General features: G+C 38.7%; 1 protein-coding gene across 1 annotated transcript; it reads right to left on the bottom strand.

Annotated features, from left to right (window-relative positions):
• Positions 1 to 6278: 6278 nt before the first annotated feature.
• Obi1 (ORC ubiquitin ligase 1) lies at positions 6279 to 39831 on the bottom strand. The gene is made up of 6 exons (XM_042682665.1): positions 39715 to 39831; positions 28316 to 28451; positions 25791 to 25882; positions 23285 to 23533; positions 19553 to 19641; positions 6279 to 9226 (listed from the first exon to the last, which is right to left on the bottom strand). The coding sequence occupies exons 1-6, from the start codon at positions 39784 to 39786 to the stop codon at positions 7693 to 7695; spliced, it is 2172 nt and encodes a 723-aa protein (XP_042538599.1). The 5' UTR covers positions 39787 to 39831; the 3' UTR covers positions 6279 to 7692.
• Between the last annotated feature and the right edge of the window lie 32258 nt (positions 39832 to 72089).

The raw sequence follows: 72089 nt of genomic DNA on the forward strand, positions 1-72089 counted from the left end.
CATAGCTTTGCATTTTATCAAGAAGGGGGGGGGCGGAAATAATGAATGCATGGCTATTGATTTCCTAGGAATTTCGGCCCCCAGGGACAGGAAGTCTATCATCTGGATCAAAGACACATTTCTTTCCCTCATTAATTAATTTTCTCCTCCTCCTTTGGCAAGCCTTCCTTCACATTTCCTTTGGCAGAACCTTTTTTTTCCTGCGCTTGGAGAGTAGACTGTTTGGTGGGAGTGAGGACTGGTGGGAGAAGGTCCTCGCTAAACCCCACACCATTCCGGGTGAACTCTCCCGGTGTCTAGGGGAAGTTATGGCGGAGCAACCCCTGTCTTTTTAAACCTCTCTGGTTGAATCGGAATTGTTCAGCCCAGGTTAGAGGAGACCGGAGAGGAGCCTTGGCAAATGAGAACGAAGGTGTCTGGAGGTTGAGTGTAAAACAGAAGAGGGGAGTCAGGAGCCTTGCTCTTGTGGGAATCCAAAGGTTTGTTTCTCCCACACCCCCACCTCCCCGCCCCCGGGCCAGAGTCTGTTCTTCCACAGACTCCAGGTATCTATCGGTGTCTAGCAGGCAGAGCCCAGTTGGAAATGTGGTCACTTTTCACTCTCTGCAACCATTCTGCCTGCGGGGGGGTGTACCCCAGCCCCCGCTCCCCCCCCCCCTCCCGCGCCCAGATCGCCGTTTTTGGAGAACACTTTGCGCAAGGTTAAGACTCAAGCAGGAGAGAAGTAGAGACCCTAAGGTAGGCATTGGATTGTGGGTCTCCTAACAGGCCCTCCGTTTATATCCCAGTAAACCTTAGTTTGCTATGGTCTGCCTGGAGTGTGGAACCCTGGAGTGTGCCCCCCCCCACACACCCCCAGGCTACTTTGATCTCTAGTCTCTCCGAAAGCTAAGCCTTGCCTGTCTTGGCCGGGGTCTCCCCCAGCCCTCTCCGTGCTGTGCTGGCCTTAGATCTCCTTGCCCCTCCCACCCTGGGTCCCCAGACCTCGCTGGTCAGTCCGGATGCCAAAGCAACAACTCCGCCCGGTGCTGGACGGTGGCCCTGCCCCTTGGTCCTCAGGGCCCAGGACAGCCTCGTGCTGGACACCCTGTCGCTCGGGATGGCTGTGAGCTTTGCTTGAGGCCACTGCCTTGTGTCCCCCCCATCGCCCCCCCCGCGCCCACTGCTGAGCACCTGCGGCCTCTCGCCTCCTCCTTCGATTCCCCCAAGATCCCGAGTCGGCCGGCTGAGCAGTGTTGGGAACATCGAATCTCCTCTCTTGCAGGGTTTCAGGGCTCGACCATGCCGACCCGGCTTTCGGCTGGGACTGGCTGAGAAAGTTCTAAAGTCAACGAACAGGGGGACTGAGGGGGGCGTTGTAAAAAATCCATTGTCTTCTTTCTTCTGGCCATTGCATTCAACTCTGACTTCCACTGGGGGACAATTTCCTAGCTGTGGAGCACACCATTCCCACATCTCCGCGCTGCCCCGGAGCCCCGGGGGAGATGCGTCCCAGCCAAGTTGGTGGCTGTGCGCCAGCTCTGGGCCCCGGAGGAAGGCCCCCGCCACGAGGCACAGGGCGCGGCCTGGAAGCGGCCAGAAACCACCTGCCCCGAGCCCAAAGGGAACAACGTAGGGCCCAACACGGGCGTGGGCCCCTGTGACTCAGGTCCCCGGCCCCTCCCTGGGCTTCACCCCGTGCTGGCCCTGCGAAGGGATCGCCCCCACGTCCCCGAGTTAAAACGACGACAGATCAACCAACACGCCGGCCCGTGACCCGCCGCCGCCACCACCACCACCCACGCGCGACGTGATGGCCGCGCTGTCCCCTGCCCTTCTCCCCGCTCGGCCGCTCCGACCCCGGTGCGTGGACGCCCCGCGGTGGCCGGAGCTCTGCGCGTGAGCCTGGACCGCGGAGCCGCGGCTCGGGGCCGGGGGCCGGGGCGGGGGGCGGGGGGGACCCGAGAGGCAGCCGCCGATCGCCCTCCACCGGCGCCGCTCGGCCGCGGGGAGCAGGATCCCCCCGCCCCCCGAGGGACCCCGAAGCCACGGAGGAAACGGGCGAGGCGGCGAATCCAAAGCCGAGAGCGCGCGGAGCCGGGTGGGGGTCCCGCTCGCCCGGCTCCGCCGCTCGGCCGCGCCGCCGCCAGCCTCCTCCCGCCGCCCCGCCGCCCCGCCGCCCCGCACAAATCAAAGCCCCTTGTGAGGGGAACTGGGAAATAGTTGCCTTGTCATGTAACACATTGCCCTGATTTATTATAAAATTTTAACGAAATCATGCATATTTTAACAGCCTTTAATCACTGCATGAAAATTTAATTCATGGACTGTAGCGCGTTTAAATAAATGAAGTGTTAATTCATTAGGATTAATTAATTTGTTAAAGGATTGTGTGCAAGGTTAAGGTGGAAAGAAACACTCTTTTTGTTGGTTTCGCGTCTTAATCGCCAGGTTTCTGGAGTGATCGTCAAAAGAAAAGCAGCCGCGGACCTGGCCGGGCGAGACGAGCTGAGGGCGCCCGCGGGAGCGCAGGAACTCCGGCTCCAGGGTTTGGTGCTCCCCCACGTGACAGATCTGACCCGGGAATTGAGGGGAGAGGGACGGGGAATGGGGCGCGGGGGGGGGGGGGGACTGAGTTCGCTGGGAGGGACCTCTGAACCCAGGCTGGGGAGCCAGCCCTAACTCTGTCCCCCCCCCCCCCACCGCCCGTGACCCCATGGGGTGAGGCGAGGTTATCCCTTCTAGTCAAGGCTTGACTTAATGGACAGTTGATGGACCGCACCCCCTTCTTCCCCCATCCTCCACCCCACCCCCACCCCGCCACCTCTTAAGCTTTCCAGCGCCCAGGGAGTCACTGTCTCGCCAGCGAGCCGCCGGATCAGGAGGCTGGGGGCAGGACCCAGAGCCGCCCGGGACTTGACCAGGGGTGGAGAAAAGCTCTACTTGCAATCCCGGGGTGAAGCTGTGCGGGAAATCTTTCTCCGTCGGGAGCTCTGACTATAGTACACGTTTCCTTTTTCCGCTGTCGGGACAATTGCTAAATGGGCGCCTCCTCTAGCATATCCAGACAGGCAGAAAAAGTCCCGTCCTCCTAGCGGGGTGAAGGGGGGTGTGGGGGGAAGGGGAATCTGATGCCAATGTTTCTCTGTGCCCAGGCTCTCTTCAAAATGGAAAGTTTGCCACGCGCCAATGTTGTAAGAAACAAATTGAACTAGAATTATATCTTCCTTTATAGTGTGTTAGTAAATTCCTAAGTCAAACATTTGCCCCATGGGGAGTGTGTGTGGGGGTGTTCGGAAAAGATCTTTATACCCCTAAATGATAAACACATACAACCCACCCTTTTCACAATTGTTTCCATCCATCTTTAGTAGAGGTTCGGTTACCTATTTAGAGACAGCAGAGAGGAATCTACTACCTTGTGGGGCTGAAACTCAAGGTATTCTAGACCACCTCAGTCACTTAAAACTGAAGACCACCTTAGCCTGGGCTCAAGATGGATTCTTAACTTTGCATCTAATAGATGTTTCCTTGCTATGAGTGGGGTTCCGAGAATTAGGCAATAAATGTTCACTATGCACTCTGAGATCATTGCTTAAAAGGTTTTTTCTCTGCCAAGTATTATTAAAGGGATCAAGTTACATCATGATAGGAAAGACTGTATTGTAGAACTCCCACAAACAGGAACGGCAAACCTATGAGGAGTTAGGAAATTTCTAATCCAACAGGCCACACACCATTAACTGTTAATTTCAATTTGATATTTTACAGTATTATCCACAGGTACAGAAATGAAGAGGAAACCCCATTCATGAATACTCTGAATAATTAAACATTCATGTGTATGGTTAACTGAATCATACCATTTAAGGCAAAGTTCTCTTGCTCAGTGGTACCTTTGCTTCAAACAGGAAAACAAACAGGTGACTGGAAAGCATATTTGAAATTAAGGGACTGCAAATCGTAGAGTACAATTTCCAGATCTTTCTTCTTTAAAAAAATTCCAGTTTTTCCTCTCAGCTGATGCAGTAAAACAAAAATGACTTTTAACTTTTTGATGGGATGAAACATTTTTAAAATGAAGAGGAAATAATTTTGTTTGTCCTGACAACAAAACCCTAGCATCTTGTTACATTCACATAGCATGGCATTCTAGAAAGATTAACAATGAACTAAGTGCCTATATAAAAATATGAACTAAATGTCTGCTTAACTTAGCACCAGTGTGTCTTTTTTAAAAATCAGGTTTAGTGAAATGAACCAATTAGGAGGGGAAGGTTATATTCACAAAAATGTCAGTTAGTATGAATCTTTAAACTTAAAAAAGTGGAACACATCTATAAGTTCTATCTCTGAGCTTTTGTTTAGATCCAGAAACCTAGGCAGGAATTGAATGCTAATTTAACAAGAAGTATCCTAATAATCCCAAATACTTTAATAGGAATCCTTGGGAACTTTCGTATCCATTTTTCCTTTGAGGCACAGCTTAGAACTCAGGGGTTCACAAATTCGAGTTTCAGACCTATGTCGGAGTTAGTTTTTAGCCATTCCTGTTGGGTGGTCACCTTCTGTGGCCTGCTTTCTCATAATTGGGGTTGGATCACAGTGTCTCAGGGCTTGAAAGAGGTTAGATGAAAGGCAAAATATCTGGCTATCTGGCCTCAATAGTGTTTTATTTTGTAGTGCAGATATACAATAGGTGTATCTGAAAAATCTAAGGAGAGGTAATGGTAAAGATGGAAAAACATGATAAAAATGGAAATGAATGTTCTCCTTAAGGGATGGTATGAATTTAATGTATACAATACTGATTTAGAGAAGATGGAAGGTTGCTTTTCAAAGCAGCTGGAAAATATTGATATTTTTCTGAAATAATTTTGATAATATTCTAATGAGACACAAATCTTTCATCCAAGCTAGTAATTGGCAAATTGGTCTACATCAATTTTCAAGGCACAATGCTAATATGTATGCAGCTTAAAAAATGGACACATTGTTGGCTATAGAATTCCTGTTTACTTCTTGCCTTAATTCCTTTGGGCTGTTGTTAACAAAATATCTTGGATCAGCTAATTTATATAAAGAAGAAATGTACTTTTCACAGTTCTGGAGATGGGGGGAGTTGGGAAGCAAGAGACCAGTAGACTTAGTGTGTGGTAAGGAGCTATCCTCAGCTACAAAAAACTCAACCTCTTAACACCATTATCTTAGGGGCTAGATTTCAGCATATGGATTTGAGGAAAACACATACATTAACTAAATTTACTGAATTTAATTACTGAACTTAATTACTAAGTTAACTAAATTTAGTGGTAGAGTTTAGATTTCTGTATTTGAGTTATTATAAACATTTTATATTTAACCTCCTAAGAGTTCTAAATTATCCATTAGCTTTAACATCAGAAAGATAAAATAATGCATATTTGTAATGTAAAGGCCTACACATGGATTTCTAACATGTTTAGAATATGTGGGTGTGGGTATGTGAGTACTGGGGCTAAAACTTGGGACCTGAGTGCTTCCCTGAGCTTTTTCACTCAAGACTGGTGTTCTACTACTTGAGCTACAGCTCCACTATGGGCTTATTAGGAGTTGAAGAAAAAAGTGTCTCGTGGATTTTCCTGCCCAAGCTGACTTTGAAACATGTTCTTCAGACCTCAGCCTCCTGAGCAACTAGGAGTACTCACATGAACTACCAGCTCTTGGTGCACATAATACACATTTTTAGAGCCTAAATTAAAAATTGTACTTGGCATTAATCTCTTCTTAGACCTTTAATACATTTCTTTAAAAGCATACTACATATATACAATGTACATAATAAAACAAATACTATGCTTCATATTAGCTTTTTCTGGCTACTATCCTGAAGGAGCATCATTTTCCAAAGTCATAAAGTGATTTATTATATTTCTATGAGTTAATTATAGCAAGGGTCATTCAATTTCTATAAGGGCCAGATGGTAAATATTTTGGCATATGCCCTTTGTATAACTAACTCTGCCTCTTATAGTGTGAATCAGCCATGTGTAGAATGCACACAAATGAGTGTAGTGGCACTCCAATAGGACTTTATTGAGAAATATTAAAAACTGAATGAATTTTCTGTTAATTTTAAGAATTAAGAAAAAAACTGTCTTTTTTTTTTTTTTCCTAATTGACCTTTCAAACAGGTACAGACCAGATTTAAGTCCATGGGCTACAGTTAGTCAACTGCTATATTATAAAATCAATTGAAAATAAGTTTCTCTGGTCTTTATGGGTTAATTCAATATCTTAGATAATATCAAGACATAAAGTGCTTATGACATCCTTTATTCAATTCACATAGAAAAGCATGCAGTATTAATGTAAAACAATACAGTATTAATGTAAAATGTTCAGTGCACATTAGATAAACAAGTCATTAGCATACAAACCCATTTGTAAAGGCCTACATAGGCATCCTTAACATGTTTAGAATAATACACTTTTTTAGGACCTAAATTAAAAAAAAATTGTGCTTAGTTAGCTCTTATCTCTTCTTACCCTCTCAATACTTCCCATTAAAAAAAGTACTACATAAAATATATCCTATTAGCCAATTAAAACTGCTTTTTCTTAAGGATGGAAAATACAGCAAGCAAAAACGCTACCATGCGTACAGTTTCCACAAAGAACAATAACATGCAAACTCTTCCTGGGATTTAGATGGATCAAGAATGTAGCAAAGAGAAGCTCTCCAGCAATATACATCTGGAAAGTGAAGAGAGGATGTTTACATTCTTCCAAACCTAACTGCTCCATGCACTCACTCCATTTCTGATTTTACACACACAGAAAAAGATAAGCAAATGTAAGTCTGGCACAAGTGAATATTTTCATAGAAAAACAGGTTCTTGCTGGGGCCTGGTGGCTCACGCCTGTAATCCTAGCTACCCAGGAGGCTGGATCTGAGGATCCAGTTTGAAGCCACTCAGGCAAGGAAGTCCGTAAGACAATCTCCAATTAACTTCCAAGAAGCCAGGATGGTACTGTGGCCCAAATGGTAGATTCATTAGCCTTGAATAAAAAAGTTCAGGGATAGTGCCCAGGCCCCGAGTTCAAGCCTCAGGACCAATACAAAGAAACAAACAAATCCCAAAAACATATTCTTTGATACTAGCAGAATATTTTCACAAAAACTGGACAAAACATAATGATAAAAAAGGAAAAGTAAGTAAAGAGTGCTATTTTTCCATCATGGCCTTATATAAAAGTCAGGTCATGACTAAACATTAAAAGGGGGGGGAGGGGTAAAGAAATTTCCACCCAAGGAAAAGCTTTGAAGAAACCCATGTCTTATAAGTGTTGAAAGATTTATTAAAGAAACCATGTTCTGAAGACAACTGAGCCTTGTTAACAGGCTATTGTATCTAATAGTTAAATACAACCAACTTGTATCCATATAATACCCATTAAAAAACAAAAACAAACTCCAACCTCCTTCACTGTATTTCCTCTATTCAAAAAGATTCCCCTAACCCCCCCCCCCCAAAAAAAAAAAAAAAAAAAAACAACAAAAAACAGCACAGTGTTTCAACATTAATTAAGTACTTTGGGTACAGGTTAACCTACTATTCTGACTTAAAGATCATCAATTCAAGATTGTGTAGAACATTTATAAAGGAAAAAATTACTTTAAAAACATTTCCATTCCCTTCAGGACAAAAACAAATGGCATCTCCCAATAAGTCAACTTTTGGTTGCTTTCGATGGACTGGCATTGGAAAGGCTGCTCTGTATTTTTCTTTTTGTTGACTGATTCACATTTTTATTCCTCTTTTCAGGCACAAAGGAAGTAGACCAAGGAGACTGAAGGTGGTTATGAAGGCTGTGCATGTCTGAGGACATCTTAAACAAAGATGACCCAAACCTTTGATCTTCAAACAGACCACGCGTACTGCTTAACAAAATATCCTGGGAGAACTCCGTCTGAAACAAACAGCGTGGAGGTTTGATTTCATTTGTTCCTGGATTCGAAGTAGGGTGGAGTGAAAAATCTTCATTCATTTCTTGGTCAGGTGGGGAGAGGAGAAAAAATGAAGTGGGTTTCCACTCATTTCCATTTTCTAACTGATCACTAGCGGTTAGAGGATCCAGTTTAGTTCCTTCTTCCAACTTATCTGGCTCCTCCAGAAAGTCACTGCCTTGAGAGGACTTGGACAAGCTATCCAAATCTACCGACTTGAAACCGTTATTATTACAGGGGCTCTTGCTGTTGTCCGACTCTGACATCATGGAATCCAACTCGGAGATTTTGTCAAGGTAAGCAGCATCCATTGATGCTTCACTGGATGTCCTTGTCCGGTTCATTTCAAAAGAACGAATACAGTTCAACCTTTTGGATAAGCAGGAGCCAGATTTCTCACTCAGTTTTGAAGATATTTCTCCGACAGAACTTGCTATTGTGTTCCCCTCGGAACTTTCAAAATCCAAGCTCTGGGCATAGCTTGTAGAGCAACAATCCCAAAATCTTGTCTTTGTAGAAGTAAAGCATTCTGCTTTCTTTTCATTTTCATTTCTACTGGTACCATCTGCAGAATCTTTGTTAGAAACATTTGGAGAATCACAAAAATCATCAAACACTAGTTTTCTAAGATGGTTTGAGTGCTTTTTGGTATCTCCCCCAGATTTGATCACGGTACCGTCTCTATTTTCTGGAGTATTTAACTGAAGGCAACTGAGAGACAGGGGAGTGCAGGGAGCTGGAAGATCATAAAGCTCTTCATCTTTATAGGGGACACAGTCACTTGGCTTATTACCCCACTCTCCTTCTAAGTAAGTGTCCATACTTGTATCTGTCACATCTAACATTATTTCTACCTGTTTTTGGTAGAGGTCTTTGTTCTTAGGGCAGTTTGGTTCTATTTTGCTAGTGTTTTCTTGTCTGGTAGCACTGGAGTCCAACAGCCGGCTGCTGGAAGGCTGTGCCAGGTGAGAACTAGCAGTGGCCGTGCCAGGCTGCTTTCTGGCAGTATCGCCTGGAGTCTTCGATGCCACATCCTCCTCACTGCTTTTGGTCCCCTTGCCATCTGTAGAAAGCACTCTTGGGCAGATGGAATCCATAGCCTCCTTCTCTTCACTTGAATTTTTCAGTTGTGCAACTTGAGATTCTAGTTCCTCTATATATTTATCACTTCGCTCCAAGGCTTTCTTGAGCCGATTGGTTTCACGTTCATACTGTTCCACTTTGGACTGAAGAGCAGCAACGGTAAATCTTCCAAACCTAGAAAGGATAGAAGGATGGTTAATCTTATAGCTCCAGCCATTTTCTTCTCAAAAGTTTAACAGTGCAAAATTCCTCAGCATATTCTAATTTCACATTATATTAGAGTGCAGACCTTTGGATGAAAAGGACAAAAATATTGCCAAATGTAATATTGTTTTCCTACTTGTGTTATAATAAGCAAATTACAATAATGGCAAAGTTCTATTAGGACATTTTGGTGGCAGAATCAAACTAGTGGTAACAGAAGAGGCATACACTCACTGATGATTTTGCCTTCCAAGAGCTACCTATCAATTCAGCTCATATATTCATGAAGTTATCCCCTAAAACAATGGCAAAGATTTATGATAACATTTGAACAGTGGTCCACATCTTGAAATATTTACATTCAATCATTTTCCTTTCGTACAGCAGTGTTTTACAATACATTTCTTCCACAATGTCACCTTGTCAAACATAAAACACCAATTTGAAATTCAGAAATCTTAGAAGTCCCAGGAGGGGTGGTTTTAAATACTTATTTGGACCCTTTCAATTACAGCCAACCTTGATATGAAGCTTTCTCTGGCATTTCTGAGCACTGGGCTTTAATTCATTTCAGTGCTACTTATTTTTGGCATTTTACAACTGTATAGGATATCAATCTCATTTTTTTCCAACTTTGAAATACAAAGTCAGGGCTAGTGGTTCCAACAGATGACACATAAAAACATCTTTACATTTGGAAAGGAACATTTTGGAGACTAACCAGAAGGAACACACACAAAAATCACCCTTTGTACATGGTATTCTTTCTTTTTCCCTCTCCCCATTGTTTTGTCAGGAATGGGTACTGGATTCAGCACAGAAAGCAATAATTGAGCACCTACAGTATATGTTAGGTGGTGTATCTGGGGCTGGGGATACAAACATGAATAAAATTATCCAGATCTTAGGATCATATGGAAGTTAAATTCTAACTGATCACTAAGGAAAATCTGAATTTGGGGGCTTTTTTCCTTTTTCTTCTAATTACAAAAGTTAGAGTTAGGGCTGGGAAGGTTGCTCAGTGGTAGAGCGCTTGCCTTGCATGCATGAGGCCCTGGGTTTGATTCCTCAGCACCACATAAGCAAAAAGAAAAAAGCCGGAAGTGGTGCTGTGGCTCAAGTGGTAGAACGTTAGCCTTGAGCTGAAGAGCTGAGGGGCAGCACCCAGGCCCAGAGTTTAGGCCCCATGACCGGACCCCCCTGCCCCCCCCAAAAAAGTTAAGAGTTAAAGAAAAAGTGTTAGTATTAAAAATAAAAAAGAAGGAAAAGCTACAGAACAGCACAAGAAGCTCAACCATAATGCCCCTTTTAGAGCCAAGGAATCACAATGTGTTCTACACAGTCATTCAGTGTCTATCACCTCCTAAAACCCTGGCCCACTCTCCTCCCCAGCTCAGCATCATGATCTCTGCTCTCCTGTCACTGAGGAGAAAACAAAATTATCAGAGGCAAAGGTAAATATAGAATCATAAAATCTCAGGATTAGAAAGGGCTTTAAAAGACATGATTGCTGAATATTGATCTGCTCGCTGCAATGAACTAGACTCCCAGTAAGAGCACATTCCCTTCAACTTCTAAAATACTATACGGGTACAAGGACAAAAGGTCACTATGGTAACTACAAAGGTACCATTTTGGGGGGGGAGTGTCAGTTGTGGGGCTTGAACTCAGGGCCTGGGCGCTATCTCTGAGCCTCTCTGTGCTCAAGACTAGTGCTCTACTACTTGAGCCACAGCACCACTTTTGGTTTTTGAGTGGATAATTAGAGATTAGATTCTCACAGGGACTTTTTTGCTCTGGCTGGCTTCAAACTGTGATCCTCAGTGCTTAGCCTCCTGAGAAGCTAGGATTACAGGTGTGAGCCACTGGGACCTGGCTCCACCATCCTTTTATGATGGTCCTGGAGACTGAACATGTAAGGCCTTCGCTTGCTAGGCTAGTGCCACACCACTAAAGCCAAGCCTGTTCATTTTATTTACTATCATGAATATCTGGCTGAATAAATGACAGTTTTTCTTTGTTAAAAGTGGAAAGGAAAAAAAATTTAAAAAGTAAATTGTTATAAATTGTTTTGAGCTGGGTGCCAGTGGCTCATGCCTCTAATCCTAGCTACTTAGGAGACTGAGATCTGTGGACTTAGGTTCAAAGCCAGCCTGGGCAATAAAGTTTGTGAGACTCTTATCTCCAATTAACCATCAGAAAACTGGAAGTGGAATTGTGGCTCAAAGTGGTAGAGTGCTAGACTTGACAGTGCCCAGGCCCTGAGCTCAAGCCCTAAAATTGACCAAAAAAAAAAAAAAAAAGTTTTGGTTTGTTAATGTAGTAATGGACAAGTTTGTAGTTCTTTGAAAACACTTTTAAGCAGTAAAAGCCTCTGAATATGCTCTGTAAAAAAAAAAGTCTAGGGCTGGGAAGGTGGCTCAGTGGTAGAGCGCTTGCCTTGCATGCATGAGGCCCTGGGTTCGATTCCTCAGCACCACATAAGCAGAAAAAAAAAAAAAAAAGCTGGAAGTGGCACTGTGGCTCAAGTGGTAGAGCACTAGCCTTGAGCTGAAGAGCTGAGGGACAGCGCCCAGGCCTAGAGTTCAGGCCCCACGACCAGACCAAAAAAAAAAAGTCTGTTTCTGACCGTAATTACACTGGCTTAATCAAATAACATTTTTAAATGAAAAAAATGTATAAGCATGTTTATTTAATTCAAATAGCAAAAAGCCTTTCATTTGCTTACCAATAAAATGTTTTTTCCAAGAACAACTTTTATAACAAAGGTATCTTCATATTAAAAAAAAATTTTCCAAGCTGGGCGCTGGTGGCTCACGCCTGTAATCCTAGCTACTCAGGAGGCTGAGATCTGAGGATCGTGGTTCAAAGTCAGCCCGGGCAGGAGAGACCGTGAGACTCCTATCTCCAATAAACCACCAGAAAACTGGAAGTGGCACTGTAGCTCAAGTGGTAGAGCGCTCGCCTTGAGCTGAAGAGCTGAGGGACAGCGCCCAGGCCCAGAGTTCAAGCCCCACGACCGACAAAAAAAAAAAAAATTTTTTTCCAATGACTTAAAAATCAAATAATGCTACTAGATAGTGGATCAGATGTTACCAAAGGATACCACTAAGGACTCCAGAGGCCTAGCTAAGAAAAGAGTAATGACCCACAGGAATGCTTCCCAAAGACTTAGCCTCCTCTAGTCAGTTCTACCTTGGAAATATTGTCACTTAAGGGCACAATTTGTCCCTATATTACCTTTTTGTTTTGTGTTGTATTTTCGGTGATTGGCCCCAGAGCCTCCCACATGCCAGGCAAGTGTCTACCCTGAGCCACATCCCCAGCTCTAATTGTGTTTTTTGAAGAATTAACAAAGGATTCTGAACTGAAGTCAAGGATCCCCCTAGCCATAGTTCCTCTGTTACTTCAGAGAGAAAGATGAAGTGCCACAAAACCTCACAACAAAGGCCAGCAAAAAAAAAAAAAAAAGGCAAGCAGAAATCACTGATGGAGTTTTTCCATTTTCTAAAAGGTCACTGCCCCTAGGAAACCAAAGCTCCATTTCAATACTTCCCAAGTTTATAATACTATGAATGTTCAGATCTTTTTTACCATGCTAATAAGGAATCCATGTGATGGGAAAACCAACAGAAATGTATAGTAAAAGCCATGGGAACTGACCAATTAATTAATCAGTCTAAGCAATTTATCTTTCTTTGGTTCATCTGTTACAGAAGAAGCTCCAGGAGATCAGGAAGTTCGGGTGTCATACATTCACTGACAAATCCTTAGAATAACTTCAGGTGTAAAAAAACTCCCTTACTAAACAGTTCCTGAATAAGTATCATTCTCTTACCTAAAAGTACATCAGTCTTTTAAAAATATTTTTTATCTTTAAATTTATGAATACAGTGAATAGTTATGAATACAGTTTATGAAGTGTGTCTTGACCACTGTCACCCCTTTCAACATTCTAATTTAACCCTCCCCCCTTTTTCTTAATTTTTAGATTATGTATGTCATTTAACAAAGCAGTTTAAATACACAAAGCATCTTGATCTATGTTCACCCCTTTGACCCAACGCTTCCTTCATTTACTCATCCTTTAACCCACCCATTTTCACCCCTCTTTGACCCACCTCTTCCTTTATTTCTCTTAATTTTATAGTATACACAATGAATTCTTGACTGCATTCTCCTTCTTCCCAGCCACCCTTCATTTATCTACCCCTCTCCTCTTAGCCCTACCTCACCTCTTGCAAGTACTAAATTCTAGAACCTTAATTTTGTTGGGCTTGACTTAGTCTTTCTAAAGAATTATACTATTTGAGCTCTCCATGGAGTCTATTATACTTCAGTTCATTCATTTGTAAATGCTTACATACCACCTGATATGTTTACTTATAGGTTTACATTTTAGGTGCCACAACTAGGGAAATCAAACAAGACGACAGTAAAGACACCAGCACAGCCATGTTCACTACAGCACTATTTACCGTAGCCATGGTCTGGAATCAGCCCAGATTCTGCTCAATGGACAAATAGATTAAGAAAATGTGGTGTATACACACAATGGAATTTTACTAACCCATTAGAAAGAATGGTATTGTATCATTTGTAAGGAAATGGAAAGAAACAAAGGTGTATCAGTCTTATATTAAGACAGTGCCATCCCACCACAAGATAAGTAAGCTAAAGGTATCTTAATCCTCATTTACATATAAGTATTATGACAATCACTATCTTACTAAACTAAATGCATTATATACCTCTGCCATTATTTTTGCCTGAAAGAAAAAGCAAGATATATAATGAAGTACAACTTTTATGCAGGCTTACCATTCTATACAGATCTATCAAAGAAAAAATCCATTTTCACTTTAGTCAAGAGAGACTAAAAATAGATAAGAATTTTGACAATGACATTAAGGGATTTAATTACCCAAGATAACTATATTAAATTTAGCAAAGGCAATTTAAAATACCGAGAAAAATTAAAATATAGGAAAAATATTTCTATGGGATGAGACAATGTAAGAGCTTCTTTAGCTTTGGGTTTTAATACTTTCTTATTTATACTAATTCCAGTTATTTCCAGAGAACATAGTATTAAATGAAGCAATGCTACAGCAAACCAGAGGGATTTCTAAAACCATTTACCATACTTCCTTTTCCTGAGCAAATTTCAAAATGGGGTATTTTTGTAAACATTCCATTAGAGACCAGAAGGCTTTGATTTTCAAAGTAGCAGTGATGGCCAAAGGCTTCATTATGCAGAGAACACTGTAGAGCAGTTTGGGAGCATTTGCAACTGATACTGGAAGTGTACCCTGCCAGAATCTCACAGAAGCTTAAAGGGTTTTTCACTCTGTAAATGTAAACAGAAATATACATTCTGGATAAGAGAAAAAGATAAGGGCTCCCCTTGTCCAAACAGCTATGGAAGTACAAGACTAAGTCTCTGCGAGACAAGAAATGAAAGTCATACAGATAAAATCTGAGGCCCTACAACTATAGTATGAAAGAGCATCTCTAAAAGTACACTATTCCCAAGACAACATTTTTTCCATAGTTCATCACACTGAAAGAACCAGATGTGACTGATGAGGGTCAGAAGAAAATAAATTATAAAAAAGAATATATACCAGAACCAAGTATCAAAAGAACTAGGCTCTAGTACTATGCTGCTGTAACTAGTTGTGGATCCTTAGCTGCTCTGGTAAGCAAGCAGTAAGATTACAACACAGATTCAATGTGCAGAAACACCAGTTAACCCAACAAACTGGCTCAAATTCCAGTTAATTACATTAACGATAAGTAACTTCATGAGGCGAAGTTTCCACATCTAGCTTTTCAGCCCATACAAAAGTACATAGATTACCTCTTTCATAGTCAGTCAGTGATTGGTCACTGTGCATCTACTATGCCATACAGAAAGAGAGCAAAGTGTTTTAGCTGTGCTGCTTCCTGGTTTCTAGTGACAAAACAATAAAGACATTTAAAAAAGTAGACAAGCAAGAAACAGAAATGGCCAACAAAGATGAAGGTGTAGCACAGAAATGAAAAATGTTAATGCTAGAAGTGAAATTAGAATCAGACGAAAACGCAGTTGTGAGAAAAAGAGCTACTGAAATATTACAATGACATTCCATTTAAGAGACTAGATTTGCTAGGGGTACTTAGAGGCAAACCTATCAACAGAGGTGAGAATAGCAGTTGCTTTGGGAAAAGAATGAAGAAATCTAGAGGAAATGACAGGTGGACCAGGAAATAACAACAAACAAAATGTGCATAATAATTCATATGGAGTGATTTATTATTAGTCAGTAATCTGTCAGGTTGCTTAGTAAGTTGCTTAGTAAGTTGCATGTATTATAAGCATCTATAATACCTTATCAAAACAATAAAGACAAGGTGACAGAAAATTGCAGCAACTGTCTACCACCAATTAGCTGAATATCCAGAATTGGGCCCTGCAGGCAGCCAAAGAGCCTGAGCACACTGGGCTGTCACAGTCTGGCCCCAGGGTATCATCAACCTCCCCTGACAGTCTACAAATTCCCCTTCTGGGAAAACCAAAGGGCATAGTAGAATCAGTCATCAGATCAGGCTGAGGTCAAATACCAGGAATCATCAAGTGTGTCACAGAAGAATTGAGAGAAACACAGAAGCCAGAATAGGTCAAGAAGGGACAACAGTCAAAGCCAGCCAGACCAGCTCACTGAAGAGGAAGAAGTCTTAAGTCTCCTAGCTAGGATTACAAGTGTGAGCCACCAGAGCCTGGCTGGAGCTCAAAATCTTAACCCGCTGATTAGTTCTTTTCAAGTGGCAGTACAAAATACTCTAGTATAAGGATACCTTTCCTTAGCAGGGGTCCAGAGGACTACACATACACTCATACACACACACACACACATATCCATATATATACACACATACCACATCTATATGCATATCTGTATTATGTGTGTATATAAATATATATATACATGAACATTAAAAAATACTAGTGTCAATAGCTAGAAGACTAACTGGATGTGACAATCATAGAACTGACAGGTATACAACAAAATTATTCAGACAATGGGTATAACTACACGTACTATCTGTCTATGGAAATCATGAAATGCCTCACCAATGAAAGTGACATCTGGGTTTGATTTTAAACAATGAATGAGAATTAATTAGGAAGACAAAAAGAGAGGCCACTAGAGATTGCCAGAGAAGGTAAGGAAGAGGCATGAATAAGATAAGGTACACACACAGTATGGCATAAGGCAGTGTCGGTCCAGTGATAAATTCAGCATATTGGGGGGGGGGGGGGGGAAGGAGAAGTCACAGCAGAGGCCAGAGGGTTAAGCTGAAATCCTATAGCTAAAAGCATTGCATACTACAAAAATGTGAGTTTAATATGGAGGTAATAGGGACACACTAAAAGATATTAAGCAGGGGAGTGAGATGAGGATATTCTATTCAGGAATTCAGGTAATAATACAGCAGAAATTCAAGAGTTTGTCATGGGGAGGAAAACAAGGTAAGCAATCAGAAAGTTGTTACTATAGGAATAATGTAGGCCTAAACTAGTGGGAATGAAAAAAAAACAATCACAGGAGAATTTAAAAGAAGTAGATTTACAAAAACATTCTACCCAACAAGCTATGGCATGAGGTGAGAAGCAGTGCTGGAGAAACTAAGACTAAGGTTTGTAACTAGATAAATAGCATAGCCATTAGGAAGGAAAGGAAGAAGGAAAGAGGATAAATAGTGTTTTGTGAGGTGAGTGAGGATAATGGATATGATCATTCCTCTCGCCTCAACTTCTTTTCTACTGGAGATTCTACCAAGGACAACAGATTATTTTGATAAGTCTTTCAGTAACATATTATTCACATTTTACATAAAGAAAATAATGACACTAAGAAGCTAAGTAATTTACCAAATATTGTTTACTTGTTCATTTGCATATTCAACAAACATTTATCAGGTACCTCTCAGATACTGGAGTTTTGGAAGGAAAAAAGACAAGCAGCCAAGTTCTTACTCCTGTGGAGATTAAGAGTTTACCTAGGGTAATGGACAACAAACAGGTCAAGCAATTAAATGTACATACAATTTTAGTGGGATGAGCGCTATAAAGACTGCGATACTATAACATTGGTTAACTCTGAACTCTGTTAGATGTTCGTTTCAAATTTAACTCCGATTACAACTTGTAAGCTTCATTTCATAGAAGACTAAAACTTGAGATACAGAAGAATGAAATATCATTTAGTATTTAGTCTAAGGAATGTGGATTCAGAGCCTCTGTTCCTATCAATACTCAACTGCTTCCCTGAAGCATGATTCCATTAGTAATTTATCTGAAGACAAAATGAGGGGCAGGATAAGGGGTGGGGGGGGGGGGCGGGGGAGGAGGAGAGAAACAAACTCTAGAGTGCCATGAGCTGGCAGAATGAGAATGAGATGACACGGAAGAAGGTATAGACTGGCTTGTAGAGTCTAGATTTCAGTTTAGGAAAACCTTGGTCAGTTTCAGGAAAAAGATTTAAACAATTTGTTCTATAATATTAAAATAGTAAAAAATAGTAAAATAGTAAAAAAAGAATTGGAAAGCAAGGACCGAGCAGAAAAATTTCAATTCAAGTCAGGTGCCAGTGGATCACACCAGTAATCCTAGTCACTCAGGAGACTGCAACTCAGTGGATATTGTCTTGAAGCCAGCCCAGACAGAAAAATGGGAGATTCCAGCTCTAGTTAATAAGCAGAAAAGGCCAGACTGGAGTCAAGACTCAAGTAGTAGAGGGAGAAAATGGTCCACATTCTTGAGAGCAAGGCCCCAGAGTTAAAGTTCCAAGTATGGAAATGTCAGTTCTGGGGCTTGAACTCAGAGCCTAGGTGCTATCCCTTAGCTTTTGTGTTCAAGGCTAGTACCCTATTACGTAAGCCAAAATTACACTTCTGGCTTTTTAGCAGTTAATTGCAGATAAAGTCTCACAAACTTTCCTGTCCACAGGCTGCCTTTAGACTGCAATCCTCAGGTCTCAGCCTCCTGAGTTGCTAGGATTCCAGGTGTGAGCTACCAGCCTGGCTTTACTTTGAAATTCTAGAAATTTTCTATTTTTTTTCTGTACAAATAGAAGTGCTCTCCAATGAACCATATCTGGGTATTTTCAGCTGTGGTCAGCTTCTCTTTAAATCCCACTAGGGTTTGGTGATACAGAGTAAACAAGGCTATAAATCAAACGAAATGCATTTTATACCTCAATGCATTGCAAATTGATCTGGAATAAAACAGGTCAGCTCAAATCACTTTTTAAGTGAAGCTGTTCCCTTCTCATGAAGGGAAAATTCTTTCTCATGAAGGTGAACATGGAAAATCATGCAGTTATATTAGATTCAGGTATGTTTATTTGCAAGTAGACAGAGGCTGGGTAACTTCAGATGAAGTTCTTGATGGAAGGCATGGCTATTTAAAAACATACATCCTTGTGATTGGCATTAACTCTGAAGCATGGTGGGCAACTTTTCAAGAAATAAAAGCTACAAGCAAAATAGCTTTAGTTCCATTCAGCCTGCTGTGGGAAATGGCTAATGGACAAGCACTACTATGACTGGCAAGGCGAGCTGCCAATAAATGATAGGAACGGAGACTCACACCACCACATAACAGCAACACTTCCTAAGCTTATTTCACTAATTGGTCAAAGTAGGACATTATCTGAAATGAAGTGAAAATGAGGGTGGAGAGCACAGGGGAAGGAACTGCTGAAAAGCAACAATCTATGCCTTCTCTACTGGTTAGTAATCTTTGCTTTGTGCAATTATGGTTTACATCTACCCTTTCTTTCCTTATATCATATTCCTTTTACTGGAGGCAACTTTTCCTTCTTTCCAAATGATAAGCAAACACCTCTTTGTGGTAGAATAAATTTCCATCGTTTATTGACACTTTGTCAGTTTCCAAGAGAAAGAAATTAAGTCTAGTGGCCAGATAAGAACACTGCAGTTCTGATACACCAGCCTTCAGAACATCTGTCACTTAGATGTAAAGCCAAGTGAAGGTTCTCCTGTTTGAGGTGGCATACAGCAATCCTCTTGATAGAGAAGGAAGAGGAGTAAGATTAAATCTTGTCTTCAAAAGTAGCCTCAACTGAAAGATTTTTAGCAGTAACACAAAACACACAGTGGACTTTTAGAGACAAGACATTGTGTTGGCTTAAATAAGAAGAGTGAAAAGAAAAAAACAAAACACCACAAATACATGATCTACTCTAGTCCAGATACGAAACATCGCTCTGTGAGCAAAATACATACTTCTGGGGTGATCTGTTATCAACTTCAGCCTTCAGTCGTAAATTCTCCCTCACCAGGCTGCCATTTTCCAATTTCAGTTTTTTATTTGCCTTAAGAAAAAAAAAAGTTGAAATAATTAACACAAAGCAAAATACAAGTGCCTTGTAAAAATTACAACATAAGCCATCTGCAGTTTTTAAAGCAATAACTATCAGAAAACTAAATACTAAAACATGGCCTTTAGAAACTTAAAATCACCACTGGGAATAACACATGAAACTCAGAACACAACTAAGCATTTAAATCCATATTCCCCAAGCACTTTTCAGATCTCCTATCCAGGGAAATAAATAAAAGTTAGATACAGACATACACATTTTCTTTTATATAACAGAAGGCTAAACAAGGTGATATTATACCAAATGCAACTATGTACACACTAATGTTCATCTCTTGAGATATCAGACTTATTCCTTAACTATTTGAAAATACTTTTTCTAGTGATAACTATATGCTTATTTGTTTTCTTTTTTTCAGAAAGCTTTCCTAAGTCTCTGGCTCACAAAAAATGGGGCATTTTTCTAAGAAATTCCATGGATTCTCCCTTGGTTTATTTTACTGAAAAGGTAATAAGCAGAGGGGTTACAGTTACTTAAGTAAGACAATGAGAATATTTGTTTTTAATCACTGATATGCCCAATCCCTCATTATCACCCACTTACCCCTTCCTATTCCCCTCTTCCCCAGGTTGTAATGTTCCTATCCAACAGAATGTCAAGTGAGTATCAGTGTTACTTTGGTTCATCCCTTATCTTGCTGTTTCTGTGATTCCCTTTCCTTGCCACCTATTGCATAATCTTAAATGCAAAACTTTTTTCCTTGAGTATATGTAAAAATACCTAATAACACACTAACGGCTAGAAAATCAGCTCAACATAGTGAGGCATACCTGTAATATGAGCACTTAGGAGGCTGAGAAAAGAGTTTCAATTTTGATGCTAGCCTGAATTATAAAACAAAAATGAAAACAACCAAAACAAATGAAAAATGAAAATTCAATCTCACTCACTTGACAAGGGAAATTCTCCGTGTGTGCGCGCGCGCGCGCGCACGCGTGTGTGTGTGTGTGTGTGTGTGTGTGTGTGTGTGTGTGTGTGTGTGTGTGTGTGTGTGTTATACTAGCCTTGGGGCTTGAACTCGAGACCTGGGCTTTAATTTTTCACTCAAGGCTGGTACTTTATCACTCGAGCCACAGACCCTCTTCAGGCTTTTTACTGGTTAATTGAAGATAAGAATCTTACGGACTTCTCAGTCAAGGCTGGCTTGAATGATGGCTCTCAGATTTGAGCCTCCAGGATTACAAGCAAGACCCACCAGGGTCCAGATAAGAAAAATTCTCTGATTAGATTACAAAGTTAATGAGTCACAAGAATAACTGAAAAAAAGGTTTAAGCTGGGCACCAGGTGGCTCACTCTTGTAATCCTAGCTACTCAGGAGGCTGAGATCTGAGGATCACAATTCAAAGCCAGCCCAGCAGAGAAGTCCCAGGAGACTCCTACCTCCAATAAACCACTCAAAAAACAGAAGTGGTGCTATGGCTCAAATGGTAGAGCACTAGCCTTGAGCACAAAGAGGCTCAAGGATAGCTTCTAGGCCCAGAGCCTACCAAAAAAAAAAAGGGGGGGGAGCCTTAAACCAAGAAATCTTAAAAATGTAATTTTAGAAATGTGAACAATGCTTCTTAACTTCCAGACCTTCTGATTGTATTACTTACCCATCTACATGCAAATACATCATAATGGTCACAAGAGTGACATTCTTTTGTGCATGAAGTCTATCACCCTTAGGCTTAACCACCTCTACGTGGTGGTACACCATCCTTAGGCTTATCCACCTCTCCATGAAGGTATACCAACCAGAACTATGGAGGGTTAATTCTTTAAGTGACTGATAAACATCATTACTGTTCCTCTGAAGACACAAAGAAAGCCATTTACTTCCTCACACTTACAGACAATGAATTAAGCTTTCAAGCATGGTACCATAAAGGGAGGCACTTAGTGAACCATTTTTGATGATGGCAACAAACTTAAATTAGAAACTCATTTGATTTTCAACCCTCTAATCCTGGTACGTACTGCTATCACTATGTTTCAAGGTCTCTCACCAATCCTGTGGCTTTCAATACTTCTCATTATGTGCTGGGTAGTTCTTCAACTATCAGAGGTATTTTCAAGTTCATGAGAGTTAGGTGAGTAAGGGGTACAAAGATGCAGAGTTCTGCCTATTTATTGTACCTAAAACAGTAATAAAGACTTCAGGTATTCTGCAATCGCAACTCTGATTGGGTTAAGGTACCAGCCTCACGATAGTTAAAAACTCACCTTGTCCAGGAAAACATTTTGCTCTCAAGTAGTACTTTATTCTTCCTTTCATGTTCCTGTATTTGATTTATAGTATGCCATTATTTTGCACTCCACATTTGAGATTTTTTTTTCTCTGTGGTCCATATTTTCTTATTCATTTATGCTCTGGTTTATAGTCTATTACCCAATACCATCACTAGGCATTCAAAATGGATTTAATAAATATTACAAATAGTTCTTCAGTATTGAATTTAAAGCTCTGCTTTATGTACTATTCTTTTACATAGATTCCCTATACTACATCTATGAGCCCTGGTTACTTTTCAAATAGAGCCTCTTGCCTAAAACTCCCCCCACCCCCCGCCCCGCAATTGTATTACTATGAAGGAGACTATATAGAACTTACTGATGGCTAAGAGGTATGAAAATTGAAGGAGAAAATACAAGATTGATAAATACTATAAATTCTCAGTTGACCTTCTTATTGTTCTCTTGTCTTCTGACAAACCACATATTAAGGTTTAAGGTTGGCCAGCAATACATTAGAAACTTGTAACAAACAATACAATTGTGTGTGTGGTTCCTTTTTTTTTTTCCCCCCCGAAAGAATTTTCTCCCTCCTCTCATCTTGGTCCTTTATTTAGTGAAGGTCTGAGAGCCAAATACAGAGACTACTAATGATTTAGTAATTAAACACAAAATTAGTCTTTTAAGAGAACGCAGATAGGCTGAATGTGTTGTAATAAGGCTGAGTATTACAAACCATCTCATCCAACACAACTTTACTCCAGGGCAGATAAATCAGAAGTCAAGCTAAAGGTTGGTCTCATCTTTTGAATGAAACAGTCTAAAGAAGGTTCTCAAAAGTCATTTAACTTTTAACTGTGTAGAATCTTAAACATCAGATAATAATAGTGATAGAAAAGGTAGGGTCAAAACCTTTTCTTAATAGGTAAGGAAATGGGTATGTGTTGCTTTATGTACAGAAGGCCATCACTGTATAAGCTTTAAAAGGGCTTAGGGCAAACCACAAAAGGGAAACAGAAACAGGTCCTTTAAATTGATGTTACTCTTCCAGAAGATGCAGTCTCATATAGAAGCACTATACAGTCTCCAATTATAGTCACAAAATGGAACTACCTGATAGTTCCTGGCAGCTAGTGATATTTGATGAGAAAGTTTTCCTATTGCATACAAATGATCATCCAGGGATTTCTGCTGTTCTCACACACATATTTTAAGGATGAGTCAAGATAATGGGGCTATTCATACTTTCGAAGGTGCTTAAAATATTATGGAATTAAAAAAAACAACAGATTTAAAAAAAATTCACAACTAACCCAATGACCGACAAAAATAACAACAACAAAAATCATCACAGCTTACCTCTTTTAATTTATCCACATCATCTTTTACTTTTTCATAGATTTCTTTAGCTGTTCTGAGTTTCTTCTTCCATTCTTCTGTAGTATCTTGGCCAGTTTTATGTGGAGTATCTGCAACTGGCTGTTTATCTTCATTTTGATTGCCTTGCATCAAGGTCAAAGGATCCAGAATAGACTTGATCTGTGACTCCAAGCTGAGATTTTTACTTTTAAGTTCTTCTACCTCTTTCTGCAAACAATCTATTTCATACTGGAAAAATTATCACAGTCACTAGAGAGACATGGACATTAAACACATTAACACACTAAACCAAAGCTAGAATGCTTTTGAATTTTATATTCAATTTTCTGTATATATATATATACATATATATATATGTATATATATATTCTTTACATTTCATAACAGTTTTATAAGGACAAAGGGAATACTGTTCAAAATTTCAAAATATATCCCAACTCTAATAATAACCAACATTTATGGTGCTGGTAAATGAATTCAATTATAATTGTGGTTTTAAAAATAAAAATGTGCCAGGCACTGGTAGCTCATACCTGTAATCCTTGCTACTTAGGAGGCTGAGATCTGAGGATGGAGGCTCAAAGCCAGTCAGGACAGGAAAGTCTATGAGACTCATCTCCAATTAACCACCAGAAAACTAGAAGTGGAGCTATGGCTCCAAGTGGTAGAGCACAAGCTTTGAGCAAAAGAGCTCAGGGGCAATTCGTAGGCCCTGAGTGCAATAGCTGAACATGGGAGTTAAAACCCTTCTATGTTCATTTATTTATAAAAGATATGTTACCTTAAACTGAGGTTGCTCAAAAATAACCTCAAAAAAGTTTAGAAAATAAGCTTGAAGCTGGGTGCCAGTGGCTCACACCTGTAATCCTAGCTACTCAGGAGGCTGAGATCTGAGGATCGTGGCTCAAAACTAGCCTGGGCAGGAAAGTCTATTGTTGAGACTCATCTCCAATTAACTGTCAAAAAGCCAGAAGTGGAGCTGTGGTTTAAGTGGTAGAGTGCTAGCTTTGAGCAAAGAAGCTCAAAGGACAGTGCTCAGACCCCGAGTTCATGCCCTAGAACTTGCAGAAAAACAAACAAAAAACAAACCAATGCCAAAAGGGTTAGAGGAGTGACTCCAGTGGCAGAACACCTGCCTACTGATTTAAGCCCCAATACTACTGGACAGCAAGAAAAAATAAACTCCAAATGCTAGTGCTACAGTCTAAATGTCCCTCCTAAATTCAAGTTGGAATTTAATTGTCATTCTGACATTAAAAAATGAGACCATTAAGAGATGTTTAGGCTATAAGCCGCTGCCTTCAAGATTTAAGTTAATGATGTTATCTTAGAAATGAGCTAGTTATCAGAGAGATCTCCTGATGGGGTTAATTCTTCCCTTGTGGGCTCAGTTGCTCTAGCTCTTTCTTGCCCAGTTGTTTTCCACCATAGGATGATGCAGCACAAAACTCTCACCAGATGCTGGCACAATGTTCCTGGATTTTCCTGTCTCCAGAACCATGAGCCAAATCAGTTTCTGTTCACTATAAATTGCCCAATCTAGAGTGTTCTGTTACAGCAACAGAAAGCAGATGGCGATAATTAGTGATTTCTTAAAGGGTTAATCTGACTAGTATATACGTCAAGTATTATATAAGTCGTAGAGTTACTGTCATAGTATATACTACTTTAAATAATTCACAGCATTAAATAGCAGTATAAAATTGTTTTTAGTTATACAATACAAAGCACATGCAGTTACGTATTCATATATATGAAGAACACATAGATAAACAAACATTTATTCAATCAAATATTTATGCTTCAATGCCTTTCGAAAAAATTCTGAGGTAGCTCACAAGTACATAGTTTTAACATAAAGATATTCTGTATCAAAACAGGAGATCGATAATATCCTTCCTTTAGTCTCAGAATAACAGCTGGGCTTAATGTTTAATATATATAATATATGTATTTATATTTATATATATTCCATTAGCATGAATTTATTTGGGAAAATTCCACCCTCATGTCAAATCGGCATGCTCATTTACCTTTAGATAACTTGGAAACAGCATTTTTCACAGTGAAATCTGTGCGGATAGCTGACATAAGCAATGTTTACTGTAACAGAATCAGTGAGGCTTGTAATCATCAGTGAAATTATAGACAGGAACAAATGGTAACTACGGATTCAGATGGACTTGCACAAGAGGGAGTAAATACAAATCATCACCTCTGTAGCAGAGGGAGATATTTTAAATTACTGAAAAAGAAAAGAAACAAAAGAAATGCTTCTACTTTTCCCTTTTCTCTGGGAGTTTTATTCTCCATGTATTTGCTATTAAAAGTAAAGAAAGAGGAAAAAAACAAGAACTTGCATTTATAAGGTATTTTTTAAACTGGCATTTAAAACAAGGTTTCACTGGATGTCTAGGGACTGAGCTAATTCAGTTTTACCTGAAATTCATTGCTGACATCATTTTAAACTTTAATTCTTGTTTACCTCATATTCTTTATGGAGTAACTCGAGCCTAGTTTTCCGAAGATGCTTCCTGACTGTATGGCTTAGCATAGGTTCACTTTCACTTGTTCCTCCTATAGGGGGGAAAATTCCTAATTTTTATTCTGATTTTTGCAGGAGAATAAATATGAACTTTCTTTATTGCCTTATGTAGACATGAGAAATACATAAGAAATAGTTTCAGTAAAATATACTGTGTTTACTTCTCTATACATTTTGTTAAGACTCTATACATTTTGTTAGAATGAATTCAATGTAGAAAAAGGCTATATATAATTATTCCATTTGGACTGGCAAATCTGAAAACTAAATGATGTCCAATAATAAAACCAATAACTATATTGTATTTAGCTAACAGACTATACAAAAACTATATGTATCTCATACATACATGAATATGTATTATATTCAAACATGATTTGCTTCTGGTAATACACCTTAAAAACAATGTGCATTTCACATTGTTTTCACATTCCAAATTACCTAAATATGGCTTCAATTTTATATTCATTCAATCTAAAGTTTTTCTGAGAACTGATCACTTATGCTGTGGTTACCTTCTTTGGATTTCTTACTGCCACGATAGTAAAAGCATTTTATAGATCTTTTTCAGTATATTTTACCCAAATGCAAGGATGGATGAAACTAGTTTAACTGACAAGAGTTTATGAAATATCACTTAGATATGAGCAAATGAAAGCATGTAATAAAAAGCTTAAGGGGAAAAAACATTCCAATCATTTTAATTATCAAAGCTCTTATTCTATATAGACCTCACGCTTTGGTGAAGGTCAGATGGTAAAAGTGTAGAGACAGAGAGGTTTCTCTGTAATGATCCCAGCAGAATGTTAGTCCTCTACTAGACTTTTCCCTGAACCCCAGAGAGAAATCTTGGAGCCAACTTTGACAACTTTGGATCTTTTATTTTCAAAGCCTCACTACTTCTTTTGCTCCCTAGTTTGTATTTTCCTTTCCATTTCCGTTACAAAAATCTCATTTAAGTCAATTTTTCCTAATTTTAGGCTATTACAATGTCTTGTTAAGTTTTCTAGGAGGTGTTTTCTATGCATGGCTTATCCCACATTCAATGTTTATTGAATTAATGGCTTGTTAACATTTGAATGTGTCCTAAAGCAAAAACAAACATTGCTTTAATTTCTGTAATCTAAAAGAAATAATGTACATGAGTAGAATAAAACACTAAAAAGTATCTTTAAATGTTTTCTTTTTCCAAGACCTTCTAGTTCAAATTTTAACTCTTTCTTATCTGCATTAGTTTGGCATTAGTTTTGTGCGTGTATGTGTGAATACTGGAGCTTGAACTCAGGGCCTGAGTGCTGTTGGCTTTTTCCCTCAAGGTTAGCACTCTACCACTTGAGCCACAGATCTATTTCTGATTTTTTACTGGTTAACTGGAGATAAGAGTCTCACAGACTTTCCCTCAATGCTCAAATCTCAGCTTCCTTAGTAGCTGGTATGAGCCACCAGCACCTGGATAAATTTTTTTTTTTAATCCTTAATCCAGTTCTACATTCTCTTACCTACGTATATTCATTCTATCTCTCTCCCAGCCCAATCTATGTATCCCTCCCTGAGCAACAGTTCTAAAGCATACCTCAGATACCACTCCCTTGCTCACAACCATCATGCCCTCCTCATCCTTCTTTCTATCCGTACAGCAAATCCTTGATTTAGCTGTCATTCAAGGTTCTCTAAAATTTCAATTTACCTTTTCAGCCTTTATTTTAGTAATCAGATCCAAATTATAGTGCCGGTAATGTCCAAAACCATGCTGTTTTCTAATATCCTAACTCTTATTCATGATTCATTTCACTGCATAAATTGCCCTCTTTAATTTTAGGAGTTGAATGGCCAGTGGAAAGGCCATCTATTTCATGAAGCCTTTTGCAATGCTCTTTTCCTTCCTAGCATGTGTTTGCTTTCCCATTTCCATTACAAAAATCTCATCTACAGACGTGCACTCGCCTGTAGTTCTAGCTACTCAGGAGGCTTAGTTCTGAGGATCCTCGTTCACAGTAAGCCCAGGTAAAAAAGTGCATGAGACTCATATCACCAACTAACCAACAAAAAGCCCAAAGTAGAGGTATGGCTCAGGTTGTAGAGCTCCTACTTTGACAGAAAAAGCTACTGTGCCAGGCCAACCCCTAGTACTAGCACAACAAAAACAAACAAATATTTTTTGCCTAAACTCCTGAGCCTTCTCAGCCCTTCTTTTCACTGTAGCAACTGATACTTTACTTCTGCTCACATGCAGTTTCTACTGGAATGTCAGTTCCACAGCCTTTAAGGATTATTTCTCTTGTGATTTCTTAGATTACTTTTGCCCTTCAGTTGCCCCATATATACATCACACAAATTACCAATTCATTCAATATTATGTTGATCAAATAACATCACTGCAAACTATCTACACTGGTCTTCCCCCATACAATCACTACTTGTAGATGGCATCAAATCTATTGTGCTTATATAAAATAGACTCTTACCAATGATCTCTTTGCAAGGATTTTCAGGAGTGATGGGGACTCTGCAAGCTGGACACTGGCCATTATTCTTCAACCACAAATCGATACAAATAGAACAAAACACATGGTGGTTGATGCATATGACAGGCTGGCGTACCTTTGAAAACAGAAACTTACTCTTAGTACAGGACAATAGTCATAGATTCCCAAAAGGGTTTAGTTTAGAGTGACTTGCTCCTCTGAAGTACAGCAGAGTAGATGCTTAAGAGGGAACACACAGGATGTAAAAATGTTACTTTTGTTGACCACATTGTCACTTATATATACTTAACAGAGATGAGAACTAATATAGCTTGTCTTGAAGACTAAAACTCTGAAATTTTATGAAATACTTTATTCTGTAAACATTCATGATCAGGTAAAAATCTGCTGTATGTTTCCATGAAAGCTGAGGCATTATCCTGCTTTATATGAGAATTATAGAATGGCAGAAAACTGGGAAAATTTTTAAACAACATTTTCTCAGTCATCCATCTGGACACTTAAATCTTTCCTCAATTTATTCCACTGTATCACAAAATAAGAGCAAGCAGCTAATAAGTGCTGACATCTGCCAGGCGTTCAGTGTCATATGTCCTGGCCAAAAAAATCAAGAGTGAGTCAAGTCTTGAAGGAATGATTAGTTCCCACGAGAGTTGGTTGTTATAAAAGAGTGAGCTGGTGCAGGGTGCAGGTGGCTCACGCCTGTAATCCTAGTTACTATGGAGGCTGAGATCTGAGGATTGTGGTTCAAACCCAGCCCCGGCAGGAAAGTCTGTGAGACTCTTATCTTTAATAAGCCACCAGAAAACCGGAAGTGGTGCTGTGGTCAAGTGGTAAAGCTCTAACCTTGAGCTGAAGAGTTGAGGGACAGAGCTCAGAACCAGGGTACAAGCCCCATGACTGACAAAAAAAAAAAAAGTCAGCCTGGCCTCTGGCCTCTTGATGCTTTTTTTTTTTTGACAGTCATGGGGCCTGAACTCTGGGCCTGGGTGCTGTCCCTCAACTCTTCAGCTCAAGGCAAGTGCTCTACCACTTGAGCCACAGTGCCACTTCTGGCTGTTTCTGCTTATGTGGTACTGAGAAATTGAACCCAGGGCCTCATGCATGCAAGGCAAGCACTCTACCACTGAGCCACCTTCCCAGTCCTCTTGATGCTCTCTTGCTTCCGGTCTCACCAAACCCCCAACCACACTCTTGTACACACCCCAGCATATGATGCTATACTGTGACACAGGCCATGATGGGACCTTGTGACACCATGCTGCTTGGACTTTTCAGTCACCAGAATTATCTAGGGTCAAGTATTTTGTTAGAGCAACACAAAATGGACTAACAACCTCTTAATACAAATTCCTCAAAGCCATACAAATTAAAACAGTCCAAAAGGCATGAATTCAAATCTCAAATGTTTTAAAACGTAAATATTAACGGTGAAAGATATAGACATAAATCAGATACAACAATCCTAGACTCCATTTGTTAATTGTTATTTATATATGTTTATATTAGCTATAAAAGGGGGATTATCACTGTTACATTCCTACATTTACAGTATATTCCTGGATCCCATTTTACACAAGAACAAATAACAATACCTTACATTTACATCCTATTTTACAAACTGCTTTCAGATACACATATTCTCTCTTTCATTCTCTCTCTTTCTCATATACAATACAACTACTCTGTGAAGTAATCACAGTAAAAAACACTTTATTGTGCTGGGTTGAATGTTTTGGTTGTAGTGTTTCAATAGGAAGAAAACAGAACAGAGGATATTCTTGTAACATACAGAGTTTTAGCCAAATGCGGAAGTCAAACTTGAGCCAATCATATTCCCTCAAATGAGCACATCATAATACATATAAGGCAAATGCATAGAGTAAATGCTAACTGCCACCAATTATAGTACTTAATTTTCTCTTGACACCGAAGTAGCCTGGATATGTGGTGGGTGTGGAGCATTCTTAACCACCAATGAGTTCAGAATGCAACCTGGGGAACTCAGGTGTGGCCAAATGGAGCACTGGCCTTGACTTAAGTGAGCCGTGCTAAGGTCAAGCCCCAGATTCAGACTTTTAAAGACTTACTCATTCCTAAGACTCTAGTACCTACAAATTAACTTAGTAATATTTAGTAGATTCTCAATAGAAGTTTGTAGAATGTGTTAACTATTAAGATACTATGATACATTCTGTTATGGCTCTCTCCACAAGGGAAGTATTTATTGCTAAATTTATATTATTTGAAAAATATTAAGGCATTATTCTAATCTTAATATTTTTCAAGTGGCATAAATTAAGCAATAAAACAAACCAATACAGGAATACTGAGATTTTCACTGGACAACATCAATACGTTTTAATGACAATACTAAATAGGGCCCTTCTGTGCTAAGGACCACCTTGGAAGACAAATGGAAAGCATAGTAAATACAGGGGGAATGAAGTAGCAGACAGTCCCACCAAAAACCACTTTCCTGAGAGAAAAATATGTGCACTGTTCTATACCTGGCTTAGAAAAGGACAATGAATATTCATTAATTTCAAAGTCCTACCCTCCATAAGTCACGGGTGCATGGCTGCTCGTGACAGGTAGGTAACCACTGAAGTCTCACTGTAAGGAGCCCTCAAGTCTCAGATTGGCTTTCTAAACATTCTGGTGCTCCCTTGATTATGAACATTGATCTAAGAAAACTAAACAGAGAAGGTAATTAGAGAGGAATTTAAATTTTCTCTTGAGAAAACCTAGCTCCAATTTATTCTGGTAAAAGAGTTTGACAAGCTGGGTGCTAGCTCTGAGTTTTGTAATCCTAGCTATTTGGGAGGCTGAGGTCTGAGGATTGTGATTTGAAGCCAGTCTTGGCAGTAAAGCCCATGATTTTGGGGATATATATGTATTTTATTATTATTATTTTTAAGTAGTTGTAAAAGGAGTTGCCACTTAACAAAGCGGATCTTGATCAATGTCACCCTATTCAACAACACCCATCCCTCCCCTAGCCCCCCTTCCTTCAGCCTTCTGAATTTTGTAGGATGATTGTCTGCATTTTCCCCCTTCTTCATCTGTCTACCCCCTCCCTCTTTTTTCTTTTGGCTTGGTTGTGGGGCTTGAACTCTGGGCCCAGGCACCGTCCCTCAGCTCTTCAGCTCAAGGCTAGCATTTTACCACTTAAGCCACAGCACCACTTCCAGTTTTCTGGTGGTTAATTGGAGATAGGAGAATCACGGACTTTCCTGCCCTGGCTGGCTCTGAACCATGATCTTCACGTCTCAGCCTCCTGAGTAGCTACTGGCACTACTAGGCCTACTCCTTCCGTCTTAACCCCATCCCATCCCTTCCCAGTAATTTCGAGTGTTTTATTTTGCCAAACTTTTTATTTTGCTTTCTAAGGAATTACACTATTTGAAGTCTCCCTCAAATCTACCCTATTTCCATTTATCCCTTTGTATACACTTGCATATCACCCAACATATTTACTTATGAGTTTGTATTTTTATCTCCAACTAATTACCAAAAAAAGCTGGAAGTGGAGCTTTGGCTCAAGTGATACAGCACTAGCCTCAAACAAAGAATCTCAGGGACAGCATTCAGACACTGAGTTCAAGCCCTAAGACTAGCCTGTGCATATGCACGCGCACACATATACACACAGTTTGACAAAATTAATTTTAAAACAAAATTAATTTTAAAACAACAAAAAACCTCAAAGGCAATGAACTACAATGTCTTAAACTAATTTTCCAAAGTGCTTCTACCAGGAATGAATTCTCATCAGTGTTCAGTGGCAGGTGAGTATGAATTTTCATTGCGTGTTGTTACAAAACACAGCCACATGTATTCTGCAGCCTCTCCAAACAGATTTACTTTACACTCCCAAATTTAAAAAGCTAGGCTAGAGAAGGAAAAGTTATCACCTTTGATTAGTATCTACTGTCGTAACAATGATTTAATTTACTACGGAGATGGAAACCCAACAGGACATTAAGACAATGAAAGACGAAGTAAAGACAGAATACTGAAAACTCCTTCTATTTTTGAAGGAAGGCAATGAAAAAAACTCAGAAAGAATATCAGTGATGGAAGTAGAGACATTATGGCCAGAGGTAGCAAAATTCTTAAAACGTTAGAGAAAGGGATCCAGAGTGTAAAATTTGGCTTATATAAGGGTAAAGATCTGTGCTCTTTTGAAATAGGTGTGTGTATATGTGTGTGCATGCGTGTGTAAACAAATACAAAGGAGTTAGAAGAACTACTGGAGAAAAAGATGAGAAAATTTGTCTTCCAATGATCCCAGTTGCTTATTTGTGTCATCAAACATGAAGTGAGAGAATCAGCTAAAAGTGCAAAGTCAAAGTGGAACACAGATTTGAGAAAATGAGAAGAAAGCAGGTATTTTTTTTGGGGGGGGGAAGGGGCGGTCCAGTCGTGGGGCCTGAACTCTGGGCCTGAGCACTGTCCCTCAGCTCTTTAGCTCAAGGCTAGCGCTCTACCACTTGAGCTACAGCGCCACTTACGGCTTTTTTTTGCTTATGTGGTGCTGAGGAATCGAACCCAGGGCCTCATGCATGCAAGGGAAGGCAAGGGTTCTACCACTGAGCCACCTTCCCAGCCCGAAAGCAGGTATTTTGAATAGTGACAAAGTTGAGTTTATTGGGGCTGTACAGCAAGACTGCTCACATTGTTGAGTTCCTATTTGAGGTCTGTGGTTTTGAATGCAAAGAAAAACCAATTAACATAGGTGTGTATTTTTCTTACCAATACTTAGCTGCTCAAGTTCAGGAAGGAAACAGATAAGTAGTTTGGTTTACCCAGAGTTGGGGTTTCGCCAAGGAGGAAGGGAGAGGGAAGGAACTGATGATAACACATGACCATGAATAGTTCGGAAATGAGTACTTTTAAGTGGTCATGATGGCAGTGAGTCAATGAGAGTCAATGGACTGGTCTCAGTAAGGCTGAAGGGATGCTGCGGAGGGAGTATGAGGAGAACAAGATCCTGATCCCATCATGAGTTGCATAGTCAATACATTGACTCTTCACAGGCACAAAGGTGTAAAGGTAAAAATTTATTTCCAAGACCTCCTTTTGATTAGCAGCTCCTTGGTCTAACAAAGTATACGCAGGGAATTACTTCACAGGATGAATTTCCCTGTGTTCTACTGTCAAGGCACTATAGCAGTAGTTGACAGAGGCCCCAGTACAACGTGTACTTGGTACCATGTGACCCAGTACAACTTGCCCTGAGACTATCCACATGATGCTGATTTGGCAAGCACACAGTCATGAAGGCTTCCAGAGATTTCACAGGCAATCCTGGGAGGCCAGGCAGTGTACAGTAGCCAAGCTAGGTTTTCTGTATGCAGGTCCTAATGTGAGAGATTGTGTGAAGCTTTAAGACTGAAACCAAAGCTATAATTAGGGACCACAAGATAGAAATGCCAGTAATATGGAATGTCTGTTTACCATTGTATCTTAGAAGTATGTAACTTAAAAAAAATGTTGTTGTTGTTGTTTTTTAAATTTACAGGGAGACTAGTTGGTTTTGTTGGCTAAGGCCCATTAACAATGTCATCCACTGGCGAATCACTTGCACTAAGATGCCTGTTGTTATTACTATCCTTGTGTTCAAGTTTTGAAACAGCTGGTTAAGGTGATTTGTAGATGGTGATATAAATTTAGCTTAGATTAGAAATTTATAAAGGAGAAAGAACTACTAAAATAACTCACTTGTCATTTATCTGACTGTAACCTGCAGCAGTAAATATAAAGAACCTGCAATGTAAAAAACAAAAACAAATCAAGTAGATTTTAATAAATCCCAAGACACAGAAACGACAATTTATCCATATTATTGCTTCTATTCAATCTACTCTCAAATGAGATCTGCAGCAATGAAACAGTACCCTTAAGAAATTAAAACAACAACATAGAAACACCAAAACAGCAAACAACATGTGCGATTCCAAAGTTATCAGGACAGAACATGTTGAAGTGATATCCTAAGTTAAAATTATTCCCTAAGACTGGCAAGAAAAAGGATGAGGAGGAAGAGGAAGCATGAGTAAGGTGTAAAAAGCAGGCTCTTCTCACTGAACAGAAGAGTACAGTCTTTGGTGCACTTTTGTATTATTCTGTACTAAACTTTTGTATTATTTCATTTTATTTCTTCTATCTGAAGACAGTTCAATTTATTTTATTTTATTTGCTAGTCCTGCAGCTTAAACTCAGGGCCTAGGTGATATTCCTGAGCATTTTTGTTCAAGTGGAACCACAGTTCCACTTCTGGCTTTGTGGTGGTTAGCTGAATGTAAGAGTCTCATGAACTTTCTTGCCTGAGCTGGCTTCCAACTGTGATCCTCAGATCTCAGCCTCTTGAATAAATAGTATTATAACCATGAGCCACTAGAACCCAGCCAAAAGTTTAGTCTTAAGAGAAACTGACCGGCTGGGCACCGGTGGCTCACACCTGTAATCCTAGCTACTCAGAGGAGGCTGAGATCTGAGGTTCAAAGCCAGCCTGGGCAGGAAAGACCGTGAGACTCCTATCTCCAATAAAGCACCAGAAAACTGGAAGTGGCGCTGTAGGTCAAGTGGTAGAGTGCTCACCTTGAGCTGAAGAGCTGAGAGACAGCACCCAGGCCCAGAGTTCAAGACCCAGGACCGACCAAAAAAAAAAAAAAAAAAAAGACAAACTACATTTTTTTTCTTTTTGTTCCACGTAGAGGGGTGATCTGTATACTAGAGAATATTGAGCAATCAGTATCCCTGGGATCCGTCTACTAGACCCCAGTAGCACATCCCTGAGGACAATCAGAAATGTATTTATATATTGCCTGATGCCCTTGAGGGTCAAAAATCTACCTTCATCCCACCTAGAATTAACAGCCAAAGGTATTTCCAAGAAACTTCCCAAGTTAATGGTGTTGGTTGTATTAAATACATTTTCGGCTGTAGAAAATAATGATACAGGACAAGAAAATAATGATATGTTATAAATGACAGAGCCTAAATTTGTATTCAGTGTTATTCAAGGATAAAATCACCAGTTCTTTCTTCCTTGGAGCTGGTCTCATAAACAATAATTTGAGAATAAGAATATAGAGAATATATACATAGAGAGAAAGAAGCAAGAGGCTGGGCACTGATGGAGAAAATGGAGGTAACAAAGCTACAACTCAGCTTTGCCAACTGGTCTGGCAATTATTCTCAAAACAATTCCTCTGCCCTTTGGGCATCTTTGCTAAAGACAATAGCCAATTTTGCCTTGTGGAGGAATATTATTTTTGAAAGAATATTCTTTTTTGTACCATGCTAAAACTTGATGGGTGTCCCTAGTAAGATTCAAAAGAACTGTTGTAGAGGAACGACTGTATAAAGACCTCACTAACTCAACTTTGGGCATTTGGAATTTTTTTCTTTTCTTTTCTTGCAGTATTAAGAATTTGAACTCAGAAACCTTGTTCTTGCTAGGCAGGCACTCTACTACAGGAACTACACAACCAAGAACTTGCTATTTTTGTTATTTTTCAGGTAGAGCCTCTAGTTTCTGCCTCTTGTTTTTGGAATGCATTTAACTTGTTATCTCATAGTGAATTTATCTTGGAATGATAAGATAAGGTGTTGGACTTAAGCTTCTTGGCTGTACTTGGGATAACACTAGTAACTTCTGAACATTTTACTGCTTTAATCCTATAGTAAGAGAGATAAACTTTTCTCCACGTTGTAGATAAGAACTCAGAGTACCAGAAAGATTAGGTGATGTGCTCAAAGCTAGATTTTAAGGAGATGAGTCTGACTCCCAAACGAATAAAGCTCCAACTCCTATTCTGACCTACAGGTGTTTCTCTAACTGAACTGTACCTGTGCCTACTTAAGGATCTTATTAAATTGAAAGAGCAGTCTAACACATATAGAATATGGCCTGAAATCTGGCACTCACATAATTCCAAGAGCAGCCATGGATTTGGTCTCTGGGCCATATTTTGAATAGCAAGGTCATTCTCTTGTTAACAATTTTGAGTCTTAAATTGCCTTCTTCCTGAACTCTGAGGGTTAAGTCTAACCATTAAACATACATTTGTAAATTACTTTCAGCAGGTTAGAGACAATCTATTCATAATTTGAGAATTTTTACCATGTTGAATTGTGTTACTTTTTCTTCATGAATTGTTATAAACACATCTTTTAAAGACATTAATGACAATTACTTGATTTTTGAAATATTGAAATAACCTTGAATAATAATCTTCAAAATCAGTACTTATTTTGTGTTTCAATTCTTATTTGTAGAGCATTCATAGAATAGGAAAAAAAACAAAAATGGAAATAAAAATCACCCCAAATCTCCCCATTCAGAGATAAGGTTACTGTATTGATGGATCTCCACAGTTTTTAAAACACAGTGAGGTACTTAGGATTAAACCCATACAATTCTCCTATCTACAACCTCTTGTGTAGCTGAGTTCATGTGCTAGCACAACTAGCTTATTAAATGAGATGAAGTCTTCATAACTTTTTGCTTAGGTTGAATCACAAGTCTCTGAATCTATACTTTCTGAGAAGCTTAGATTATAACATTAAAGCTACAATGCCTGGCTAGAATTTAAAAACTAAAAATAAAAATAAATTCTTGAACTACTTGACTCTAGAACTTTAAAACTGTAAGAATTAAGTTATCTAATAATGACGTCTAAAAATCTGGGTGTCTGTTCTTATGAAGGTCAAGAAAAGATAACCCATCTCCCCTCTCCCACCTTTCTCTCTATAAAGGGAATGCTTCTATATAAACTGGAATCCTACTTATATAAATTATGTCAGCTATTATATAACAACACTGATAATTCTTAGAAAATCAACACTACTTAACTTGTGACAATTACATCCAAGGCTTATTCTTAAATCCATTCTTGGGACTTTGAGGTACTGAGGAGTCATACTTGGGCTTACTCTACTCAGGTGGATGACTTTCTGACCAACAGTCCCCAGGAATACTGGTTAATTAATTTTGTCAAATCAGAGTGAGAACTTGACACTGCATAAGGATTTAAGGTAAGGAAGCGACAGTATTCCTAGCAGAAAAACAGCCAGTACTGGGGTAAGGGGTAAGCACCCAGATCACCAGGAAATTTGTTTACTTTTCTGCTATTTTAGCCAAAAAGCTTGCCATTAATATCAAATAGAAACCTTGATATTGGGAAGCACAAAACTTGATCTCCTTCCAAATGAAAAGCACTTTATCTGGTACTCCACAACTATGGTATGAGTGGGTGGATGAATTGCAAGGGCAGATTGGATTAGAAAAGTCAACAGTAATAAGGAACACTGCTGGGATGTGCTCAGGCACGTTCCACCAGGGGAACATGGAAAGCATGGTTCCTGGAAAAATCTCGAATCTGCAGCTGGAAAGCCTGTCTCACTGCCCAAAGAAAAAGCTAACAGTTATTGAATAGCATGTGTAACACCTTTTTTTTTTTTGGGTCCGGTAGTGGGGCCTGAACTCTGGGCCTGAGCACTGTCCCTCAGCTCTTCAGCTCAAGGCTAACGTTCTACCACTTGAGCCACAGCGCCACCTCTGGCTTTTTTCTTTTTTTGCTTATGTGGTGCTGAGCAATAGAACCCAGGGCCTCAGGCATGCAAGGCAAGCGCTCTACCACTGAGCCACCTTCCCAGCCCGTGTGCCACCTTTTATGCTAAACATCACATATGTTTCAAGTAATCATCCCCACAAGGAAGAGTTGGTACCATTGCCATTCCCATTACACAAGTGAGGACATGGACTCTCAAAGAAGTTGAATAATTTACCTAGGACCATATAAGTAGCAAATGGCAGAACCTAGGTTAGAATCCAGGGAGTGTGAATGAAGAACAAAATATTTCAATAAATATAACAGTATTCTGTAATCTGCAAATGTCCGGCTTCTCAATCCACTCAGACACATTACAAGAAATCCTCTTGAAGAACAAACAACTAATGGTAGTCACACTGACCTCTATATTCTATTGGTATTCCTTTGGTTAAATGGAAAACATACAGCTTTATTGAATCAAACAGGCAGAATATATTTCAATATAAAAGACAACTTATGAACTCATGGAAACTAGACAGGGACAACTAAAAGTAAATTACCTACACCAGAACACTTTTATCAGCTTTAGGGCTAGTTTGGGGGGAAATTCACTTCCAGTTTAATACATGCTTCTGGGAAATCTGTCACATTTCTTCTCCCAGTAGCCATGCATGTAGGTAATGTAGCCAATGTCAGTTCAAGTACCACCCTTGAGGAGGTCATCCATGGTCTGCTCCAGTCAGAATGAACAACTCAACCGATTTACATTTGATTCTCACAGGTAGTTAGCTGTTTATGTCCAATCTCGACTTCCTTCTAACATCTTGAAATCAGCAACGTGACATACTCAAAACACCTAAGGCAGGTGAACATATTGGCTGGCGGTGAAATCTTTGCTGGGTGAGGTTGCCATTCTCAATTCTAAGCCTGAGGCTGTCGTTCCAGGCTCCAGTAGTGGTCTACACACCTGGACACACCACAAACCTGATCAATCATTCAGAGTGGAAAACAAGAAACACCAAACAACACAAAGCTGTACCAGCATCTATGCGGGTTGTGATCCACAGGGTAGAGGAATGCTCTTTAAAACACTGAATGGGAGGTCCGAACGGAAATGAAGGAGGGGAAGAGGAAAGCACGAGGACATTCAAAAACTCCATTGCTAATGGAGAACTACTTTCTCCACCACATGGTTTCGTAGTAAACACATTAGGCACCACGAGCATACCAAAGAGAGAGAGAGAGACGGTAGTCTAGATTTCTGAAGGGGTCCCGACCAGGAGTGTAAAGGAACCTTCTCTCTCGGGCTGAACCCCACTCGGGGGTACAGACTATTTATTGTTCCAATTCCGACCCCAGAGCAAAAGCAATCCCCGAGGCCTCAGAGAGAAACGGACAAGATCTTAAAGTATTTCGCGTCGTGGGCCCCAGGACGGGGACACCGACGGCACCCAGGGGCCTCCGGCGAGGCGCCCGCGGGCTGCACGGCGCCCCCGGGGTGGCACCGGGGCCCAGACGCCGCGTGCAGGAGGCCCGGCGCGGCCTCGGGCCTGGCCGGCGTCGGCCGCGGGCGAGGCCGCCGGGGTGGCGGGGCCGCCCAGCCCCGGCAAGCCCGGGAGCTCGGCGGGGCTCCCGGCGGGGCCCCCTCCGGGGCGCACACCTGCCGGGCCCTCGCGATCGCGGCCTCCCGCGGTGGCGGGCTGAGAACCCGGGTCCGCCGGCTCTCACGCCGCGTCCCCGCCCACCATCGCGCCCACCCTCCGCTCCGGCGGGCCCCGGACCCGCTGCCCCCGTCGCCACAACATCCTTTACCTTCCCCAAGCAAATGTGGCAGGTGATGGGCAGCGTGAGAGACAACGTAACGTTCTGCACCGTCTGCGCCATGGCAGCGTTCAGAATCCCGCCAACACGGAAGTCCCGCCGACCCGAGCGCAGCTCCTTCTCCACCGCCGGGGGCGCGCGAGGCCGGCTACGGCGGCCCTGCAGGGACACGGCCCGCCGCCCGCTGGACGAGGAAACGCGCTGGGCGGGCGCGCGGCCGCCTGGGCATTTTCCGGCGGTGTTATTTAAAAATACTTTAAAAAAAAAGTATATATGTGCATATGCATATTTTTATGTGATTATGATACATGTATGTCTTTAAAATCAGAAAGAAACTTTTATTATTTGTGTTCTGCTGGCTCAGGAGCTGCAAGATTCTTGAGCAGGATGAGGGTTAGACCACAAGTCCTGAAGACCTTGAAAATTTAGGAGAAATTTTGGAGGGAGGAGAGAGGAAGATGCAGAGAGGAGATTCTCAATCTCACGTCCTTTCAGAGGGAGTTATATGGAGGAAGGGGAGTTTTACTCCTCAAGATTAAACCCCACAAAGTCGATTAAAATATTTTCAGTGATTTTTTTTCTCTTCTTCTTATGTGTCTCCTTATTTTCTCCTGATTCAGATTAAATGTATCTGAAAACATGTCAGGGATACATTTAATGAAACCTATCACAATATATTCAATCTCAGATCTCCTTGGAGACAGACATTCACTGTTAGCTCTACTGTGGTTTCTACCCAATTTAAGGATTCTATCCAGGACTCATGATAGTGTCAGCCACCCACATGCAGAATACATTTCAAGGCTTTCATTTCAGGTGAGTTGGATGGATGTAAAATATACCATTTGTGCTGTTGAACTCTATAAGTAAAGTTAATGAGCATTTAATAACAAGGAATGACTCTTAACTATAACAAATGAATCTTAACTATGACATATTTGGAGTTTAACTGCTATTTGCTTTAAGTGGGGGAGGGGAGGATGTCATAAATTAGATAGGATGTGATAAATTATGCAAACAAATATAGTCTGTGAGTTTGGAAACTTAGGGTAAAAGGGAACCAAAGGGAAACTTAGAAAAAAGGCTAAAAGTCTAACTTTTGTGAAAACTAAGAAATATGTCAAAAACTAACTTCATGGCTGAGAGTCAGGATTTCTAGACAGGAGGAGGCATGATGGCTCAGTGGCTAGAGCACCTGCCCAGAAAATTCCAGGCCTTTAGTTGGAATTCAGATTAAAAAAAGGAAGAAAAAGAAAGAAAGAAAAGAAAGAAAGAAAGAAAGAAAGAAAGAAAGAAAGAAAGAAAGAAAGAAAGAAAGAAAGAAAGAAAGTGAAAGGAAGGAAGGAAAGAAGAGAAAAGAAAAAGTACAGGTTTCTCTGGTTAAAGGCTGCAATTTATTTTTCAGAATGCCTGGCATAAGTGTCATCTGGTTTTCCTTTGAAGGCAAAGTCACAGTTATATGATAGCCAGAATTCTTGTGTTTAGCTAATGTACCTTTCAAACCTCTGGATTTGAAACCCAAACTTCAGAATAAGATGATCCAGCTCATCAACCCACTGTCGTTCAGATGCTGCTTATTCCCATCTTGTTATTTTTCTTCCCAGGCTTGTAGCTGTCATGATACGGAGACCTCCTTCTAAAGCCTGCAAGTGGGCTATAAGACTCAGAATGTTCTTTTTGTGACATCCATCCCTGGAAATTGTACAGCAAGAAGACATGTGGAAGATGCTGCTCTAAAAAACAAAAGCAGAAACAAAAACTTCCATTGCTTAACAGGCAAGTTCATTACGTGTAAAACATCTGATGTATGTCAATATCTTGTTTCCAAGCAAGATAAATTTGAAACATCAAACCCTGTATTTTTTGTAATATACTGAAATTTATTTCCAACAGCCTATCTTTTCTATAAGCCTAGGTGGTTTTATTTTAAATAAGGTCTTGTTTCTTTTATAAGCTTCAGAATGGAGGTTTATTATAAAGATAATAAAAGTTGTTTTAAGATTAAGCAAGTTAAAATTACAAGGAACATTAAGCAAAAGTTCCACTATGCTTTTGCAGCTGCTCTCTATCCTATGTGGTGATCACTATTAACACAGTAGAGCACAGACTTACAAATAGTTTACTTCATGTGTTACTAAATATAAATAGGATGCTATACCATAGCTATTTTTTCTATTTAACACCTTTTTGAGAAATACATGTATTCACATGTGTGTGTACACTTAGTCCTACACATATGCCCATAACAGGTGAATTAGGAATTTTCTGTAGGTACAGATTGATTCCAGGCCAATTTCTAACTTTTTTTTTTAATGGTCGGTGGTGGGGCTTGAACTCTGGGCTTGGGCACTGTCCCTGTGCTTTTCAGCTCAAGATGAGCGCTCTACCGCTGGAGCCACAGCATCACTTCCGGTTTTCTAGTGGAGATAAGAGTCTCACAGACTTTCCTGTCCAGGCTGGCTTTGAGTAGCTAGCTAGGATTACAGGCGTGAGCCACAGGCACCTGGCCAGTTCCTAACTTTTATGTTTAGTAATGCAACTAGTTTAAGGCGAAGAACTAAACAGTTCAAGAACTATTTATTCTCTTTGCTCTGTGAAGGACATTTTCCCCAATAGACATTGTTGGCTCAAATCATTAAAATATGTTGCCATTACTCTAAAAGAAATAGAAAAATGACACAACTCATTGAATTCCGGCTTCATTTCTCCTTCTTAATAAACTGAAGAGGAGCTTTGTAATCTGAGGGGTTTAATTACAGATGACACCTGGAATAGACAGTGTTATGAACCCTTAGAATTACAAACCTGTGGAACTAGAAAGGATCTCAAGGGTGGTTTGAAGGCCTTGTCTTTCACAGATGAAGAAATTGAAGCCTAGATAAGGTAGTTCATCAGTTAATAGTAGATTAGAGATAAATCCTAAATCACACTAAATAGATCTTTGAGATTGTTGGCCCAATGCCTTTGTGTAAGTGCAAGATATGTTATTATTAATAAAGTAGTTCAGTAATAAAAAGTCAGTCATAATTGAATTTCTTTGCTAAGAAAACCATCAAAGAGCTATGGAACACCTTTTCCCCTTTGTTTAAATCAGATTCATTTTAATGATAAATTATTTAAAAGCAAGTTTAAAAAATATAAAATCTTAAGTGCTATTAAAAATTGATTAGGAATGCATTATTCTTTCATTGACCCAGTTCAGATTGTTTTATTTTTTTTTCTTTTTGGTCAAAGCTAATAAATTTGAGTAGATGTTTCAGACAGACATTTTGTAATCATTTGGTCATCATTCAATTAATCACAACTTCATAAATATTGATTTCAAATTACATTTATTTTTCATTCCTTGAAAGACAATTTTTTGTTTGTTTTAAATTTGTATATCCCCCAACTTGGATTATGGTTAAAACTGAGAAAACTCATAAAAACTGTATTAAAAATTAATCAGAGGTGCTGGCCCAAGTGTGTGGACTTCATACTAGGTACCAGGGTCTTATAGGCTGAGAATTATGAGCTAAAATGTCCTAAGATAATGACATTAAAGATGCTTTTTTACTGCAATAGGAGAATTTGGGATCTCTTGTACATCATCTCTATTTATTTAATTTTAAAACAGATTGACATGTGTTGTCACTTGCATTGCAAAGATGCAGGTTATTTAATTATGTTTATTAAAACCATCAAGGAACAATTTGCTTAAAATTGTGTCTCCTGGAACTTACATTCCAGGGGGAAAAGCTAGGCTGTACAGGTGTGGAGTGACACATGGTCTCTCAAGTAGCAGTAACAGTTTTCATACCAAAACCTGCACATCACATTCACATGTAATCACAGTATAGTGCAATATGATTACTTATTTATTTGGTCATTTCACCATTATTTAAGTATTTTTCATGTGCTAGGCACTGCTCTAAGGAGTGGGTGTCCAAGTGTGAAACAGATAAGAAGATCCCTGCCTTTACGTATTCATTCAACAAATATTATATGGTGTTCATAAGTCCCTTTATAAAAGGAGCAAGTGAGCATACTAAAGTGCCTATTTCTACAGAAATTTCTCTTCTAGATCTTCTTATGGTTGCCAAGCCTCTGGCCATTATGACATTGCAAGTGATAATTTTAAATATTTAAAATTGTTGCAAATTGGGTGATTGTTTTAAATTAGGTCATTTTAAGAGAATATTTTAGTTCCACTTATGGCTAAGTGTTGCTTCACAAATGTTTGTTGAGTCTTGAGGAACAAAGAAAGGAGTATCACCTATGGGAATATTATAGCAAGAATCATCAGGGTTGAGAGGTTATAGGATTTGCTAAAGTAGCAGAAGAGGGAATCTAGCTCTTTGATACCAGTTCCCTTTGACTTCCAGTTCCCCATTAAAGCACATTTATGTTTCCTTTCCTCTCATTTTGCATGTGAGCAACAGTTCCAAAGTGATGTACCCCCATAGGAACCTACATTCTGACCCCTTTAAATAATGCTACCATTTTTTTTAATCTGCTTGCTGAGGATCTACAAATAATTACATTCTGCATGAGGGCATCTCTTCCACAAAGACATTCTGCCCTTGGCTATGGAATTTAGCAGCTGGCTGGAGTGTTGAAGAATGGCCTTTCCTGGAAATAGGGCTGAATACCTCCTATATGCTCAACCCTCCCAGCAAATAACTTGTCCTAGGATGCAAAATTACAAAACATTAAGGGAAGGATTCAAATTTTTCCTTTCACTAAAATGGTCCAGATGTCTCTGCAGAATAGTATTGACATTTAAAGAATTTTATTAAGCTTTTAGTATATTTATGACCTTATGAAGAAAGATAAACCAAACATGGACTCCACCATACTTTGTGACACTTGCAGTTTAGTCCATGGGCTAAAGACTAAGAATCTTAAGACAGATAGAGAGATTAAAATTGTGGCAATAGGAAGTGGGAAGTGGAAAGTGGTTTTGGTAGAGTGTTTGCCTAGCATGTGAAAAATTCTGTTTGTTTCCTAGCTTCGTTCTCACGTAACCCCTTTCCCCAATGAAAGCTTCATAAAATCATTATTTGAGCTGGTTATATATAGGCAAATGGAAGAGGGAGAATGATATTCTAGGTGAAGGTGATAACATATACGAAATCATGAAAATAACGAAATACTGAGGAACAGACCAGAGTTCAGTTTAGCTGGAACAAACAGTAGGAAGTTAAAAAACAAACAGACTTCTAAGCAAGTATCAAAAAAGAAACAAACAGGGCAGGGGGGAGTGTAGTTGAGGAGGTGAGGAGAGAAGGGATGGTAGGGGAAAAACAAAGGAGGAGACAACAATGCTTGACAAGAAATGTACTCATTACCTTGCTCATGTAACTGTAACCCCTCTGTACAGTATTTTCACAATAAAAACTTACTAAAAAATGAAAAAAGAAACAAAACCCCCTGATACTGGCACTGTACAGATAGACTAGATCATAGAATACAAGCTAAAAGGTAGATTATTCCATGTGACCCATGTAGTAAAGTTAGGTGAATGTGCTAAACAGGAAGTGTGATGGTAAACCAAGCATAAGAAGGATGGACCTTTGTGGGCTAGAACATGGAAGGGTTTCCTGGAACAGAAATGACTTGGTTTAGGCTTAGATGAATGGTCAGATGTGTTCAGGGGAGGCCTTCGAAGATGAGAATGAGAATAAAGCCCATCAGGGCTATGGCCATTTTTTTAAATAAAAAGAGATAGGCGTTTAGGCATTTTCAACAGCTATGTAAGAGGACGGCATCATCCTGAGTGAATCTGAGGCTTCAGAAAACCTGAGATCAACCCAGGATGCAGAGACAATGGCCAGCTATGCCTCTGGACTGGGTAACTGAATCCAAGAGCCAAGTTCAGGCCAAAGAAAATGCCTGTCACCCTTCACCAAAGATGACCTGACTCTACAGCTCAGCCTAGACTTTGTGGTACTTCTAATAGCATGGAAGCCTAAATTATTGTTGTAGATTATAGAGGATAGACCAGGTGGCTGGACAAACCACATAAGCTCAGCCTGAAGCAATACAGCTCTGTGGTAAACAGCTGGGAAACAGCTGCAACTGACAGCCCCTGCTGGCTTGCTGCTGTTAGCCACAGGCAAACTCAGTACCTGGAGAAGTGATGTGGAATGTTCAAGGCTAACCAAGGGAGACTTGAGCCTTGCAGGCTGGGTCTGAGATAGACATAAGGCGGCAAGCCTCTTTCTACTAATTAATTGGTTGTAATTCACTCTTCCAGCAAGGGAAAAATACCAGCAGATTATCCTTCTTAGTTCCAAAAGGAGATTAAGGAAGCTCTGAGTCTTATATCTCATTATTAGCTGTACAGCAGCTATTGTATAATTGGTAGACTTTGACTTAATAACGTGCTTGGGTTTTAGTAATGGGCCAATGTGTTGTCCAGAGTAGTTTATCAGTTTACATTTCTACCAGCAACATGTATAGAAATCCCAATTGTTCCACAAAATATAATCAGAGGTTCTCAAGTCTAACCTAAGTATATAGTGGTATCTCAATTACATTTCCCTAAAGGATCTTTACATGGAATACTTGCCATCTGTATATCATCTTTTGTGAAGCATCTTCTCAAATCTTTTGCCCATTTTGAAAATTAAAAGCCTTCTTTCTCAGTTCTAAGAGGGTTATGTTCCACATGTTAGTCCTTAGAACTAATTTTGCAAATATTTTTTTCCTGTTGTATGGTTTTTCATTTTCTTGGCACTGATTTGAAAAGTAAAAATTATTATATCTGATGAAATTATTTCCTTTTTTTCTTTCCTCCTTTTATCTGATTTTTGAAATTGAGGAAGGGACATATTATTTTGCTTCACCTTGCTGATGTTAGAAAAAAAATCACATTAAATCATTTTGTAGTTTAATCCTGGTGTTTTTCTTTCTATGTATTTGTTCCTATAGCAAGAATTAAGGCATAGAGTAAGGAATATGTCCATTATTTTCAGGTCTTAAGTTGCCTTTTAACCCAAACCAATGAATTTTGAGTTTCTACTATTTAATGGAAGGAGATTTTTTGACAAGTATCTTCTTGGAGTCCTGTGTCCTTTGAAAAAATGTGAGTTATGGGAGGAGCTAAGAAAGTTTGAACTTGAACCACATGAATTGTGCTAGATTTCTTTGAAGGACTTTTCAAGTGATTTTTTTGGGGGTGGTGGTGATGTCAGTCATAGGGCTTGAACTCTGGGCCTGGGCACTTCAGCTGCAGGTTAACGCTTTACCACTTGAACCACAGAGCCACTTCTGGTTTTCTGGTGGTTTATTGGAGATAAGAGTCTCATGGACTTTCCTACCCGGGCTGGCTTTGAACGGGTGATCTCAGGTCTCATCCTCCTTAGTAGCTAGGATTAATTACTCTTCAAGTGATTTTTAAAGTGTTGAATACTCTTAACCAAATTGAGTGATTATCCAACACGTTAGAGGCAACTGGGCTGCTTTGTGATTATTTCACTCAGCCATTCATTGACCTAGAAAGTCAAGGCAAGCCTAATTTTTAGGAAGATGTAGAAAATAGCCCTTAAATATGATATTTTATAGTCCTCTAAAATTATTTCTTAAAGTATAGATTAACTTATTAATAATTAAATAATTAAAATAATTAAAAACAAATATGTTTCCAACCCCATATTTACTATATTTCTGTTTAGGTTGTAGAAGTTTTTTTTTTTTTTGTCGGTCATGGGGCTTGAACTCTGGGCCTGGGCGCTGTCCCTCAGCTCTTCAGCTCAAGGCGAGCGCTCTACCACTTGAGCTACAGCGCCACTTCCGGTTTTCTGGTGGTTTATTGGAGATAGGAGTCTCACGGTCTCTCCTGCCCGGGCTGGCTTTGAACCGCGATCCTCAGATCTCAGCCTCCTGAGTAGCTAGGATTACAGGCGTGAGCCACCAGCGCCCGGCTTAGGTTGTAGAAGTTTTTATGATTTTGTTTTGCCGTTCTAAAGCTTGAGATTATGCTTGGACAATGTCCCTGAACCTCTTTGTGCTACAGGCTAGCTCTTTACTTCTGCCACACCACCACTTCTGGATTTTTCTGAGTAGTTTATTGGAGATAAGAGTCTCATGGACCTTTCTTCCAGGGCTGACTTTGAACCACAATCCTCAGATCTTAGCCGCCTGAGTAGCTAGGATTACAGGTAGGGGCCACTGGTGCCCAGCTATGTAATTCTTATGTATACTCATATTTAGAACTATAGACAGAAATCTCTTCCTTCGACTGTTTTTTTCCTCCAATTTTGTATTATGGATGCTGACTTATGTGCTAGAGCAAACGGTGACAGAAAGGCAACATTTAGTTTTAGTCTCATGCCTTTTATAATAAAAATGTAATGATTCATGAAGAGACCCTATACCTGCCTCTTGGAAAGAAGGAGTTAATGTGCAGGATGCTAATGATCTGGGCTAGATTATTACCTGCTCCAGGCAGGAATGCACCTAAGTCTATTGGCTGCAGGCAACAGAGTCCCTAAGGGGCGTGGGGCAGAGACATCTGTGGTCAGAGGCATTATTTTCTGCCTGTTCAGTGGGGCTGAGGAAAGTGAATGTCATTTTATTGAAGTTAGGAGTGGAAGAGAAGGGTAGAAGTTTTTTTCCTAGAGGTTTGACATTTGGTTGCAAGAAGTATAACACACAATAGCGAATGTCTTCAATTTTCTTTTCTAACATAATAAAAAACCTTCCAGAAATTGTTTATACTAACTAGGATGTAAGCACAATGCTAAAACAGAAATAGTGTTTATCATGAAATAATAAAAAAGAAAACCTGCAGGCAAGACATATTGTTCATCTACTATGTAAGACCATCCAAAGTCAATAACTTCCTAGTCTTACTGGATTGACAGTCTTTCCCCCCCCCCCACCATTGTCCGTGTATTCCCACTTTATGCTTACCTCGATTCTATTCTCTTAGATGCCCAAACTAACTTAAGTATCAGACTTACCAAACACTACCTCCTACTCGCCACTCCCATCCTCTAGCTTAAAGGTTCTCAACTTCTTGTTACTGTTTTCTTTCTTAGAACTCATGGCTTTGCCCAAGTAGGTCTCCTGGCTATTCACACAATACCAGTCATAATCTTACCAATTATCACACTGCACTTACCATTTTTCCATTGTTTGAAATGCTTCTTCCATTGTTTGAAATGCTTCTTTTCTTTTCTTTCTTTTTTTGGTGGTCATGGGGGCTGAACTCTGGGCCTAGTTGCTGTCCCTCAGCTCTAAAGCTCAAGGCTAGCACTCTACCACTTGAGCCACAGAGCCACGTCTAGCTTTTTTCTGCTTATGTGGTGCTAAGGAATCAAACCCAGGGCCTCATGCATGTCAGGCAAACACTCTACCACTGAGCCACCTTCCCAGCCCCTTCTTTTCCTTTTTATACTTGCTACTTGCTACTACCTATATCTTTTTTTAACAATAAAGTCTTTTATTTTCTTACTCTTAATTGTTAGCAGATAAAATTTTGTTCCAAAATAACAAGAGTAACTATATATATATATTAAGTACATATATTACATATACATGTATATATATGTTTATAAATAAATTGCATGGCAGTCATAATACATGAGATGGGTGGGAGAATATAGGAATACTTTAAGTATTTGCACTCCCTGTGATGTCTTTTTTTTGGGGGGGGGTGGTACTAGAGTTTCAGTTCAGGGCTTAACCCTTACCAGTCTTCTACCACTTGAAGCATGCCTTAAGCCTTTTCCTGGTTATTTTTGCCCAGCTGACTTGGATAGCGATCTTCTTATTTATGCTTTCCATCATAGCTGGCATGAGACACATGTCACCACATCCAGACTTTTTGTTGACATGGGGTTTTGCCCCAACTGGCCTGTAACCTTTATCTAGGATTACAAGCATAAGCCTCTAGCATCCAACCTATCATTTATATCTTAAATGACGCCCAAAGGTCCAGGAGTCTTGGTCCCCAGAAAAGCATTACTGAGAAGTTGTAGAAACCTTAGGTTTTTAGTCCATAGAAGATTGCATTTGTGGGACTGTGACTGTGGGATTGTGGGACTCTGGTCCCTTGCTCTTCTTAGCCAAGAGGTAAGCAGTCTTGTTTCCCCATATGCTCTTACCATGATGGACTGACCACAAGACTGAAAGCAATGGTCTGGAGCTTCTGAAGCTATGAGTTAAAACAAACCTTTCCTCCAAGATAATGGTCTCAGGTTTCGTTACAATGATAGAAAATCAACTAGCATGTTATTGTTTGAACATTACCTGCATTTTAAGATCAGAATATATCCCAGGTCCTTCTCAAGTTCTTATCTGTCCAAAAGACTACCATTATTTCTGTCTCTTTTGCTACTCTAAAAGTCAGTAACTCTTCTTTGACATTTTTCATAGTTTGTATGGTTTATACTATTTTATGAGTTTTTTCTTTTTTAAAAAAATGTTTTTTATTGTGAAACTACTGTACAGAGGGGTTACAATTACATGAGCAAGGTAATGAGTACATTTCTTATCAAGCATTGTAGCCTCCTCCTTTGTTTTCCCCTACCCTCCCTACTCTCCCATCTCTACAACTACACTCCCCCCCCCCCCCCGCACTAAATTGTAAAGTTCATTTTTCAACATAGCATCTTGTACATCTCATTGTTGCAATGGGTCAACCTGTATCCCTATTTAAACAATTTGTTTTTTCCTTCCCCTCCCCAAATTATACCAATATCAAATACAGTGAAAAAAGGGGTTATACTATGGGGGAGGGACATACAAAGCAACAAAAAAAATCACGTGGTACCTTATAAATACGTTAGAAGCAATAGCAAGAAAGAAAAAAACCACTTGTGTCCTTACCTTGGGGTTCATTTTGCTTAACATCACCTTATCTTTTCTGCTTGTCTCAGACATATACTAGTTATTGCAAATAAGGGAAAGCATGGGACCTATGTTTCTTTGGGCCTGGCTTACTTCACTTAATATAATTTTTTACAACTCTTTCCATCTCCTAACAAATGGGGTGATGTTATTCTTTCTGATGGAGGCATAGAATTCCATTGTGTATATATACCACATTATCTTGATCCTTTCATCTACTGAGGGGAGGTTTTTTTTTCTTTCTAAATAAATTTTGAGTCTCCTGTAGACTTCATGTCTTCTTCATCTTCCCAAACAGCTATCAGAAGTCCGGAGAGTCTGTTTCCTGGTAAAAATCCAATATAGAAAAAGAAGAGGATGAAATAATACAGCCTCTATAATTTTCTGTATTGGAGTATTGATTTTCCATATTGGCGTGTTCTATATTCAAATACACAAATTACATTGATATCTGAAATGTCCTTAGGACATCTCACAAGATGGTGATCATCTAGATGACAAAAACCCACACATCTCTGTATTCCTAGTTAACCATCTTTGTGGAATTAATGATTAATGTAATATCAAAAGCATGAAATACTTTACTCCTAAATCACAGCATTCTTTTCTTGTTTAAACGTTTTAATTAATTTATTCTTAAATTTTTGTGTCAGTATTGGGCTTGAACTAAGAGCCTCATACGCTTGCTGGCTTTTTTGATCATGGCTGGTACTCAACCATGTGAGCTACATTTCTGGCTAATTGGAGATTAAAAAAAAAAGTCTCTCTATTTTGTTTGCCTGGTCTCTTCCTAAGTATCTAATTGGGTGCCTCCAGCACCCAACTCTTCTATGTGTTTTTAAACAACTGTAATACGAGGGATAGAAGTACTTATAAATGGATACAATATATGCTGCTGTTTCACATCCCTTAAGTTTTTGTCCATGTGGTTTCCTCTACCTGTAATTTCTTTTTTCCATCTATCTTTACCTGTTCAACTTAAACTCATTCTTCAGGGACCAGCTCAGTTACCTCCTTTCAGAAATGTCAGGACATCTAGGTGTTATTGCCTCGCTATTCATCCATTGCATCCTGTACACATCTCTGTTTTAGTCCTTGTCACACATGTGGAAATGTCCTCTTCTTTTATCTGTCTCCCTCAATAATCTGTAAATTCTACCAGGTCTGAATTGTTTCATGTGCCACCTGTATCTCTGAATGTAACTCTTATTCACCCTCCATCTTGCCGAGTTCAGTATAATATCATAGGTATTCAATAAAGCATGGGCAGTATTTTCATTCTCCAGAGTTCATTTCTGTAGATATTTTTGGTGGTCACTACTGGGAGGAGGCAAAGGCTACTACTGGCTTCTGGCAGAAGTCAGGAATATTGCCAAACATCTTATATTGCACAGAACAACTTGTGCTCCACCCTATGGAGAAACAAATAGTCATATAATCCTAAATACCATAGCCCGACAGCTGAGAAACCGGACATAAACTGTGATATGAAAAATGTTATTTGTTGCAAGCCATGAGTTAGAAATTTTAGAGGCTCCCTTTGTATCTTTACATTGCTTTTTTTCAAGAAGTCTTTTAGGTATATGTGAAAGTTGGAAATGAGCTTTTTTTTTTTTAACGGCAACTTCTGATTTGCTGGTGAAACAGCTTGGTTTCTAACTATGATCAATGTTGGAAATTAGAACTTAAAAGCTTTTGTTCATGTTGGGTTGTGTAGGTTTTTACTGAAAACCTCTCCATACAACTCTATGAATTAGTTTTAGGTGAATTTACAAAGAGAGGATCTTTGTATGTGAGAGATCAATCCTATAGGGATTTGGAATAGCCTCTCCTGGTCATTTATGCACTGAACCAGGGAACTTCGTGCATTTTATGGACTCAATGTAACCATACTCCCACATAAAACTGCAGGGGGAACTGTACTTACGCAGGAGAGACTCTGGTATGTAACTGCTTGCAAACACGGCTTTCAAATGACTTCAACTCACCTACTTAGACCAAAGAGGCTGTCAGTTAATTTAACAAACTATCCCTGTTCCCTGATCTTTGGGCCATAAAAATTGTTCATCTGCTCAGTCACAGGCCATTTAATTTTGGATGTATCGTTGCCAGTTGGTTACAGTAATTAGCATTCCCTGTATTGTGGCAGCTTCCCTGAAGCTATGCTAAGTAGGGTTGCACTTTTGTGTGGAAACATAAGCTGGGTTGTGCAAATGAGCCTGGCCACCCATCTTAGAGACAGAAGCCCTAACTACCGTCTTCTTGGCTCGGGGTGCCTTGCAGGCCCACCTGCAGATCTTATTTACTGATTATTAATGACAAGAGCTGTAGGCAGCTGTGAAAGGCACAGCATGGCAACTCAAAGCTGCAACTCAAAACTATTCTCTGTGGGACTGTAATTTTCTTGAATGACACCTGACTTCATTTTAATTTCTTTCTTTGCTCCAACTGCACTTGTGCCGGAGAAATGCAATAGAAATTCAATGAGCTCCACGTTTAATAGGCAGACTTGCAACATTTGTTGGTGCATCTGTTAGTTTCCTGGCAGAAGTGGTGCATTTGGAGAGGAAATATATGTTTGTGTTTGTTCCAGAGTTGGCACACAACTTGCAAGGCAATGATTCAGCCGAGTCCCTAGGGAGATACCAAAGAACAAGGCTACCCAGGGGGTCACTAGTTACCAGTCTATGGAGATCATGTATTATAGGAGTGGAAAAATCAAATTGGATTGAATAAATGTTAATCTTCAAACATCACCAATGCTTACACTTAGGAGATCAGATTTTTATTTCAGTTTAGAGGAGTACGCTATTCTGCAGAGTCTGGAAATGAATTGGCCTAATTAGGAATGAAAACTAGATTTAGTTATTTGAAATACCCACATCTGTATTTTAGCTTGTACATCTGTAGAGTTTTGGTTTCCTGGGAAACCACCATGCAAGAGTTTGTACAAAGGGTTTACCATAGATTGCTTTATATCTATTGTGGCTTTATTTCTTTTTCTAGTACACAAAATGGCATATTTCACTGGTGGAATTCATCTTTGCATGGCTAATTTTCAGATTAATAGGATGAACACCTTGAATATAATTAAAAATAGGTTATGTTGTTTTCTTTTATTTGACTGATGCTAATGCAAATATGGAGCTTTAGCTCACATTAGTTGCCTTCCTGTCTTTTACTGCAATGCTGAATTGCTCAAATGAATAAGAGCATCTTAAGTTGAAATTTTTTGAGGTGAGGAAAGTATAAATTTTATGATGGATTAGCCATTTTGCTGTCCTATTTAATCATCATCTTCCCTAAGCACAGTGAACTCTGTTAATTAAAAAATGATCTACATAGTCTGGGCACAATTAATCTTTATTTGCATATGTTTTGAGGTAAAATCAAGTAAACACTACAAATAAGCAAAAGAGCCACTTTCAATGTTTGGTGATTCTATAAGTGGCTGTTTCTAACTGGCAAGGTCAAAGAAAAGGAAGAAGCCTGCTAACGTCTCTGTTGGACTTTATATTTCTCAATAGCAGTCTGCAAAAGATCATTTTCTTAAAGTCCCAGTAAGTACAAGGGATATTAGGGAGAACAAAAGAAAAAGAAAAAAATGGCCTTGGTCCAGTGATTTCTCATATAATTCTTTACAAAAAATAAAAAAGAAAGAAAAGTCACACGATATACAACAGAATAGCCACAGCAGGAGAAGCAGGGAGCAAAAAGACTTCAGGACCTCATTTTAGAAATTCCTTCAGAGAACATGACAAGAGCTCAAGCAGGAGGAAGTGCGATAAGTTCTCATTGTCCATGATGTATTTTGTTGTAGTGGGTACCTTTTAAAACCATCTCAGCATAGAAAAGCTAAGGTCTGCTTCCAATTGCCTGCTGCTACTATTCGTGGTGTTTTTTTTTCTTTCCCCCTTAAGGTAACAAAAACAGTCTTGCTTTTGATAGGGGAGGAGGAAAGAATGTAAATACTTGTCTAAGAGTATTGTGGTGAATGGCCTTTGGAAAGCTTTATTGACAAGCTCAACCTCAATTATAAATGAAGGGAAAAGCAAAGTGTTTGTAAAGGCAGTCTTTTTATTGGGGTCTCCCAGCAGGTTATTCTGGTCAATGTCTAGAATGAATCAAAAAGTAAGGAATTCAGAGCCACTAAAATTCTGTGTTCCATTTTGCCATCCTCAGTGGCTAAGAAAGGAGGGGGATAGGACTTTGGAGAGAGTGATTTCTTAGGTGATTCCAAGGAACTTTTTTGGTTTGGCTAAGACTTTTTCTAGGGTTACCAGTGGGATAGGAAGAAACAAAACTTTGTTTCTGAAATTCACAGGACAAGGAATATTTTCTAATCCTCTCTACCCAGACTTTGAGATTTTTTTTCTTTATAGAGCAGTAAAAATAAAACAGAGAAAGATCAGAAGCGATGACAGAGACTGGAATGAGGATGGCTGGTACTTTTAGTTACCGCAAAGAAAGATTGTTTGAAAAGGGGCAAGTTTAACATATTACCCCCCAAAAAAACAAAATAAAAATTAAAAACAGAAAAAAGAAGAAGTAAAAAAGGTTTGATGTCAGAATGCAAGGCAATTTTGTTTCTTGGAACTAGATGCAGTTTGATGAGAATTTCTCACAGTGATCTTATTTTTCACCTTCCACTGTGGTGGTGTTTCATGGGTATGGATCTAACTTTGGTGCCAGACTGCATGGCAGCCTGTGGAGTGGTAGCCCTTGATATCTGCTGGCATGAGTTAGGATTTGGTATCAGACCCTATGGAAACTTATTCCCCTGTATCCTGAAGTCAGGTATGAGGTTGGAGTGGCAGATGAGAGGTACACTGCTATTTCTAGAAATAGCCTTTTCAGATGAGTGGGGAAAAAAAATCTCTCTAAAGGATGGAAAGGATTTAAGGAAAATATGAAAAGGATGGATTTAGTTATCTTGTTTGAATGAAAGGCAACAAGAAAAATGGTTTGTTCATAAGATAAAATTTAACAAAGCTGATGAGGGAAAAGGTGAGGGATGATAGAATAAGGACATGAGAACATGATGGTGACCAAATGTTCTACAGCCTCATTAAGAACAAAAAAGGGACACTGGCTAAAATAGCAGCTGGAAAGTAATAAATCAGACATAAAGTGCACACAGTGACTTTCAGGCTCCTGAAATATTGGAATTAAGGGTAAGAAGTCCCATTCTGACTCCCGAGGTTCATTAATTTTTTGCTGTTGACCAATATGAATGATGGAATTAATTTCTTTTTTCCATCCTCTCATTGCTATTTAGAGCTGAAGCTGAATTCTAGGGGACAGGTCTTTCCTTCTTACCACCTTGCATTTTTCACTCTTTTAAACTACTTTAAAATTTTCTTTTTGCAAAGCTATCTATACGATTGAAACGAGGAACTTTCTTCATAAAAGTTGGAGAAGACAAATAGGGCATCTTAGAAAGTGAGATGCCTTGCCTAGTTCTCAATTTGATCTTTAGAAAGGAGACTAATGCCATACATTTTAGGCATATAGAGGGATACCGATTTATGACCAGGATATCTTATCAAGGAATGTGTAACTCATCAGTTCTAGAAATGGATCAGGGTAGAGATGAGTGTGAGCTTTATGATTAGGGTTCAGGAAAGTCAAATACAGCGTGTGATAGTCTGGCGGCACTCGGGAGACCTGAGTTCTTCTTATTGCTTTTTTCTCTGTCCATCTTTTTTTTTTTTTTGTCAGTCATGGGGCTTGAACTCTGGGCATGGGCACTGTCCCTCAGCTCTTCAGCTCAAGAAAGGACTCTACCACTGGAGCCACAGCACCACTTCCTATCCATCATTTTTTTTTTTTTTTTTTTGTCGGTCGTGGGGCCTGAACTCTGGGCCTGGGCGCTGTCCCTCAGCTCTTCAGCTCAAGGCTAGCGCTCTACCACTTGAGCCACAGCGCCACTTCCGGCTTTTTGCTTATGTGGTGCTGAGGAATCGAACCCAGGGCCTCAGGCATGCAAGGCAAGCGCTCTACCACTGAGCCACCTTCCCAGCCCCTATCCATCATTTTTTAAAATGTTTTTTTTTTATTGTGAAAATACTGTACAGAGATGTTACAATTACATGAGCAAGGTAGTGAGTACATTTCTTATCAAGCATTGTTGCCTCCTCCTTTGTTTTTCCCCTACCATCCCTGCCCTCCCATCTCCATGACTACACTCCTCCCTCCCACCCCCACCAAAGTTGTAAAATTCGTTTTTCGACATAACGTCTTGTATATCTCATTGTTGCAATGGGTCAACCTGTATCCCTATTTAAACGATTTGTTTTTTCCCTTCCCCTCCCCAAATTATACCAACATCAAATACAGTGAAAACAGAGGTTATGGGGGGGGGGAGGTACATACAAAGCAACAAAACAATCACCTTATAAATATGTTAGAAACACTAGCATGAAAGAAAAAAAAAACACTTGTGTCTTTATCTTGGGGATCATAATTTTTGGAATGGAAAGTTTCTGCCTGTACATTCATACTTAGCTTGTTATCTAGTAGTGAATTTATCTTGGAATGATAAAATAATGTGTACAACTTAAGCTTCTTGCACAATCGCATCTCTAACACTAGTACCTTCTGAATGTTTTTCTGGTAGTTTAATCCTTATGGCAAATTGGTAAGGGAGATAAAAAATTTCTCCATATTATTAATGAGGAATCTGAGTACCAGAAAGATTAGGGCACTTGCCAAAGCCAGATTCTAAGGAGATGAGCTTGACTCCCAAAGCCATAAAGTTCTAAATCCTATTCTGATTTACAGGAGCTTCTCCAACTGAACTGTGCATGTGCCTACTTAAAGGATCTTGTTAAATTGTGACATAGGATATGGCCTGAAATCCTGCACTTCTCACATAATTCAAGGGCAGCCATAGATTTGGCCTCTGGGCCATATTTTGAGTGGTAAGGTCATTGTCTCTTGTTAACAATTATGAGACTCTTGACTTGCCTTCTTTCTGAACTTTGAGGGCCAAGTCTATCCATTAAACATGCATTTGTAAATTTGGGAATTTTTACCATGAAGAGATGTTGAAGTTTGTTATGTTTTTCTTCATGAATTGATATAAACAATCTTTTTTTTTTTTTTTTTTGGAGGGGAGATCTAGTCGTGGGTCCTGAACTCTGGGCCTGGGTGCTGTCCCTCAGCTTTTCAGCTCAAGGCTAGCACTCTACCACTTGAGCCACAGCACCATTTCTGGCTTTTTTCTTTTTGCTTATGTGGTGCTGAGGAATCAAACCCAGGGTCTCATACATGCAAGGCAAGCACTCTACCACTGAGCCACCTTCCCAGCCCCGATATAAACAATCTTTTAAAGACATTAATGTGACAACTCGTGGATTTTGAAATATTGAAATAACCTTGAATAATAATCTCCAAAATCAGTAATTATTTTGTGTTTAAATTCTTATAGAGTATTCATAGAATAGGAAATAAATACAAAAATGTAAATAAAAATCACCCCAAATCTCCCCATTCAGTGATATTGTTACTGTATTGATGGATCTCCACACAATTTTTAAAACATAGTGAAGTACTTAGAGTTAGGATTAAAATCACACATATAAGCACTATACATCTTCCTTCTGTTTGTGTAATATTTTTTCTTGACCATTTAAAATTACTTAATATTTCAAGCATGTTTTCTTCAGTACTTCTGTACTTCTTTTTGTCCGGATTGTTTATAGATAAGTATCATGTTGTTCTATTTGTTGGTTATATTTTTTCCACTGTGAAGTAGTACTTAGTATCTTTAGATATACATTGTTACTACATATTTTGCAAATTATTTAGGATTCATTACTAGGGGAAAGCAATCAATATCTTTATAATGCTTAATGCCAAATTAATTTTGAATATCAACCATCTATTGTTTTATTAATACATTTAATTTTGTTCTATCTTTTTTACTTGTACTAGGGTTTGAACTCAAGGCCTCAAACTCACCCCACTTGCTCAGCTAACATTCTACCACTAGCCCTGTCTTTTTTTGCTGGCTAATTTTGGGATGGAATCTTGTGGACTTTACTGCCCTCGCTGATTCAAACTGAAATTCTCTAGATTGTAGGAGTACAGTCATGAGCCTTTTATTTTTTAAAAAAGCTTTTAGCACTATTGAATTCCACTGCACATTGGTACATTTCATGAATTTATACTGACACGTTTTAATACAATTTCTATTCAGGAAATGCTCATTCATTGAGATGCATCTCACTATGTAGTCCAAGATAGCCTCAGATTTGGGGATTAGAGTACGGGAGTGCACCTCACACCTAGAAGATTCTCACCATGTTATAGATATTTATGTAGATTGTTCATGCTACAAAGCTATTTGTGTTCATGTTACTGGGTTATGAAACCTTTATAGATATTAACATATAATGATTTTACTTTCCTTATTGTTTTCATATGTCATTTAATTTTGTAATTTACAGCACAATCTTAAGTGTTTGTTTATCTAAATACTATTGTTTCAATAGTTTTTCTACTATTTTTTAAAGATTCATCTGATAATCTTGTCATATTGAAATAAGAACAGTTTTCTCCCTTCATATTTCTTTCCTTTGCAGTACACATATACAACTTGACTCTTAGTTTTGTCTTAGGTATTGTCTTTAATTATGAAGGACCCAGTATGTTATCATTTAGAATAATCTTCATCATTCATTCCTAATTTTATACCTTGAGAGTGTTTGCATGTAAATGTCTACATGTGCAATGTATGTTTATATATATATATACATATACATATGTAAGTATATACCATGTACATAATGTATATATTATATAGATTATGTATGTGAATGCATATCTGTACAAATACATGCATATATGTATATATCATTTCTAGGTTACACTACATTTTTATCATTTCTTAACTTTATTGAAATTACCCGATTCCAGAATTGATCATTATCAACACCTAAACTCTAGGAAGTAATGTCAAATCATTTGGCCGAGTTTTCCAAAGTCTTAGGATGCTTTTAGACAATGGCCACTAAGTTGGAGTTTTTCACTGGGACTTTTGTATTTTCAGCAGCATCTGAAGACCACAAAAATCAATTCAGACTTCAGCTACTGCAGAGTCTACATTTTTCTAAAAGTACCCTTATTCACCAAACTCCAGAGAAAGCAATCTCCAATCATCAGAGGCCTCTACTCTTTGCTGCATGTAGACAGAACTCCCAAGGATTTTCCCTGGGATCCGGAGTTCCTCCAGATCATTCTGGCCTCTTGCTTTTTAGTTCCCCAACATCCACCTCCCACCTTATCTATCCCCTCCCACCTTCTTTACTAGTACCAGTTGTTTTATAAGTTCTGTGGGCAAGTAAATTCCTCTTCATTTGGAATTGAAGCTTCCTAAAGGAATTAGAAAATTATAGGCGAGGATGCAAAGAAGCCATTTGATTTTGTCCAAAAATCACTACTTGAACCTAAAAGCACAAGCCACTGGAATTCTGGAATTTACAGAATTGATTTCCTGAAAAAGAAGTAGAGTAAGGAGGGATGACCAGAATGCCTTTCAGTCTTTCTTCAGATAAAAGAGTTTTCTTTCTTTTTAAAGAGGCATTAATGACACAATGGGCCAAAGTAAAAGATCTGAATCCTGAGCCCCGGATTCAAACATTAAAAACAATTTCTGTTATTTAATAGTTTTAATAGTTATTGAGAACACCAAAATCATCCACAAACAACATGGGAACAATTAGCTTGTTTCTAAAAGTATCTTTTTAATAAAGAGTACTAGCTGAAAGGAAAAAAAAAAGTTATCCAAAATATGCACTCCCAGCCTATTTTGGAGGTATTTAATGAATAAGTCTCCCATGTACACTAAGCAGGATGCTCATGGCTGGCCCAGAATTCCCCAATAGATGATTCATCTCTGAAATTTCTTATTGTTTTGCAATGTTCTATTTGTACTGAAAACAGTCCAGAGCCAATACAAATCTATAGATATTTTTCAGATAATTGAGAGTATATTTTTCAAATACTGTCTGTGGTTAGTATAGTGAAAGGAAAGCTTAATATCTTGCTGGTGGCTCATGCATATAATCCTAACTATTTGGGAGGCTGAGAATGAGAGGATCATGGTTTGAGGACAACCTTGGTGATTAAGTCTCCCAGACTCATTCTTAATCCTAGCTGGGCTCAGCTGTGTATACCTATCATTCTAAACTGTGTGGGAAGTTGAAAATGGGAGAATCATGGTGCTAGGCCAATCTGGGTTGAAAAGTCTATGAGACCATGTTTCCACAGAAAGGAAGTTTAGATGTGGAGGTTCATGCCTGTGATACTAGATTTCCCAGAAGTTCAGGCACTTACCTGACTTCAAGGTAGGGGAAAATAGAGGTAATTTCCCCTTTAATATGATTTGTGTTTGATAGTCTAGGGAATGTTACACAAGGTAGAAGAGTAACTAGCAGTGTGTTACTATATTGTAGAGTATGTCTGATATCCCTCATTGTCAATTCGTTCTTTTCATTTATGGTAGGGATAGCAGCTGAGGGTCCCTTGAAGTCAAGAAAGACCTTTCCACTGGGTCAACCCACTCTATTAATCTATTAGTATAGCAGTCTTGGCTGAGTCTCTCCAGGATGAGGCCACATCCCAAAGAACATCAGTGATACTATTTTGAGGAAGACCTATACACAACATGTTAATGTCTTTCCTTTCTGTTTTATAACCTCTTGAGAGCTTTCTTCATTTGCATTGACTCTCAATGACCTACCTTCAGGCAAAGCCTGGCCTGCTAGTGAGAGGCATGGTTTAAAATAGAACTGTGTATTTAATGCATGACCATTTCTGCATGTGGTGTTTTGTATATCTCGTGCTAGCAGTACCTCCAAGCTTATGTACTGGATCAGCTAGGCTGCAGGCAGCAGACTGGCACAGGTCAGGAAATAGGAAAAGTAGTCTTTTTTTTTAACTTTTTGTTTTTTTAAATTGTAAAGGAGAGGTAGTCTTAATGATGGCAGTCTTCTAGTCAAAGCTTTATAGACTTTCTGTCTTAAAACCTCCCTTGTTCATTTCATTAATGAGTTTATATAGCCTTTTCATTTTTTTCTTTTATATACTCACTTGTGACTTAGAGCATTAGCACATGCCCTTTGCAACAGGGGAGTCTGACTCGAGGTGAGCAACAGCAGGAGAATATGAACTTGTAAATATTTGGTTTTCATGGAAGCTTTGCAATGTGAAACCAGAAAAAAATAATAGAGGTAGTATCATAAACAAGCGAAGCTATTGTTGATTCGCGTTTTTGCAAGTAATTGCCTAGATGGAGACAATCATTCATGGAGAAAAATGTCCTAAGAGGTTTGGGGAATAAAAGAGAGACACCTGAGATATTTAGTTTAGGAAAACAACTATTTAGCATGCATAGCAGTATTCTTTCTGCTGTATTCTAATATATGCAAATATGGTCTACATAACAATAATATTAGAGATGGCTTAAATGAAGTTACTATAGATGGCTCTCTCTTTGGTGCACCTTTGGTTGAAGCTGTAGTTAGGATAATATGAGTACATCTTGCAGTGGCAGTGTACGAATATTAGTGCAGTGAGAGAATATTGATTTTTTTAAGTCATTTTATAGTAAAAAGCATTGTATTCCAAATGATGTGATTAGACAAACTATTTACATCATTGAAGCTCTCTGTAAGATTTGTTTTTTATGTGCTCTAGACAAATCAATATGGAAATCTCTTGTTAGACTAACTGTAGGCTTGTTTGTTTGGGCATTAATTAACATTATTTAACTTAGCCATTGAGGGGAGAAGGAGAACTCTTGACATTATGAAACCAACTCAAGGATATTTTTTTCCTAGACCTATTCAAATTTAGTTCAACATAAGCCTTGTGAATATCTACTGATCTTTAACTTGATCATTAACTTTTTTGTGGAACATGCTCGTGTGTGTGTGTGTGTGTGTGTGTGTGTGTGTGTGTGTGTGTGTGTGTGTGTGTTTGCCATTCCTGGGACTTGACCTCAGGGCCTGAGCACTATCCCTGAACTTTTTTGCTCAAGGCTAACATTCTGACACAGCTCCACTTCCAGCATTTTTTGTTTTGTTCTGTTTTTTATTGATTAATTAGAGATAGGAGTCTCACACACTTTTGTTCCTGGGCTGGCTTTGAACTGTGATCCTCAGATATCAGCCTCCTAAGTAGCTAGGATTGTAGGTCAGCTTTAAAATTATACCAGTACAGCTTTATGCTGGCACTGTTTGCTGTGGACAAGAATTCTCTTTAGTAATATGTGTGGTGATATCATCAGTATGGAAGCTGTGCTACTTTCCTGTATTCTTGTAATATTTATTTCCTGTTAAATTAAATAATCCCATCTTTGGCTTCTTTGAAATATTGAGTTTATTAAACCAGCTTTCTGTCCCTATTTAGGGCATGGTCTCCTGCTGGGCAGGAACGAGTGGATTCTAACGAAACCAACAGTTTGCCTCCTGTAGAATGATTTGAGGGTCTCTAAGCTCTTTGGCTGATTATCTACAACAAGTAATCCATAAATCAATACTGATATTATGATCTAAGAATGGCTTTATTGTATTTTACATATTAAAACATAAGCATCTGATTTTTTTCTTTAAAAAATAGCATGCTGATTTGTCCTTTTTGAATTCAAGGCATGTAACCTAGGAGTAGAGAGTTATTTTAAAAATTCAATATTAAATGATCTTTGAGTTGAATAAGAAATAAGGAACAAAATTTAGCACATATTGTTTAGAAGTGTTGCTAGCTAGCTCAAGGTGGTATAATGAAAAGCACTATTAAGCTGCTGTTACTAAAGGATCATCTGTGAAATAGAGAACTATTTTTGTTTTATTTTAAATATTGGAAATTGATTCTAGAACCTCCAAGTTGCTAGGTCAGTGGTTTACCTCTTGAGCTACTTACATAGCCCAAAGAAACATTCATTCCCTCTCTGGTGCTGGGAAGGGAACCCCAAACTTTGTCCTTGATAGAAGAGTACTGTACCACTGAGCCATGTCCCCCATCTAGTTCAGTCAAGTTTCCTTATAAATAATATTAAATGTAAATATACATTACTTGAGAATAAAGGTTCTTTCTTTGGAGCCAGGCTACTACCAAGAACAGGGAAATCTGATTTCATTTCATGATTCAGTTATTATCTAATCATCAAAGCAAGCAGTTAAGACCTGGAGCCATGTTCAATGCAAACACTCACCAATGATGGGAGTATAGCTTAGTATTTAGAACAACTGTTTGCAATAATGTCCTAGTATTACTGAAAATATTAGCCTCATCTTTTTCATCAACAACATCTTTTGTTGTTAAACAAAACTGATTTTCAAATCTAGTCTTTTCTATACCTTTTCTATGCTTTTTACCATGTAACTTACTGTATGTAATCTTATTATTTTCCTGTAAGTTTCTCATTTAAAGCCTATATAGGAGACCACCACATCTTCTCATATACACTTTTCTTGATGAGAATGAAAACAAGCATCAAAGGATATGGATTAACAAGACCTTATCCAATAATCTCCATATACTCATTTTGAATCTTGAATTGAATCTTGGTCCAAACCTATAAATTTTCCCAACCAAGAGGTAAATACTGTTAATATTTTTGATGCTATCATTTTTCTGTCAATATCTATATATGGCCGAAAATACATACTGTATTTTCATTTCTTTTTATTATTGTGAAAATACTGTACAGAGGGGTTACAATTACATGAACAAGGTAATGAGTACATTTCTTATCAAGCATTGTTGCCTCCTCCTTTGTTTCCTCTTTTCACCCCTTCCCAACGCCCCCCTAAAGTTGTAAAGTTCATTTTTTCACATAACGTCTTGTACATCTTATTGTTGCAATGGGTCCACCTTCATCCCTATTTAAACAATTTTTTTTCCCTTCCCCTCCCCAAATTATACCAACATCAAATACAGTGAAAACAGGGGTTATACCATGGGGGAGGGACATACAAAGCAACAAAAAATCATTTGGTACCTTATAAATTGGTTAGAAACAATAGCAATAAAGGAAAAAAAAAACATTTGAATCCTTATCTTGGATTCATTTAGCCTAACATCAACTTATCTGACCGTTTCTGCTTGTCCCAAACATATACTAGTTATTGCCAATAAGGGAAACCATGGGACCTATGTTTCCTTGCGCCTGGCTTACTTCACTTAACATAATTTTTTCCAAGTCTTTCCATTTCCTAACAAATGGGGCAATGTCATTCTTTCTGATGGAGGCATAGAATTCCATTGTGTATATATACCACATTTTCTTGATCCATTCATGTACCGAGGGGCATCTGGTTGCTTCCATATCTTAGCTATGGTAAATAATGCTGCAATAAACATAGTTGTGCTGGTAGCTTTAGTGTGGTCTAGTTTGTGATCATTTGGGTAAATGCCCAAAAGTGGGATTGCTAGGTCATAGGGGAGCTCTATGTGGAGTCTTTTGAGGAACCTCCATACTGCTTTCCAAAGTGGTTGAAAAAGTTTACACTCCCACCAACAATGCAGTAGGGTTCCCTTCTGTCCACATCCCCTCCAGCATCTGTTGTTATTAGAGTTCTTGATTATAACCATTCTAACTGGGGTTGTATTTTCATTTCTATAAATGCTTTTACTAAACAATATGTTGTGACTTGACTTTCTTTGTCAGAAGACGTACATCTGTGACTTTCATTTTATTTTCAGTGCTGGGAATCAAAGCAATGGCCTTGTGCATGCTAGTCAAGTGCTCTACTATGGAGCTACATCCTTAACCCATAGATTTCAGAACAATGCTCAGTTTTACATTATACATCTTGATAATAATTTAGTTAGACATTTCCTCATTATTGGACAATGTTTGCTGTGAAAATGTTTGTACACAAATATTTAAATACATTTCTGTCATTTTTTAATGTTTGATCACTAGAATTAGTTTATCACTACGGAGCAAAAGTATAAGACTCTTGGAACTAATAAATTGTTGCCAGTAAAGTGTATTAATTAATTTATATGTTCACAAACACTATAGGAAAATTGTATTTCCTTGCCCTTATGAAGATTATCATTAAAAAATGTTTCTGGGCTGAAGATGTGGCTTAGTGGTAGAGTAATTGCATAGCAAGGGTGAGGTTCCAATTGCAAACCCTAGTATTGAAAAAAAATGTTTTTCACAGTACAGTACTAGAAGCTGGAAATCTGAGGTGAAGGTGACAACATGGTCAGGTTGTGTTAAGGGTCTACTCACCAGTTGATGGCTGCCAACTTCTCCTTTTTATCCACAGTGGGTGGAGAGAGAAGAGGAAGCTCTCTCATAACTTCTGTAAGGGCACTAATCCTGTTCCTAGGCCATCCACCCTTGTGTCCTCATCTGAATCTCAATGACTTTTTCAATACCTCTACCTCCTAATACTAGCATACTGGCAGTTATGTTTTAATAGATGAATTCTAGAAGACACAAACATTCAGTCCATAACACAACATACTAAATTTGGGGCAAATTTTATTGGCTTATCCATTCATCAATTTAAAAAATCAGTTTTGACAATGTAAAACACAAAAGCGGAAGAATAATGTAGCAGCTCTTTATATTTACACTCTGTAGAATTAATGGTGGTTAACATTTCTTATATTGGTATTATAAAATCATTGAGTATTTTCTATATTGGGATTAGTACAAAGTTATTTTACAATATTTTATTATTACTAGTAAGGTAACTTTCATATTGACTTTCATTTGATCATTCCTTATCTTTTTAAAAAAATTATTTATGATTTAAATGAACTTTAAACAGTTTATTAAATTCTTCCCAAAAATTCATTGAGATTGTTTTTTTTACAAAGAAATTTTCTGGCCCATAAAATAATTTGCAAAGGACTGATGTTTTCAGTCGGCAAAGTCCAAATTGCCTCATTTTCTTCAATCTTCTTTACATTTCTCAATATATTTCCATAGGTTTTTTTTTTTTTTTTTCTGTCAGTTGTGGGGCTTGAACTCAGGGCCTGGATGCTGTTCCTGAGCTTTTTTGCTCAAGGCTACTGCTTTACTCTGTTGAGCTGCAGTACCACTTCTAGTTTTCTGGTGGTTAATTATATATAACACTGTCATGGACTTTCCTTCCCCAAGCAGGCTTTGAACCACCTCAGATCTCAGCCTCCTGAGTAGCTAGCATTATAGGCGTGAGCTACTGGCAATCAGCTACTTTTTTTTTTCATTGTTATCAATACTGATGTTAAAGTTTAAATTGGGTTATATCAATATTTAACCATTGTTTTACATTTGCATATATCTATATTTTTTTCTATTGCATCCTTAGTTGTTGTTACCTATTTTGTTGTTAACAAAATAATTGTTACCGAAGTACATTTACATTTATTCTTGCATTGGAGTGACTAGATATTTTACCTAACTTGTAAAATGAAATGGAAAACTAGGATTCACACCCATGTCTTTTTGCTGAAGTCATGATCTATGCTGGAAATGTATCATTATATTACGTTCTATTGTTTAGCAAAGAGCCTAAAATATACTGATAAGTACAAAACAGAGTGTGATAGTGTATTCTTTTCTCATTCAAGTTTTATTTTATTTTTGTTTGAAAAATAAAATAACCAAATCTAAGACACATGCTATTAATAAAAAACAAAACAAAACAATAAAGGGCCAGCATGTCAGTGTGCATGGACCTCTGAGGACTGAAAGGGCAGACTGCAAGATGAGCTTCCAGTACATTCCCCATTTCCCTTCCTGTTGTTGCCTACTCCAGGCCCTCCTCCCCTATGTTTTGGCTGCTGCACATTTTTTACCGCTCATGCTTATTTTCATTCTGGAGTCTAGATGCCTGTGGCTGTGTATTCACCAATGTTAAATAAACAGTCTACATCCTCCAGCTGGATACCCTGCTTTTTGAGAAATGTCTGTGGTTTTATTGCAACAAGTACTAATGAAACTTGGTCCAATTACATAAAACTTATTAAATATTATATGAATAACGTTGCCACCACCACTGATGTGTGTGGTGCTTTGTTCTCGATTCAGTGACAATAAATAGTCATTCCCCCAGACAGATAAGCTTTTGCAGATGGCTACCTCTGCTCCTCCACTGGCTGCTGTTCCCTCAGAAAGCTGACTTGGCTCTACAGCCGTGGAAATTACAGTATAACCAGGATGCTGATGAAGAACAAGCCTGGAGCAGGGAAGAAAGGGACTCATTTATCAGGGATAAAATGTCTTCCCATCAGCAGGTGTAGAGAGGAGAGGCAGGAAAGAGCATCAGGAGCAAAGTTCATATGACAGTTTTATGTTTTGAAAACACATGCACTAGAACATACATAACCAAGAGTTGTGCTCTTAGATTGTCAGTCATCGCTAATGTTTGCAGGATATTCTGACTGTTCTTGAGAAATTCCTTCCAAAACATGCCTTCATTGTATGATGCTCCACCATGTTCAATGGAATATCATCTTAATTTCTTTTAGGGAAACTTTGATTTCTGGCAATTTGAAATTAGATCTACTGGATGACATCCGAATAAACAAAAAAAGAACCTGGATTTTTGATGGTGATGTGATTCTGAAATGATAAATCTGACTTTTATTTGGATTGTACAGTGAACTTCATAATCAGTATAACACAACATGAAACCATTGGTTTCTATGGATTTATACTCTTACAATTCCTTACCTTGCTTTCCTTAAAGTCAGAATTCTCTATCAAGAAGACACAGTAGTTAAATGCCAATCGTATCATCTGAATTCTTCTTTCATGCCTTGTCAGGAAATTGTGGAATGAACCAGAGTCCCATGGGGTTTCTTTGGTGCCAAATTCAGATCACCTTTCATTTAGTTTGTTCCCTGTCCAAGGAGCCTGATAAAATCCATTTGTGTCATGTTCTCCTCCAGCCCCTGATGGAAAAGACAAGCTTGGAGCATTAGAATGATAGACAATCGTTCAAACATTTTAGTGATTTTCTTTTCCAAAAATTCAGCCATTTTATTTCTTTTTTTTATAGTTTGATAATATCCACATATAAATTTAGTCTGTTAAATGATACTCCCTGATTCTTATTCACAAAGAATTTTGAAGTGAGTTTCATATAATTTTAAAGGGCTTATTTCAGCTACACTTTTACATTTTTTAATTTAAAGTTTTTTTTTTATAGTACTGGGGCTTGAACTCAGGGCCTTATACTTGTTAGGCAAGTACTCTACCAGTGAGCCATATATCCTTTTCAATTTCATTTTAAACAAAGGCACTTTGTGCTGGGCACCGGTGGCTCACGCCTGTAATCCTAGCAACTCAGGAGGCTGAAATCTGAGGATCGTGGTTCAAAGCCAGCCCAGGCAGGAAAGTCCGTAAGACTCTTATCTCCAATAAACCATTAGAAAACCGGAAGTGGCACTGTGGCTCAAACAGTAGAGCGCTCAATTTATGCTGAAAAGCTGAGGGACAGTGGTCAGGCCCAGAGTTCAAGCCCCATGACTGACAAAAAAAAAAAAAAGTACTTTGTATGCTTATATGTCTAATGCTAATATAATAAGCAAGAGGAAATTGGGTGGGGTGGTGCACCCCTGTAATCCTTGCTTTAGGCAGGAGGATTGTTAAGTTTGAGGCCAGCCAAGGCTAAATAGTGAATTGCAAACCAACTTGGGCTATGTAGCAAGATTCTATTTCAAGAAAAGAAAGAGGAGGAAGAAAGAGAAGGAGAAGGAGAAAGAGGAGGAAGAGAAGAAGGCGAAAAATCAGGAGAAGGAGGAGGGAGAGGTAAAGGAAGAATCAGTGGGAGGAAATTCTTACTGTATACTGAATGGTTGGTAGATGCATTGTTTTTGCTTACAGAGAATGTATTGTCTCACTTTACTCTTGCAATGACTTTATTAGGTAGCTGTTTTCCACCCATTTTATGGACTAGGGAATGGAAGCATCCTGTTCAAGATCACAAAATCAACTACTAGGACTTGACTTTAACCTTCATCTTTCTAACTAAAAAGCCTATTTTCTTTCCCTTATGTTTTACTTCAGCTAGGGTTACGAAGGCTGCATATGAAAGTCATTAGAACAGAGGAAAGAAAAGAGTCATTTTCTTTAACTCTTACGGATTTTTTGGAATCTAGTTAAGTTGTTGAAGTACAAGGATGCACAACAACATAGCAAACATAACTAGCTTTATGTCCATGGGAAAGCCAATAAATAAAATAAAAACACATTTGTTACCTCTTCCTTATTTTAAAGAATGAAAACATTTCATTGTCATCATTTTGTATGATCTAGAATAGAATTCACGAGGGGAGGTTATCTTCATCACAAATTACAATACTTTGATGTTCCCATTTACTAGGCCATTTTGGCTTTCTACCATCAACATTTACTATAATAGTCTAACTCTCTGATGGCTTTCTTCCAGATTAAAAAAAAAAGATATAGTAACATGGCTTATTTTGGTTGTGTTCCTTCTCTGTGGCAGAAATGTTTGCTTTTCTGCAGTGAGGTCACCGAAAGACTGGCTCTGCACATAGAATTTCAAATATAGCCTTTGTACTCCATCTCTGTTGGCTTATTTACATATTCTTGCTGTATCATATGTTTGCTTAGAAAGAACATACACTACCTTCAAGTGCAGCAGGAAGTTTGTTGTTACCCTATGACAATGGCTGAGCCTTTTAAAGTAGACAAAGGTGAAGAAGATTTTTGTTGTTGTTGGTTTTTACTGACTCTTGACCCTCTCTCCCTTAAACCAATTCCTAAGACATCAAGAGGGATTCTTTGTTTTGCTTCGTTTCATTCTTTTGTATCATTTCTCATGAAGATATTATTGGTTCCCTTCTTTTCCTTCCTAGGGCTAGAAAGGCTGTATTGGACATTATAACAAAAGAAAGAAAAGCGTCATGTTTTTTTCAATCTTAAAGCTATTTAGAACTTAGTTCTAATCTGTTTCTGGGAGAGGGCTTATTTCATAGGGTCTTGTCATAATTTATTGTTAGGTAACTTGTTTAATTGTCTTTCTCACCAAATAGACTTGAAGTGTTCTCTGCCAAGCACACAGTTAAGTGCTTTACACTTGTGTTTTTGTAGAACAAATGAGCGAGTGTTAATAACATGGTGGTTTCAGTGATTTCTTCACAGGATCACTAATCATTTTCCTTCTGTATTCTGTATTGTTCTAAACACATGCCATTCTTGCAATATAATAATTAAATGCTTAAAATATTTTGCAAATAATTTACTAGACTAAGATTCATTGAGCAGTTGGGGCAAGAAAGGAGTTATTATATAAATACCACCACTAGCTTTTCTCTCTCCCTCTCTCCATCTTTTTTCTCTTTCTCTCTTGTCTTTTCCTGGTTGCAGAAAGATTGAATCTACTCCAGCTTGGAATTTCCCTCTGCAGCTGCTTGCCCATGGGACTCTGTAAGCTTGAAAGTTGAGCAGTCATGAAGCCTGCAGAGATACTGCTGTCCATAGGGAACTCAGGGGTAGTGTTGGCTCTGGCTGCTGGTGCTACTACAGTTTATTTAGAATTTAGCATTATAATCCATATAGTGTATGCAAACTCAGAAAGATGAGCCTGTAAGAGAAGCCAATCATTATAGAGAAAAACCTACATTTTAGTTTCTTTTGGAAATATGGGTTATACTAGAGATATCTAGATTCCTAGATTTTCTCCTTTGTTAGCTCTGTATTTATTTTTATTTAATATATTTATGCCTCCTTTCAAGATTTTATTTGGGAGGGGGGAACAGATGGAGGAGAAAAGAATGAAATAAAGGTGGTTATTTAAATTCTTGTTTAGAAGTAGTAAGATTCTATCTACATATAGAAAAAGACTAATATAAGTGAACTAGCCTAGTTTAGCCTGTTTATTCTTTAATTCATATTAATATGAGCCCAACATTATATAACCTTGGACCTGCTTAATCAACTCAAAACATAATTATCAATCACTTTTTCTATGGGTAATGAAGTACTGAGTATGTGATCCATACAAATACAATACATATATAAATGAAATTAAGAATAAGGCTAATGGTTCAAGCCATATACACAAAACATAAAAACAACAAAATTGAAGGCAATATGGTTTTTTTTTTTAAATCCTCCCTTCCTTTTCTTATTCAGAATTTGTAATTGCCACTTTCTTTTAAATTTTCTATCCTGAGCCCATGGGTTGGCAACTCTATGAGCCTGACATACTTGGAAACCAAGTAGGATTTAAAATTTTCATAGAGGGTTCAGACAATCCATTTCCTTAGGCAAATGCTTGTTCTTGCGTTGCCAGTTCTACTGGTGATATTTTTGCTCCTAAGAATATTGGCACAACAAAGTCTTTAGGTTTTTGTTTGTTTTAAAATCAACTTCAAAAACCAAAAGTTTTCTTGGTGTTTTATAGTAGTAATTTCCTAAATATTTCTTAAGGAGAGTGAAATAGAAAGAAATAAAAATGAATAGAAAGAAATAAAAATGACAGGAAATGTTAGATTTCTTTCATTTCAAATACAAAAACAACAAAATGAACATTTGTTAT

Source organism: Dipodomys spectabilis, unplaced genomic scaffold (assembly GCF_019054845.1).
Source record: "Dipodomys spectabilis isolate Male_0828 unplaced genomic scaffold, ASM1905484v1 ptg000075l, whole genome shotgun sequence".
Lineage (NCBI taxonomy): Eukaryota > Metazoa > Chordata > Mammalia > Rodentia > Heteromyidae > Dipodomys > Dipodomys spectabilis.

What these genes read in the sequence shown, in the direction of transcription:
- Obi1 (XM_042682665.1), bottom strand. Translation starts at nt 39,786, where the DNA reads ATGGCGCAGACGGTGCAGAACGTTACGTTGTCTCTCACGCTGCCCATC. An exon ending in TCCTTGCAAAGAGATCATTG is followed by an intron (nt 25,883 to 28,315) that starts GTAAGAGTCTAT and finishes TCCCCCCTATAG; the next exon opens with GAGGAACAAGTGAAAGTGAA. An exon ending in ATGTGGATAAATTAAAAGAG is followed by an intron (nt 19,642 to 23,284) that starts GTAAGCTGTGAT and finishes TTTTTTCTTAAG; the next exon opens with GCAAATAAAAAACTGAAATT.